This window comes from Trifolium pratense, linkage group LG7, assembly GCF_020283565.1.
Source record: "Trifolium pratense cultivar HEN17-A07 linkage group LG7, ARS_RC_1.1, whole genome shotgun sequence".
Lineage (NCBI taxonomy): Eukaryota > Viridiplantae > Streptophyta > Magnoliopsida > Fabales > Fabaceae > Trifolium > Trifolium pratense.
In genome coordinates this window covers 43526809-43598897 of record NC_060065.1, presented here as the reverse complement: position 1 = coordinate 43598897, position 72089 = coordinate 43526809, and the positions used below count along the sequence as shown (strand labels likewise).

General features: G+C 32.0%; 4 protein-coding genes and 1 non-coding gene across 13 annotated transcripts; 2 read left to right on the top strand and 3 right to left on the bottom strand.

Annotated features, from left to right (window-relative positions):
• Positions 1-7553: 7553 nt before the first annotated feature.
• Positions 7554-19617, top strand: LOC123895136 (serine/threonine-protein kinase 25). Of its 8 annotated transcripts, none has more exons than XM_045945356.1 (22): positions 7554-7826; positions 8364-8492; positions 10247-10303; positions 10933-10960; positions 11055-11177; positions 12592-12703; positions 14283-14320; positions 14414-14467; positions 14724-14792; positions 14921-15037; positions 15374-15442; positions 15865-15944; positions 16197-16328; positions 16416-16650; positions 17051-17149; positions 17401-17487; positions 17571-17741; positions 18110-18240; positions 18326-18458; positions 18758-18882; positions 18968-19141; positions 19289-19617. In XM_045945356.1, the coding sequence occupies exons 2-22, from the start codon at positions 8398-8400 to the stop codon at positions 19326-19328; spliced, it is 2169 nt and encodes a 722-aa protein (XP_045801312.1). In that variant the 5' UTR covers positions 7554-7826; positions 8364-8397; the 3' UTR covers positions 19329-19617. The 8 variants fall into 8 exon arrangements, with proteins under 8 accessions (XP_045801312.1, XP_045801316.1, XP_045801314.1 ...); XM_045945360.1 differs by having other exon boundaries at positions 7608-7826; positions 16419-16650; XM_045945358.1 differs by having other exon boundaries at positions 7673-8001; positions 16419-16650.
• A 2092-nt stretch (positions 19618-21709) lies between these two features.
• LOC123895135 (D-amino-acid transaminase, chloroplastic-like) lies at positions 21710-24844 on the bottom strand. Its single transcript, XM_045945352.1, has 5 exons — positions 24551-24844; positions 24323-24375; positions 23599-23774; positions 22628-23301; positions 21710-22035 (listed from the first exon to the last, which is right to left on the bottom strand). Exons 1-5 carry the CDS (start codon positions 24582-24584, stop codon positions 21938-21940), a joined length of 1035 nt encoding a protein of 344 aa, XP_045801308.1. The 5' UTR covers positions 24585-24844; the 3' UTR covers positions 21710-21937.
• Positions 24845-42344: 17500 nt separating this feature from the next.
• LOC123895134 (protein CUP-SHAPED COTYLEDON 2-like) lies at positions 42345-44833 on the bottom strand. The gene is made up of 3 exons (XM_045945351.1): positions 44602-44833; positions 44241-44524; positions 42345-43247 (listed from the first exon to the last, which is right to left on the bottom strand). Exons 1-3 carry the CDS (start codon positions 44831-44833, stop codon positions 42600-42602), a joined length of 1164 nt encoding a protein of 387 aa, XP_045801307.1. The 3' UTR covers positions 42345-42599.
• A 14201-nt stretch (positions 44834-59034) lies between these two features.
• On the bottom strand, positions 59035-64153 carry LOC123895133 (putative pentatricopeptide repeat-containing protein At3g15200). 2 transcript variants are annotated; one of them, XM_045945350.1, is made up of 2 exons: positions 62221-64153; positions 59035-62126 (listed from the first exon to the last, which is right to left on the bottom strand). In XM_045945350.1, exon 1 carries the CDS (start codon positions 64101-64103, stop codon positions 62532-62534), a length of 1572 nt encoding a protein of 523 aa, XP_045801306.1. In that variant the 5' UTR covers positions 64104-64153; the 3' UTR covers positions 59035-62126; positions 62221-62531. The 2 variants fall into 2 exon arrangements, with proteins under 2 accessions (XP_045801306.1, XP_045801304.1); XM_045945348.1 differs by having other exon boundaries at positions 59035-61729; positions 61933-64124.
• Positions 64154-67350: 3197 nt separating this feature from the next.
• On the top strand, positions 67351-67431 carry TRNAL-AAG. The gene has a single exon. It is a non-coding gene; the product is annotated as a tRNA-Leu (tRNA).
• Positions 67432-72089: the final 4658 nt, after the last annotated feature.

Below are 72089 nucleotides of genomic sequence, written 5' to 3'. Positions count from 1 at the left end.
GAAACTGCTACAGATGAGGATGAAGACTCTGATAGCAGTGATGCTGAATGATTTTGTAATCTGTTTATGTTTTACTGCACTTTGTTATTTGGTTTGTGGGTTTTGTGCCCTGGATTTTAGCACCTTCTGTGTGCATGGTCTGTACTTTGTTTAATTCTGCACTTTGGATCTTTTACTTTCCTATTTTGGCACATTTTGTGGCTAAAAAGGGGGAGTAAGCATTTTGGTTTGTTTGTTTCTGCTACATGTTGTTGTGTCTTTTGTTATGACATGTTTTAAGTAGCAGTAAGCAAGTATTCAGGGGGAGTAAAATTTTTTTACCCTGAGATGATGCACAAGCTGATAAAGTCAGGGGGAGTTTGCTACTGAATGGATACCGCCCTGATTGGACGAACAGGTGCTAGAAGATGTGCTCCCATATGTTACAACAACTTTGATGACATATGATATATGAGTAATCATTTGCTCTGATACCACGTTTTTATTTTTGCTCGAGGCTATTTGATGATATCTCCGCTGCTGCTGCCTCTGATGCATATATTCATCACCTTTGTGAGTGAAATTTTGTTTAAATGATGCTCTAACATTCCTTCTTTTGTGTGACCATGGTGATTTGAAGGATTGCGCTTTTTAATCTCTCAAGGGTAATGGCCTGAAATTGTTTTAGCCAAAAATTGCCAAAGGGGGAGATTGTTGGATATTTGAATTGGCTTAATTTTTGCTAAAACAAATATACTAACAAGATGTTGGAAAACATGTTACAACATCATATTTATTCAAGGAAATCTCGCGCATTTATGAGAGCATCTGCTATTTATGGAAATCCACTTAAAGAGCACGCTCAATGGAGATTTGATCTGATCAGGAGCTTTAAGGATAAGACAAAATTAATGGAATAGCTGGATGACTTATCCTATCATATAAAGTCCTTTAAACACTTTTGGAAAGTCTTGATATATCCTTAATGAAGATTGAAAAAGTATCAGATCATCCTTTATGATTCTCAAGGAGCGTCTGAGCATTTGTGAAGAAAGAGGAGCGTGCCTAATCACTATATATACGAAGACCAAGCTCAAGGCTAAGGATCTCATTGAAAAATATTAGTTCACATATTGAGTCTTTGTTGAGTCTTTTATTATTTGATTGTAATTCTTGCTTGTGGATTCTATAACACGAGCTAAGAAGTAAGTTTATTAGTTTAAGGTTACTCCTAAGCTTTGAAGTACGGAGTTTACCGTGTGTGATTCACTTGAAGCTTTTAAGCAAAAGTGAAGTGTTGTCTTGGCAAGTTGTCGCCACATCTTTCCCAACATTGTATAATCAACACAGGTTGTGTTGTGTGAGTGGAAGTGAGATGGGATCTCATGTCTAGGAGTTCCTAGGCAGAAGTTGCATGAGTAGTGTCGAGGTTATAAGGCGTAAACCAGGGGTTTGCTGGAGGTCTTAGTTTAAAGGCGTAAATCCTAGGGTTTGCTGGAGGTCTTAGTAACTAGAGCTATTAGTGGATTTCCTTCCTGGATTGGTATCCCCCAGAGTAGGCAGTTGGCTGAACTGGGTTAACAATTACTTGTGTCATTTATTTATTTTCTGTCAGTTTTTTATATGTTACATAAGATGTGCCAACAATAGAAACAACGTTAATCACAAAGTAGTTGTTGGGACATCTTAGGCAACATCATTCTAGTGATACCAGAATTTCATGAAGGATCTTGGAAATGCGAAGAGGATACTTGGTATGGATATCTTGAGAGACCGGAGTAAAGGTGAGTTGTTCTTATCTCAGCATGATTATTTGAAGAAAGTGGTGGAGCGGTTTAGAATGACAGATTCTAAGGTAGTGAATACACCACTTGGTCACCATTCAAAGTTGTCGATAAAATAGTGTCCTCAATCCGAGGATGAGAGAAAGAAGATGGAGAGTACTCCCTATGCAAGTGGGGTTGGAAGCATCATGTATGGCATGGTTTGTAGTAGGCCTGATTTATCATATGCAATAAGTGTGGTAAGTCGGTTTATGGCAAATCCGGGCCAAGTTCATTGGCAAGCTTTGAAGTGGGTTCTGAGGTATTTGAATGGTTCTTTGAAGGGTGGTCTAAAGTACACAAGAACTGATCCAGGAAGAGATGCTTTGGAGGGATATGTGGATGCGGACTATGCAGGTAATATAGACACTAGAAAATCCTTATCGGGTTTTGTGTTTACATTGTTCGGTACAGCGGTAACGTGGAAGGCCAATCAACAATCTGTTGTAGCCTTGTCAACAACTCAAGCAGAATACATAGCTCTTGTTGAAGGGGTTAAGGAAGCCATATGGTTGAAGGGTATGATTGGAGAAATGGGGATTAGTCAAGGGTGTGTGAAGATACATTGTGACAGTCAGAGTGCCATTCATTTGGCAAATCACCAGGTGTATCATGAAAGGACAAAGCACATTGACATCCGGTTGCACTTTGTAAGAGACATGATTGAAACAAAAGAGATCATGGTACAGAAAATTGCATCAGAGGAGAATCCAGCTGACATGTTCACCAAATCGTTACCTAGAACTAAGTTCAAGCATTGCTTGGACTTAATTAACTTCGTTGAAGAGTAGACGGAGGTTGGAGAGAGCAGCATGATGGTTGGTGGGAAGTTGGCATCACCATCAATTTAAAGGCAAGGTGGAGAATTGTTGTAATTGCCTTGAAATTATGATCAGAAAAAACAAGTTAAGCTGCTGCCTCCTGCGCGAGGCGCAGCTGTGATATGCAGGTGGAGCTTTAGCCACTGCCTCTTGCGCGAGGCGCAGCCTGCGCGAGCCTATTTATAGGCAATGCGTTTTTTCTGATTTTTAAGTTGTTTTTAGGGTTTCTGAGGCCAACATACATACTAGGGTTATAAGAGAAACATCTTGTAAAGACTCTAGGGTTGGGTAATCATTCTATCACCTTGGAAAACACTTTCATTGAAATCTCTTGGTCACGGGAAGAGATTTGGGAAAAGGGTAGAAATAGGATAACTCTATTTTCTTGTAACTCTTTTGAGAATCTCATTGTAATCAAGGAACAAAGTTTGATAGTGGAACGGAGAGCTGCTCTCTCCCCCAGAGTAGGTCACATTGACTGAACTGGGTAAACAATTTATTGTGTCCTTTTTTTCTTTCTCGCCGTTTATCATTATTTGTGATTATTATTGTCGTTCGCTTATTTGATTGCTTAATCGTATTTGCTCCACACATCAAGATTATTATTGGTGTGATTTAATCGAATTCACAACACCAAGAATAGGAAATTATGAAATCCTAGATCACAATGACATGCTTGTTATTCACCACTTGTTCGAAAGAAAGAAACTAAATCTTCCATTCATTATGGTTCATTTTATGATGAAAGTAGCAAGTTGGACAAATAGGAAATGTCATGTTTCTTATGGTATGACTTTCACCAAAATCTTTAAACATTCTAAATTTCCTCTTGATGGAGAGATAGCTGAATATCAAATTTCAAAGTTTGGTCTCAAAAACATCAAATATTTTAAATCTAAGTCTACCTCTCAAGTTCTTGTGAAAACTTACACTAGAACTAAGAGAAAGAGAAAGGAACACATAGTTCCTAATTGTGTTGTTGATTCTGCACAATTTGTGCAAGCTGAACCTTTGGTTCTACCTACTGCTGAAACTGAAACACCTATTGTTGTGAACCCCACTAATAATGCACAGTCTACTCCACCACCTTTTGTTTTGAACCAAACTGATCTTGAACCTGAAACTGTGTTAAACAAAAATAATGATCATCCAATAAGTATTTTAAATCAACCTGCTTCATTACCAATAGGACCAACTTAACTTGAATATTCCTTCTGCAATCTCTCAAGAATCTTCTCATTCTATGTTTGAACCTATCCTGTATGAATCAACCTTCGCACTATTATTCTCTTCCCCTCCAAATTTCAATCTGTCTCCTTTGTTTTGATGAGAACTTTAACAATAATAACTTCTTCAATCCATCACCACCTCAAAGTCCTTTTTCTCAATCCTTCTTTTCTATGTCCACTCATCAATCTACTTTTGCTGCACCAACTGATATGGTTTTTTGTGTTTTTGTATTGCGGAATTTGGTGAGATATAAATTTAGGAAGAAAACTCTCCTCAAATATAGGGTTATATGAAGAATACTAAAGTTCTTGTTTTATTCATTATGCTTATGGCTCTATATATAGAGCTACATAAAAAACAAATCATATATTTTTAAAACAAAACTAATCCTATAATAAATTCTAAACAAATCTTAAATATTCTAAATAGAAATATAAATCATAAAAACTAATATTATCATATTTTAAATATAAATCTAAATAATATTTAAATCTAAGATCTTCAGAAGATATTTAGGCATATTATTCTCAACACTCCTCCTTGACTGAATATCTTTTGTGCGTATCCAATCTGAGCTTCTTGAAAAATTATTCTTCTTGTTTTGATTCTTCTTCTTATCGCAAGTTTTAGCTTCTTTGTGCCTTGTGGACTTCATGGTAGAAACATTGCATTTGTTATGACTTTTAGGTGATTTTTCACAAGCATATTTATTCTCCTCCTTAACTTGAAATTTCTTCAAAATACCTGAATCTTCGCGATCTTCTTTGAATTTAAGTTCTTTTTTCTCTTCAATAATATGATCATTCTTCATTAAATCTAAAACAAATCTTTTGCCTTTAATCTGAGATGTGATCACTTCCTTATTGTTTTGATCCTTAATCACACAACTTTTATGTTCAAATATCACTTTATAATTTTTCTCCAACAACTGAGCAACACTTAAAAGATTCTGATTAATTTCAGGAACATATAAAACATTGGAAATTTGTTTCATACCTGCATGAGTTTTAATTGAAATTGTTCCAATGCCTTCTACTGCAATTTGTTCTCCATTCCCAATTCTGACTTTGGAAATAGAAGTTTTATTGAGCTCTTTGAAAAGATCTCGATCATAAGTCATATGGTTTGTGCAACCACTGTCAATGAGCCATTCTTTTGACGGTTTGTTGGTTGTAAAACCTGAGATTGCAAGTAGTAGTTCCTGGTCATCTTCATATTGTTCATGAGCAATGTTAACATCTCCTTGTTGTTGTTGTGATGTGCATACCTTCATCATATGACCTAATTTACCACATTTTTCACATTTTGCATCAGGCCTCCACCAACAATTCTTTGGTGAGTGATTATCCTTTTTGCAATGAGGACATGGTTTGTGTTGGTATTTCTTTCCAAAACCTTTTGCTAGACATATATCATCTATAGTTCTTTCTTCCCTCATAAGTCTTCTTTGTTCTTGTGCATGCAATGCATGTAACACTTCTGGCAGAGTGATTTTACTCAAATCTTTTGTGTTCTCCAAGGCGGCTATAGAGGCTTCATATCTTTCAGGTACCGTTACAAGGAGTTTTTCCACAATTCTGGAATCAGAAAATTGAGTGCCTAGTAATCGTACCTTATTAGCAATACCCAATAATTTATCAGCGTATGTCTTGATTGTTTCATCCTCCTTCATTCTTTGCAACTCGAACTCTCTCAATAAATTCATAACTTGCATGCTTCGAATCCTTTCATCTCCTTTATATTCTTCTTTTAGGTAATCCCAAATTTCTTTTGGTGTTTTGAGAGTCATGATTTTAATAAAGACGGTTTGTGAGACACTTGCAAACAAACAAGTCTTTGCCTTTGCCCTCTTGGTTTTTCTTTCTTTATGAGTTTTCATCTGTTCTGCTGTGGGATCTTTTGGTAACGAAGAAACATCGTAATCATCCTCCACAGTTTTCGATAGATCTAGAGCATCTAAGAATGCCTCCATTCTCACCGCCCAAAGATCATAGTCTTCTCCATCAAAGATCGGAGGAGCAACCTTTGAAAAATCCATCTTCACAGGTCCTTATGAACGTTGACTCGGATGCCACTGATATGGTTTTTTGTGTTTTTGTATTGCGGAATTTGGTGAGATATAAATTTAGGGAGAAAACTCTCCTCAAATATAGGGTTATATGAAGAATACTAAAGTTCTTGTTTTATTCATTATGCTTATGGCTCTATATATAGAGCTACATAAAAACAAATCATATATTTTTAAAACAAAACTAATCCTATAATAAATTCTAAACAAATATTAAATATTCCAAATAGAAATATAAATCATAAAACCTAATATTATCATATTTTAAATATAAATCTAAATAATATTTAAATCTAAGATCTTCAGAAGATATTTAGGCATATTATTCTCAACACCAACTGTGTCAAATATGTTTGAGGAGTGCTAGCAATACACTCCAATAACAAACACACTCTAACACACTCTCTTCTATTGGTTAAAATTTATATGGGTCCCATAAAAGTTATATGGGTCCACATTTTTTTATGGGACTCATGTGAATTTCAACCAATAAAAGAGAGTGTGTTAGAGTGTGTTTGTTAAAGAGTGTGTTGCTAGTAGAGGTGGGAATAGGCTAGGCCGAGCTAGGCTTTGCCAAGCCTGAGCCTGGCCTGTCAAAAAATTGAAGGTCTGAGCCTGGCCTGTGGCCTATCATAGGCTTAAATTCTAGGCCTGAGCCTGGCCTTTTGAAAGTCTGATGTGGCCTGTTAGCCTGTTTAAAAGCCTATTTCATATGAACATATTTAAATAAATAATTATATTTATTTTGAAATATACTTATGAACTAATAAAATAATGTTCCATTTGATATTTTAGAGAATTTGACTATATATGTCATCATATTTCAATTCTAGTTTATAATAATACATTTATATATGTTAAAAACTAATGTAGATTAATAAACTTAAATTACTTAAAAAGTTAATAGATTTATAATTTAATCAAAGTATAAATTTTAATATATAAATAATAATCGTAATAAAAATATTATTCATGTTAACTTAAATAGGCCGGCCTAGTAGGCCTCAAAGGCTTTTTTAATGGCCTGCGGCCTGGCCATTTTAGCTAAATAGGCTTATAAAAAAGCATTGGCCTGCTCTATTTAAAGAAATAGGCTGGCCTGACCTGAGCCTATGTAGACTAGGCCTTAAGGCTATGTAGGCCGGCCTGGCCTGTTCCCACCTCTAGTTGCTAGCATTATTCAATATGTTTAATGATGGTCCTTCCAGAACCTCAAGCTCCACCTTCTCTTAATAAATTTATTTTTAATTTTTTTTCAAAAAAAAGTTTATTATTTTTAAAAATCTTAAAACTTATGTTTATTTTTTTTTACGGTAAAAAATTATTAAAAATAATAATAATAAACTTTTAGGATTTTTTTTTGAAAAAAAAAAACTGACGTAGATTTTTTAAAAAATAAATATAAATTAAATGTATTTCCACGTGGGCATGTTACATTATCGAAGATGCACAGTTAGATGCTCAATTGTCTACCTAGGGGCAAAATGAGAGAATCTTCACAGTGCAGGAAGTAAATCAAAAAATTATTCGATAGGAAGTCTGAAGCCAACCCACCAACAAGATGACAAAATTGCGAACTAAAATCCTATCGAAAGTTAGTCTTTACAATTGTACACAGGTGATTTCATTGATTTTTTTTTTTTTTGAAATTTTATAAAATACTCCTATAATGATTTATTATTTTTTGGACAAAAAATAATTTCTTAAATATAAAATGGATCTAATTTCTTAAAATATAAAAGTAATTTTTTATTTTCCAATTTTGCAAGAAATCGAGACACAGTTTGTTCTTGTTCTTCTTCTTCTTCGATCCTTGAAGAAGGAGCCTCCAACTGCACACACTGCTCTCTGAATTTGACCCAACAGATCCATCATCCCTTAAACCACAACCAACCCTAACTATTCGTGAGTTTCAATTTCAATTTCCCAAATCTCATGCTTTAACACATTCAAATGCTACAAAAATTCATGCTTTTATCAAATCTCTCGCACCCCATTTCCTAAAAAAATCGATTTTGTTGTTGCAGTTTCGCTTTCCCTTTCAAAATCTCTCTTTCATCGCTCTGTTTCATTTTGTTGGGTAGTCAATTTTGTTCCCCATTTTTCCACCTAACAATTATCCCTCAACTTCATATATAGCTATTATGCTTTGTTTTGAGTCTAAAGTTTCACTTCATTCTGTATTTTTTTCTAATTTTTTTTGATGGGTTTTGATTAATTTCTGATGAAATTGAGTTGCTTCTGAATTGGGGTTGTGCAATTTGTGTAAAAGTTTGTTTTTTTAATTGATTTTGTTATGTTGCTTACAAGTTCTGTTTTGAAAATTTTATATTTTGAATGCAATTTTTTTTATAATTTGGATGGATTGAATTCGGAGAGTGTTGGTGGAGTTGAAGACGTTTGAATTTGACTTTAAGATTTTTTATTTGTTTGGTGTTTCAGATGTATTTGAGACGTTAACGAGTTGCTGTTAAGAATGGAGGATCTAGCAGGTCTAGTCGAGGCAACAGGATCGAGATTTACTCAGTTGGAGCTTATTGGGCAGGGATCATTTGGCGACGTGTATAAAGCGTAAGTGTTAGTTTTATAATTGGTTTCATGTGTTCTGCAAAATCAAAATGCCTTTTAACGTTGACAATAGATCGAAAGAGTAGTTCTAGGTGCACGTTGCTTATACGATTGGTTAGTTAGTAGTTCTTGATTTAAGACTTTCCGCGCTGTTGATTCTGATGATGGAATATTGAGAATTATTATGGGGACACGATTTTTAGGTTTGTTCTTTCAGATGCTCATTTGATATATCATGTAATAATACATTGTATGAAATCTGAAAATTTGATGCCAGTGTGAATAAAGAACCTTTAGAGGATGCAAACCGTGCATAGAAATCATATGCACAAAGATTGTTACAAATGAATTGTGTCCTAAGATGTTGAAGAGCTTTGTGAGAACATCTTGAAGCTTATCACTAGAGTTGATAAACTCGATTGCACTTTCCTTAGCAAGAAATTTTCCCCCGGATAAAAAGTGACAATCAACTGCTTTATGGTTGGTTCTTTTATGAATGACTAGGTTACAATGTGGACAGTTGCTTGATTATCACAATCCATTTCATTTGATCAATATTGGTAAGCATTGTGATTACTAGATAATGTAATTCTATTACTAATGTAACTCGATTGTGGACAGTTGCTCAACTCCTAATGTAATTCTATTACTAGTGTAAGCTCAGAAGTAACCATTGTGATTACTCGATATTCAGGCTCCACATTAGGTCGAGTGACAACATTTTACTTTTCACCATTCCAGATAATACCGAGACAAAGATACACACAACACCCCCTAAAACACAAAGGCATATTTATATGCAACAACAACATATTGCAGCCTCAGTTAAGATAGTGATTTTTTCTTTAAGCTACTCTATTTTGTGGCGGCGTAGATGTGGATTGATGTATGATGCCATGCCTTTAATGACAAAACTTCATCATGGGAGAAATATTCTTTTGCATTGTTGCTCCTCAAAGTCTTGATTTGAATTTTAGTCTAGAAAGACTTGAATATAGAAAAAAATTCATACTCTTAGCAATTTTCATTAAGATAATCAAATACATTGAGAAAGTCATCAATAAAATGATAAGATACATTAGATTGAATATTAAAAAGGAGACCTTGTTTGACTTTGAACCTGACTAGAAAATGACGTATAAACATGTTTCCCAAGCGCTGGGTGGACGTCATGTTACAGTTTAGAGAGGTCTGTAAGGGTTTCATCACTGTGATGTGCTTGGGCAAATAATGAAATACTTGAGAAATCGCTAAGCACAACCCATTATACTTCAACATTGGAACTACATAAATAAGGAAACTAAGGAAACAAATTATATGAGAACTTATATACAAATAAAACTTAATTATATAGAACTAAATGGATAATGTTCTCCCCAAATAAGAAGTACTCTCCAACACATAGACTTTGCAAATTAAAACCTAATTTGCAGAGTGCAGTTATTCAAGTTGTGATCAGTTTTCGCATATGAGAATAGAATTTTCCTTGCAATGATGGCAGAAACTAATATAAATTAGCAAGTTTGAATATGTTGTTTATGGAACACTTTCAAGAAGAAAATAGTAATAAAAGAATACTTAGAGGAACTTCCAAAAAATTATTTGTTTTTCTTGCCAATTGTCATTGTATGAACAAATACGTAAAATCATCTGATCTAGAGAACTAGTTATTATTTCTCCAAATCTTTGTTTACAGGCCTCAAGTTAGACATGGATAGTGAGTTGTTTGTCACTTTGTCATACTTTCTTATTTTCAGGTTTGACAAGGAGCTCAACAAAGAAGTGGCCATCAAAGTGATTGATTTGGAAGAATCGTAAGTTTCTTGTCCCACTTCTATTATTTTGAAGAACATTCCAATTCAAGCTGTTGGCCACATTAGGGGTGCTGACCAATTTTATAGGAGTATTTGATAAACGGATTTTCTCCTTATATATTCCATTATACATTAGTGTAGTACTGCTAAAAGCTGTAGGATTTCTTATGAATGCGTTCTAGTGATGTGGTAATGGATCATTATTGACAGGATCCATTTTACATATTTACCGAAGGGCTTCCAACACCCCTAAAGTTGAAGAAAAATAAAATAAATATAATTTGGTATCCCTACAATAGGTGCTCTGATGTAGTAACAATTATTTGATCCTTCTGTATCCATTGAATTTATTGTTCTCCATGGAATGCTGAACATTATTATTTATGGAACATTGACGTCTTTTATCTCAGAGTCTACTATGTACATTGCATGTTAGATATGGAATTTTGAACGCATAGCAAAGTATGTGGGCCTCATTTTGTATTGAGTGTAGAAGTTTGAGATTCCATGTGCACATTTTTGTAGTTAATATTAACCTCATAGTTGTGCTGTGTTGCACTCAGAATCCTTGTGCATCTCTTGCTTACTACTACCTAACTTGTTTTTCCTTTCATTTTGTCTCTTTGCAGAGAGGATGATATTGACGATATTCAGAAGGTATAATCATCTTATGGGTTTACTAATTTACTTGTGGTTTCACATTTGCTGTACCCAAATGATTGAAATTTTCCCATCAATTCAATTTTTTCAGGAAATTTCTGTTCTGTCACAATGTCGATGTCCATACATTACCGAGTATTATGGTTCTTTTCTCAATCAGACTAAACTATGGATAATAATGGAATATATGGCCGGCGGCTCTGTTGCTGATCTAGTAGGTTACTTCTATTTATTTCGTCTATTCAGTGCATGAAAATTGAAGTTGATGTTCCTCAGAAATCACCTGTATTTGTGAAATTTCCCCTGCCTGTCCTTAAATTGTGTGTAAATTCATTTTAATTTTGTTTTATGTGTGTTATAAAAGAAAAAAAATATATTTTGACTGAGAAGTTTACCAGGGAGTTAGGGGGTATAAGAAATCCTTGGGAAAAAAAATGCTTTACACCAAAAGAGAACAAATGAACAACCGAGAGAAAATTGTTACATGAATTCTTGGAATACAATTACTGTCAGAACAAAGTGGTTGCAACTTGAAGTGGAGGTATAGATATAGACATTCAGAATATGGCAAAACGTCAATGGTTGAGCACTGAGTACTCCATCTTGGACTCAAGGTTCAGACTCCATTGGGAGTTTTAAGGCAAAGGGATTGACTACCCTATCCCGTATTTTTTGGACTCCAATGGACCAAAGAAATAATATGCATAAAACTGGATTGTAGTGTTGCATATTTCAACTGAAAATGAGATGTTTTAGTTATATTTCGTTACCTATGATAGATACATGTTTTAACTTTTAAGTATAACCTTGTCATTATTGTCAATGGCAATAGAATTTATAGATATGTTGGTTGATTTAGTTTGTATGACTTGTACATTTTTGAATTTTGTCTTTTACCTTCTGTCTCTTTTGTTATGTTTGTTTTGTTGGCTGTATTGGGAAAACCCCAAGTCCCACGCAGGATAAATGAAAGGCCTGAAATGAGTTTATAGAGAGTGGCATCCCTCACCTCACAAGCCAACTTTGTAAGGATGAGTCAAAACCCAATATAAAAAACTTGCACCGAGTTTATAAAGAGTGACATCCCTCACCTCACAAGCCAATTTTGTAAGGATGCGTTAGATCCAATATAAAAACCTAATAGGCTGTATGGGAAGATTTCTTATCCTTCTTATTTGTATTTTCCTTAAAGAAGCCAAAACACTAGGTTTGCAGGTCGTTATAAATGATAAAATATTTCATTCCCCCCCGCCCTTTTCTGTACATATGGCAATGATGATAACTTGTCATTAGTTAGGGTTCATGTTTTTAATGAGTGTGGATCCTTTCCATTTCTCAAAAGAGATGGAGGCTTCCATTACTAAGCTTTTTGGTATATAAAGGCTGGTATTTTTAAAAATGGCGACATATATTGTGTATTATTAGACATTTATACACCCAAAACATTAGTAATGAAGGCCTCCATTTCTTTTGACAAATGGAGAAGTTCCTTACCCGTTTTTAATGTTCATTGTTTTTTTGTGCGTCACTATTTATCTTCTTCTACATATGTTAACGTCAATTTACAGTATGTTTGTATGGTATTTGTTCACTATTCTATGGAGTTAATGCTGGTTTTGCTTCTGTAGCTCCAATCAGGTCCTCCCCTAGATGAAATGTCAATTGCTTATATTCTTCGTGACTTGTTGCATGCTGTCGATTACCTACACAGTGAAGGCAAAATCCATAGAGACATTAAAGGTATCAGCAGCAACCCTTAACATTGCAGTACTTTTAAAGTTTCTTTTCTTTTTTCCATATGCAGTGATAGAATGATAGGGTTTAGGTATAGGATGACAAAAGGAATAGTCTAGAATTATAATAGCATGTTTGGATCTGAGTTTCACAAGGTTTTCTCATGTTCCAAAGTTATATGGACGAGATATTATGGAAGCTATGAACTGTAAATTGAAGTAGATGTGCATTTTCTTTGTGTTTTAATAGTTTTTCACACACACTTAAATCATCTTGATATTTAGGCGAATGATGTGATTCAAAAGACAAAGAACTGAGTTCTATTTGTACTAATAAAAGACTACCAATGATGATTAAATAAGGAAACAAACCACAAAAATATTAAAAGAAATATAGACACTATTCCTTGTAAGTTACTTGTTATTATAAACTATTCAAAGGTACATGTAGTTCTTATAAAGCTTAGGCCGTGCTCACCTTACGAAGTTACGAGTTATTTTTGTGGGGTTGAGTTAGACCTAACACCAAATTTCTATGATGGTATCGGAGCCTATCTAGATCTGTTAGTTGGCTAAGATCTATTTTATTCTACCTGGTCTTGTCCACGCTCCAAATGTCCGTGGCATGAGAGGGTATCGAGATCAAGTTATTCCACCTGTATTAGTCCATGCTTCTGATCATGGTATTTAAAAGGAAAAATCCTATGAGTCTACGATTTCAGGGGTGATCTGCGATTTCGTGTGGACCCAGAATCATGATTGGGTAAGATTGCATGAACTTGCAGCAGAAAAGTGTAAAGTCATTTCACTTAAGAAAAACTCTTTCCTTTGTCTCAACTGAATCTGAGATGCTCTGGTTTTTTTGCTCTTTTATCCTTTGACCCATTGTTCTACTTAAAAAAAAAAAGCCTTATCTCCGCTGTTGTTATCGGTTATTTAGACATTATTTACTCACTTCCTTATAGCTATGACTTTAAGCTTAATTAATTATATTTGAATCTAAAGGTCTACTTTGTCTTACTAATGTAAATTTATGCACGGGTATTAATTTATATGCATATTATGAGTTTTACGAGTTTTGCGGAATCTTACGATTGGTGTTACGATTTTACTACCCCTTTTCGAGTCTGCATGAAATCTCGATTTTGACAACGTTGCTTCTGATGTCTAATCCTAAGCGTGAAGTGGTGTTTTGCGAGTCCCACATTGATTGGAGATATGACCTAAGTAGTGCTTATAAGACTTGAGTAATCCTCACTTTTTCTTTTTCTTTTTTACTAAAGTAATCCTCACTTTAGAAGTTGGCTTTGTGGGGTTAAGAGTTAAGTTTGATTCAAAACCAATTTCTAGCAGTTTAGAGATATGACCTAAGTAGTATATATAATAGATGACTATTATTCCTAATTAAATTAATAAAAAAATCTGAAAAATAAAAGATAACTGAAACTATTTCCAAGAGATGATTTAAGATACTCTAAACTATTTGAAGATATCTTCCGGATATTTAACATGTAGTTCTGTAGTCATGGAAATTTTCTGTTCACATTAACTTTGTAATTGACAGCATTTACATATCTTTTATGCAGCTGCAAACATTTTATTGTCCGAGAATGGTGATGTAAAGGTATGATTTATTCTGAAAGAGCTTATAATTCCTATTTCTGTATTTCATATGACTTAAATGAATATGCATGTAAATTTTGTGTAAATTGTCCAGGTTGCAGATTTTGGTGTTTCTGCACAGTTGACAAGGACTATATCAAGGAGAAAGGTAAATTTATGTCTTTTATTTTATAATATATCATCACTCTCTCAAGAGCACAAAATGGCGCCTTTCAATTGGATAATCAATATCATTGTATAGCATCTAAAATTTCCGTGTCTTGGTGTTTATTAATAGATCTAAGTTTTTCTGTCATTACTTGAATTACTATATCTAATGGTTTCTATAACATAAAAATATGTAGAAATCTAAATCATCAGTTTTCAACTTTGACTGGATATTCTAATATATTTGATAACAACAGACATTTGTAGGCACACCATTCTGGATGGCGCCGGAGGTTATTCAGAACTCAGATGGATATAATGAGAAGGTTGTAATATAGCATTCAACTACTCTTTTGTTATGTCATTCTTTTGTTCTGTGCTTGCATTTTTATTTTCTGTCACGGTTCCCCATTTTTTAACCCTTCGAATAATCTCTGTAATTTTGTTTACGCAGGCAGATATCTGGTCTCTGGGGATCACTGCAATTGAGATGGCAAAGGGGGAGCCTCCACTTGCTGATCTTCATCCCATGAGGGTGCTTTTTATCATACCCCGAGAAAATCCTCCACAGGTTGTGTTCTTCAATATCAGACAAATCAATATTTCTAATTTTGAACTATCTTAAGTCAACAAAGTTTTTGAAGTGGAGATGTTTGGAAATGTTTCTGTTTCTATCTCATGTTTCTACAAATGTCTGATGCTTGGAAATGTTTCGATAGTGCGATTTGTTGTTTTCATCATTTCGTGTATAATATTTGAAAACACTACAAAATATGAAGAAAAAAAAAATGAAATTTTCTAATTATTAATGAAAATAGGAAGTGAAACAATATGTTTTCTCAAACCAAGTAGGTCCTTATTTTTGTGAGTAAAAAATGATTGACATTTTTAATCTCCTTTTCTGCAGCTAGATGAGCATTTTTCTCGACCCATGAAAGAATTTGTTTCATCATGTTTGAAGAAGGTTCCAGCTGAGGCAAGTATCTGTGCTTTCCATACACACACTACTGTTTTCTGTTTCTCTTGAGAATATTTGTAGTTCTCATATATTGTTAATGAAGAGGTTCTGTTTTATGCATTAACTTGAGCAAAATGTTCACTTTTGTCAATTTTGTTTTTATGCATTATCTAGAACATCATTTTATTGGGAGAAACTTCATAGGAAATATAATTAAAATATTCAGCTTTTGATTCTTATAGTTTGCATCCTAAGTTAACAAGAAGAAGGATACTAGAATTATTTATCGTGTTGAAATTTATGACTGTTAACTTGAAGCAATGTATTGTTTAGTTTCCTTAATTAAAGGCTTTTTTAGACTAGGCTTGAATCGTTACTGGTGAAGTTGTTCTCTCTGTCAATCTCTTAATTTTCCTCCCTTGTAATGGCTTCAATTCCAGAGGCCAAGTGCTAAGGAACTTCTCAAAGATCGTTTTATTCGGAATGCTAGGAAGAGTCCAAAGCTTTTGGAAAGATTAAGGTGTGAATTATTGATAAATATCTTGCTATATTTTAGTTACAAAATTCTGCCCATTTTTGCTTTTGGCTACTTTTTCTCTTATAATCCTTTTATTTATTCTGAAATTAGTGTACCTCAGAAAAGTAAATGCCGAGGTCCTAAAGTAACATCTGAAATCCTTTTGTTGTGCATTTTTAGCAATTTTTTCATTTGAAAGTTACACTATTATTCCCTAGCTTGTGGTTGACAAGATCATGCCTTATGGTTTCACAGTAGGGAGCGTCCAAAATATCAAGTTAAGGAAGACCTGGAGACAGCTAGAAATGGCCTAAGAGGGGTTGGTGAGGGATCGGATACTATGAAGGTGGCAAGAGATTCTAAAGTTGACGAAATCAATCGATCCAGGTTGGTTGTGATTATAGGCTACTGGTTTTTTTTTTTTAAAAAATTTATTTTTTATTTTATTTTTTGTTAACAGTTTGTAATTTTCAGCAGTCGTCAGAGTAAGACCTCGAAAAGTTCTGAATGGGACTTTAGCATTGGTGAATCAGAGGGTACTGGAACCTTTCGAAGTGTTTCACGGCCACCTCAAGCTAGAGATAAGAAAACTGAAGGCTCATATAATCAGCTTACCCAAAGAAAAGCTCCAGACGCTGGCTATCAAGGGGGATATGCCAATAGAAGTGCACCTTACCATCACGAGCAGCTGGATAATCAGCTTGAAGATGTAATTGATTCATATTGTGCATATCCGTCTATGTTACCAAAAATTAACTTAATCAATTGAATGATATGTTGAGCAGCTATATCTCCAAGGTGTTTTTGGCCTTTACAAAACATTGGATCTATTATTAATGCTTAATCCTGAATTATTACCTCCTGAGTTTTTTTTTTAATTCAAGCTGAAACTGAAAATTATAATTTTCCACGCTATATTGCTGCCCATTTTATCAGACCTAAACAACGATTACAATGTCTGTGGTGGTATAATCATTAAGGGAATTCACCATGTCAAACCATATGTCAATACATTGTGTCAATCATAAAGTAAAGATGGATTTCCTATGAATTTGATGAGGTTTCATTTTAAACAACCAGTTTGATCTTCTGAAATATTCAATTTGCAGGATGAGTTATCTGGGAATGGATCAGGAACCGTTGTTATACGCTCTCCCAAAGGAATATCAAGGACATCTGCGTTTCGTGAGCATATCTCGCATTCCCAGGTAGTATTCAAGCTGAGTTACTCTGATAAGAAACTGATTATTTGTGCAGTAAATGGGAATTTTAACGCGTTGTTGTCTAGCACCAATCAGTTTCTGTGGTGGTATAATCATATAGAGGGTTCATCTTTTCAAATCTTAAGTAAATGAGTTGTGTCAGTCATAAAGTAAAGATGGATTTCATGCGAACTCGATGGAGTTCCATTTTAAACAACCATGAAATGCTTTGATATTCTGAAATCTTTGATTTGCAGGATGATTTGTCTGAGAATGGGTCAGGAACTGTTGTTATTCGATCTCCGAAAGGATCAAAGCCATCTGTGTTTCGTGAGAGCTCCCAGGTAGCATTCAAGCTGAGTTACTCTGATAAAAAACTGATTATTTATCTGTGCAGTCACTTATTGAGAATTTTAATGCAATGTAGTCCAGCAGCAGCTATGCTTCTTTTGAAGATACTTCCACGAGTGGAACCGTTGTTTTACGTAGTCAACAAGATGATTCTGATTCTCCACGAACTCCGAGGTCCCGATTAGGAGGACTTCATGACAGAAATTCAAATGTTTCACTTGAAGATAGTGCTGCAAACCTAGCTGAGGTTCTATTTTTTTGTAATATATGTCGTGTTTTCATTTGTGAGTTGATCAATGTGCATCGTGCAGCCTGATTAGCCTTTCCCCCTCCCCCATTTCTTGTGTGAGTTTGTTTGCATGATACATTGATTTATTCATAGAACAATTACCATTGCATTTTAGGTTTTCCCATTTTATGTATTTGCCAGGTTAACCACACAAATTGTAGGCTATATTTGCTTTAATCACTTTCAAAGCACTTGTGTTTAAATTTTGTACTTTTTCTCGTGTATCTTTAGTTTTTTTATTATTATTGGAGAGATGTTTGTGATTTATTCTTGGTCAGATCGGTATTGCTTATAAATAGTATGTTCTGACCTCTTTGTCTCTACAGGCAAAGGCTGCTATCCAAGGAGGACAAAGAAAAGTGAATTCTCGGGAAAGACATTCTCGGGGAAAAATCAATAGCGATAATATACAGGAAAGCAAAAGAGACCAAATGACTAGCAGCACTGATTCTTCCAGGTACTTCTATAACAATAATGGTTAAAAAATTGATTTGATGAAATAAAATTTTGATTGTAAATTATTAAGGATTTTTTTTTCCCAGATCATATCGTGAATACATTGATGCACAAAGGGGCATGGCACGATCAAATTATGCCAGTGATGATGAAGAAAGTGCTAGAATAATATCATCGTCGGCGCCATTATCAGTTTTGCTTCTTCCTTCATTAAAAGAGGTGAAACCATACATACATATAGTTAACCCTTACTATTTCCAGCAGTATGTTTGAATAAACATTGTGTTATGTCTTCCTCTTGTTCTAAATTAGCTTGCACTACCAATTAGAGCATATTGCTCTGTGCTTTGACTCCTTTCAGATATAATATGTAGTTTTGTTTGATTCTGAGGTCTTCTAAATTATGGTTACAAACTTGCATCTGTTGTAGAGTATGATGCACGTTAATTAATTTGGTTTTTGTGGCATGTTTGAGTTGATTATTTCGGACATTGCTTATGTTTGTGTTTGCTATAAAGGCCATTGCTGATGATCCAGAAGGGCAAATTGTGCGGGCAGTCATCAATTCTTTAATAAACATGGAGGGCACAAAGCCTAGATCCTCCGATGTTCTTGTCAAAAAATTGCTTCAAAGATTAGCAAGGTTTGCCTTGCTTTCTACTAACCTTCATTACACAAACCAATTTAAAGAAAACACTAGTAACACTCTCATTCCCTTGCGTGTGCAGTTCAAAGGAAGATTCATTGAAGGACCTGCAAGGATTGGCAAGCCAACTATTCAGCAAAGGCAAGTCAACCGAAGAAATTCAAAATGCGGAAGCTGATAACCGAAGGAAACAACATAACAAGGAACCTCATCCAAATAGCAACTTAAGCCCTCTTGCAAGATTTCTTCTATCAAGGTTCTTGAAGTTGCCATTTTTTCTTGAATAATTTTACAATAAATAGTAAATGCTGGCTTGCTAATTAAACAAAGAACACAACTCTCTTTATAAATATATATGACTTGGAAAATGCTTGTAAATAATCTCCGATTCTTTGTTTCGCAGATGGCAAGGCCAAACCTCACGGGATCTAAACCAATCTTGAGCCAAGTTAGAAGTTACTATATTGTCATTTTTGTGTGTTGTTTCTGTTGATGCATTTATTTTGATTAAATGTACATATATATCATTGTAAGAAATTGCTTTTCTATTATCTATTAGTATTGTTATTAATCAATTTTTTTTTATCTCATAGTGATAGTGACAGTAGTGCTGTATAATTAAAGTTTTCTCAGACTTCATTGATTTGTATTCTCCAATAGGATGCATAGCTAAGGCTGCTGTGTGATTTTTGAATGAATAAGTTTACAGTGACTCAAATGTCTCATTGGTTACTTTAGCTCCCTTTTGACTAATATTGAACAAAAAGACGTCTTGTGAAAGTTGTCAATTCTGGTTCTTAGCTATAGGGATCTGGATCCGACTACATGCAGTCACGTGTTTCTGACCGCTTGATCTAGATCAGATAGTATAAAATTTAAAGACTGCATCTTAATTTTTTATAAAATCAAAATATACCTTTATCATGGACCATTTGATTGAAATTAGACGGTCAAAAGCATGTTACTGCACAACTGCACGCAGTCACCGATGCACAAGATCTAGGTCAGATGGTAAGCCATCTTCAACGCCCTAAGTAGATTAATGAAAGGAAGATTACAAAATTTTCTTAACATAAAGGTCCAATTTGTTTTCTAGTTTCTCCTCTTTTTTTTTTTAATTTTTTTTTTTATCATTTTTAACAAAATAAAATATAATTCAGCTTCAAAAAAAGTCAACCTAACTTAATGGCTAGTAAAGTTTTCCATTTGAGAAATAAATTGTGTAAGAATGGTTTTCTTTTCTTTTACTTTTTTTTTACCAAAAGAATGACATGAATTATGAATTCCACAATAAATTATTATTCATCTGTCTAGTAGTCTAAGTGGTTAGACTCACTTTTAAGTGTGGAATTTCGAGTTCGAATTTAGGCCTCTGCATATTAGTTAACGTCCATGCAACTATCAACTGAGTTGGATTTATTGTCATCTTTTCCGATGAAAATAAGGGGTTTTTCTTTGATACTTTAGTTAACTATAAGTAAATCATAATTGTTTAAATTAATTTTAGATCTGCTTAAATTAAACAGTGAAGCATATTATACTGGACGGCACTAATAAATTGTTATTTTTCTCAATAATTGATTCCTTCTGTCGATACTGTTAATGCAACATAGATTAAAAGAAACAAAAGATTCTTATTTGGTGCTTGAAAAAGGTTGGGAAATTTGTCTTGAACATGGCTATAAAACAAATGTAGTATTTGGCCTCGTTCAAAGTGTTCTACAAACAATGATTTAAAATTATTTTAAGCAACAAAGTTCAAGTGGTAAGAGTTTTGGTCCACTTAAACATGTGATCAGGAGTTCGATTCCTGTTTCATGCGTATGTAAAAGATTCAGTTGGGAGAATAATCCACCTTATGTGTTCCACAGTTCCCCTAACAAAAATTAGTCATCATTAACTACGGTGGATGATGAAGAGAAAACCTGCACTAACATCTCTATCATTGCAACTCTAGGTGCATGTTGAAAGCAACTTCAACCAAATTTTTATTAAAAGAACACAGACAGATAAGTCAATCACCAATTAAATCAAGCATTTCATGTTATAGTTATATTTTAATTTGAGTTATTTGTTTTGATAAGGTGCAATTTGTGAGTGGAAATTATTCTAAAGTATTCCAATAGATCACTTTGTAAATGGTTGAGCTATATTAACTCATTTCATTAAATTTATCTTATTCTCTATAAAAACTATTTCCACCATCTATACATTTATTCTTAAACACTCATAGAGATCTGTATAAGTTGCAATGATACTCATGTTGTTTCATTTTATGACTTAGCAGAGATTATATTTGTATTAACAGTTATATGCAATTTATCGCACTTTTTATCGTAACTTTGTATTTGACTCGACTAATCTGAGTTGAAGATAGACCACCATATATGGAACAAAATCTACTTGTGGCTATTTTCTTCATTCACAATACTCAAATTTAAGCTTTTCTTAATTTAAGTCTCAGCATATTCAACCGATGACTAATCACTGTTGTGGCGTGTGGCTGCTGCTGGCTAAGCACTTTTTTTCACGCCACCCCAGGAATCTCAAATTCGATGCTTTACTCGAGGAAAACCCGAACTCTTTGCCACAAAAAAAAGTATATGCTGTAGTTCTTTAGTGGTTTGACTTGTATCTTTTATGAAATTATGTTTCAACAAAAGTTTCTCAAGTATAATTCAAACTTGAGATTCAAGGAATGTTTCCTTTCATACATTTTATGTTTGATTCAAATCTAGAAGGCATCTAATATCATATTAAACAAGTAGTTTTATGATTGGAAACTTGTGCCAACATTGCATGAAATACATACAAGAAAAGAACATGGAAATATGAGTTTGCATTATATAGTGCAAAATCTTGTTTACAAGAACATGAAACAGTTCAAGGACTATTTATTTGCTATATAAATCTTGTGAAGCAAGAAACATCTACTGATTCACTCTTCAGAGACTTGTTCCCACTTGAACTACATGATGCAAATACAAACAGAAGCCACTTTGTAAATCAATACAACAAGGAACATGTATTCCCAAATGACTTTGTAGGTTCACTAAACATAAGGAACAAGTATTCTCTGTGTGTCAGGGCCAGCTACCATATCATCCCATAGCAAATTTGAAAGTAACATTGTTAATTCTCCAACCTTACCTGTAAAAACATAGACAATTGAATAAACAAAAATGATAATGTAGATTCTTGGCCAGACTTTCTAACCTCGTGGCCGAACTCTGGATTACTGGGGCCCCCTTCCCCTGTGAACCAGAGGGCTAATGCTAAAAAAATGACAATGTAGAAAAGAGAGACTCGGTAGAGTTATATACATTGATATAAGAATACTTTGTCGGTTTCACGCAAGTGACATGGTTATCAAATCAAGATTCAAACAGTGAATCAGAAGACCTATTTTCCAAATTGTGAATGTGACATTTTTAAGGAAAAATAATTGAGATGACAAAATTTGAAGTTCATATTTCATCTACTGACCTCATCATAATGAATCGAGATTCAACATAACGAATCAGGATTCAAGATGCGACTCATATTGAAGATAGATGCACATTAGAGATGCATATCGATTGATTTCAGTTTTGTATTGAATCGATATATGACTCGCTTGTATCTTAAGGTATTGATAACCATAGTTCATGCACTTGAATGACGAGAGGATAACATCAAAGGCTAATGCTACATGCCAAACAAGGATAGATAGATAGATAGATAATTTCTGTCATTAACTTACCATCACCAATTGGTTGATCATCCCACGCGATGATAGGCAAGACAGGAAGTGTGCTTCCCACATACATCATTTCAGCAGCACCTTTAGCTTCCTCCACAGTCAGATTTTTAGTTGTTACACTTTTGAGAACACCTTGATCAACCAACTTTGGTGCAAGTTCAAGAAGCCTTTTAGCAGTGCAACCATATAAAATGTTATCAAAAAATGGCATAACAAGTTCCTTTTCTTGAGTTATGAAAGCAACATTCACATTTGGTCCTTCAGCAATATAACCAACCTCATCAATCCATATAGAACCAAATGCACCTTTCTCTTCAGCTTCTAACACTGAAAGTACATTAGGAAGATAGTTCACATTTTTCATTGTAGCAAATAGAGGTGCCTTCATTGGTACATTGGAAGTAATCACTTTGACACCTTCTTTACACTGAGAGAAATCTTGATCAATGACTACTGCATAGAATGCAGGTTTTGGACATCCTGCTGATGACAGCAAGAAATCACCAGGACCTGCACTTAGCCAGTATCTTAGAGTTCCTTTCTTCAATTTTGATACTGCAGTTAGTTGTATTAGAATGCTGCGAAGCGTTGATCGCGGAAAGGGCGAGGATATCTTTGCTTTGGAAGCTGATCTCAAGAAACGATCAAGGTGAACATCTAACTCATAGAGGTGTCTTGAGAAAACAAACAATATAAACATCAAGATCAGAGAAAAATATGAATATTCATTAAAACCGATAATGTTTTTTTTAACCCTTTGGTTCTCAGGGAAAAGGGGCCTAGTAATCAGAACTCAGGAGTTCAGCCGAGAGGTAAGTAACTTCTGGCCAAAGATTGTTCAGCAAGGGATCAAACTCGGGTGCTCCCCAATCGATTCAACCTTAACCGAAGTTCATTAATCACTTGAACAAAATTACAGAACCAATTTTTTCAATAATTCTTTGTTAGAAGGTAAAAGGAATAAGCATTACCCTTCAAAAATAATAGCAGTATCAAACACCCCATGGCCTCTATGTACCATGTGATCATCTATGGGGATTACCATCATTGCTGGATCAAGTATGATACCTCCATATATACTAGAATACATAGCTGGATATGGTTGTTTCTCCACTGAACTCCATGTTTGATGAAGCTTTTCTAGTAACTGAAGAATTCAAAGCCAATGAAAATTGCAAACTTTATTTTATTTTATTTTTTGTTCCTAACAAACTTTATTTTTTTATTGTAGTAATTAATTAAAGAATATGACTACAACAAACAAGTCTTATCCTATGAGCACTAACACCGGATACGAGAATGATACTAACTAACATTGATACTACCATGTAGACACCGGTAACGATTTGAGAAAATGAAAGTGATTGAATGTAGTAACACGCATTCGTGTCGTGTCAGTGTCAAATACCCACATACGAAATATCGGTGCTACATATGTCTTATCTCACTAGGTAAAGTCTTATCCTATGAACCATTGACACAAACACTGGCTGGCACTAACCGGTAATGGTTACAGAAAATGGAAGTTATTGAATGTAACTACATGCTCGGTCAAATACTGGCATATGTCAGACAACAGATGCACTTTCAATATGAAGTGTCGTGCTACATAGTAAAGTAAGTTACATAGCGACGCTATACTATTCTATTAATGAAAAGATGATACAAAAAAAAAATGAGGCTTGAAAATCTTACCTCAGATGATGAAGAGAACACATGAACTTTAAAATCACCATCAACTTCAATTTCTGGTACACCCCAACAAAGAAAACAAATTTAGCAAAAAAAAAAAAAATACAATAAGAACATTATACATTCATAATCATTCAAGTTACAACAAAAAATTGAACTTGTAAAGAAAAACAAATTAAAGTTTCATAATTTGAATAGGATCACAAAAACTAAAAGCAACCCAAAACTTACCAGAGGATACAGTGGTCTGAGTGGGGTTCCCCATGAAGAAACTGAGAGAGTCAAAATAACAAACTTTGTATACTTTGTGTAGAGTTAGAAAGTAAGAGAAGTAAAGGAATGGTGGTGATGAAAGGTGATATAGTAATTAATGGCAGATAGGAACACAAGAACACGACAAGGGGGGCAGTTTACATTATTGTTTGTTTGAGACGGATTGAACTCTTTGTTGTGTCCTTTCTGCTTTCAAATTTTGATGTTGTTTATACAATTGGAAAGCACTATCTCGGGTATTATGATACTGATGGGATAATTGGCCACTAAGACACCACAAGTTTATGTTAAACAGGTAATCCCGTCTTATAAGCTGATTTAGCAGGGTTGAATTGGATCGAACTTCCAATTTTTCTGATGGTATCAAGGAAATAGATGATGAACACTCTATAAGTAAGAGACTCCAATATAATCCCGGAACCTCTTATGACATAACAATGATATAAGAGCCATAACAAGGAATAGTTGAGAAAAATTTGAATTCAATTTAAAATAATTTTCAATCAATTTTTAATTAGAGTTTAATTGTTGTGTACTGTCGGTATAAAATTATTTTACACAAATATTCAATAATATATTGACACATTATTTATATAAATTAAATTATTTTAATTATCTCGGGTCCAAACTCCAAATTTATTAGAGTTTTCCCCCTAAAAATTGATTTTTTTAATTTATTACTTATCAATCCTATGATCAGAAACCCTGAGAGCAGTAATCTGAAACTAATATCGTGTAGATCCATAGATTTTCCATGAATTTTATTATCATTCAACATATAACTAACACAATACATTATTAAACAAAGATTTGTTCATTTTGGAGGATACGTTCCAAAATTCCAGGTAATTTTGTAACAGGAATCTATTTATCCATTACAAATTTTGGAAGATAGGACCCGAAACATGTCAATAAAAGCATTTTTGAAGATAGGTTCCAAACTCGTAGTTAATTTCAAAAGATATCTTCCAAAATCCAAAAAATAAACAAAAAGAATTTCACTTTGAACCATTTTGGATGTTACGATCCTATCAGGTCGGATTTTAGAATGTATCTTCTAAAACGTCCTAAGGATATTTTCATAAGTTTACGAGACCTGAAAGCAATTGAGGAGGCTTAAAGAGCAGCTTTTTAAGACCAGATCAAACTTAACATGACTTCCTCAAACCAAATTCAAGCCCACAAAAATTTATCACAAGGAACTTCGGTTTCTATTATTTTCACCCTACCTTTGGCTACTTTTTTTTTTTTTTTTTTTATATATATAACTTTTTGATACTACTTTGCCACTGCATTTGCTCCCCAATTTTAACATTGTAAGGAAGTGTACTTTGAGGAGAGTTCTAGCTGCGACAATTTGACCCATATCTATCTAATGGATATCTGTTAAAAATATTCACAATAGGTAGAATAAAAATCCGTATTTTGGATATGACCACGAGTATGAATAATTACCCGCAAAAATGAACGAGTATGTGTGTGGGTACGGGTACCTTAGTACCCACCCCGCCCCATACCTATATAATATTTATTTATTTTGTTTATTATGTACTAATATATGTATATCAATTTTAAAAAATACAACACTTAAACTATTACACATTTGTAATAAAAATATTTATTTATAACATAATGCAAATCCAATGTAAATATGTCGACAAATATATGAACTTTAGCATAAGGTTAATAATAATTTTTTATAATTTTCATGACTCAACATTAAAATCTTTGAATTTTTCAAAATTTTATTAAAATGATATGATATTTTATAATTGATCGAGTAATTTTTAGCAAAAATGGGGGTCTTGGGTATGAGTATGAGTACTTAGGTACCCATAGGGTATGAGCCTGGGTACAAAAGTTTGATACCCACGCGAGTATGAGAATGAATACGAGTATTTTTTTCAAACTGCAGATATGAGGATGAGTACTATAGTATCCCACCAAAAAAAAAACCTTACACATTGCCATTCCTAGGTTCTGGTAATGATGAATTCAACTGGTTAGAAAGTAAATAAATTTTGATCAATAATTGTTCCAAACTATTAACCAAAATTTGAAATTGGATTCTCCCAAAACATTTGTCTTTCACTGTAACTTATTAACCAATTGAGTCAAATCAATTGATTCTTGAATTCGAATGTATATATTGTATTAGAATTTGGGAGATATATACTCAACTACAAAAGCTAGCTTGAGAATTGAGGTTTGCACTACCCTTATAAAGGCTATTTTGTCATATCTCTAATCAATGTGAGACTTCTAACACACCCTATCATGTCCAGAACTGAACAAGCTGGATCGTGGAATCAACAACAACGGGTTGCCCAAATATGGGAGGTCTCCACAACAAACAACAAATGAATCTAGGATAGACTATGATACCATATTAGAATTTGGGAGGCTTATATTCAACCACAAAAACTAGCTTGAGAGTAGAGGTTTGTACTATCCTTATAAATGCTATCTATGTCATATCTCTAGCCAATACGAGACTTTTAAAATATTGGATTCAATTACAATCCATGCATTTAGTATCACTTTTTGAATAAAAGACAATATATAAGAAATTTAAATATAGGGAATCTTATTTTGTAACCACTCAATCCTTTTAGATGAAACTGTTGAGGAAGGGAATATGGACTCATATATATATATATATATATATATATATATATATATATATATATATATATATATATTTCTACGTTACTAATTTATGTTATTAGAGGAGAGAAAAGGTTTATTTATTCATTTGGTCCTCTTATTTTCACCTACTCGTGGAATTGGTTCCTCTATTTGAAAATATCTCGGTTATATCTTTTCTCTCAGTTTTTTGTAATTTTATGGGTATTGATCTTTCCACGTCATGAAATTGTATGACACATAATTTAAAATATGTCACATCACGTTTTTAGGTCAAAAAATCTGCGAAAGAGACTAAAACCGAGTGATTTTAAAATCGGATGACCAATTTCACGAATGAGTTAAAATAGAGGAATCAAAATTATAATTAAACACTACCATTGGGAGAGAGTTGAAACCACTTGATGTCAGAACCGATCCCCGAACCAAATTAAACTTTCCAGTGGGCCGGATACTAGTGGTGAAAACAAAAAAATTATAATTAAACCAAAGAAAAACAAGAATATTACATATGATAGTACCTATACCTATAAGTGGTAAAAATTTCATGCATCTAATACGACACACTGTTATTTGATCCATTTGGTTGCTCCATATAATAATAAGATTTTTATGTTTGAAGAAGGTGTTTGAATGTGGTTGGTTTCTTAGATTTGGAAACAAATTCTCTGCTCAATATTTAATTCAGCACATGGATCTGCAAAATTGATGAATGAGGTTTGGCAACATGCTTGTTTTAAATTTAGTAGGTCGTAAACTCTTAAACATAGTACTATATCTTAGTGAAAGAATTTATGTCTTTAATTCATGCAACTATTATGGTTGTTGTGGTACGACGTATATACATTAATCATTCAATGAATCTAAAAATGTGAAGTGTCTCTTATAAAAAAGACTAAAAAGAATATTAATCAGTAACATTATTGATCATTTTTACAATTGTCTCGATAAAATTTGAACTCAGTATCTTATAAAAAAGACTAAAAAGATGAAGTGTTCTTATAAAAATGATCAGATGAAATATTAATCAGTTATACTATTGACTATTTTACAACTGTCCCGATAAAATTTGAACTAAGTACCGTGAATTTACAAGACTTAACTCTTACCATTGAGGTCACTGCCAGCTGAATTCAAGCATATGCAATATGGTCAGTTACTTATTGAGTGTATTTAGTATATATTTTGGTTAGTTATCATAATGAATTTATGTGGCTGGTTGGTGTAGTACTAAGATATGGTTGAGTTTAGTACTAAGATAGTAAGATATAGTAGTGTACATATATAGCACATAATATATATGCAACTGGGTTCATTGGATCTTCTTATTTTAATTAAAAATTAAAAAATGTTTGGTTGCAGAGATGAATTGCGAATTAAAATGTTGCTTGCTAAAATGTTTGCTTGCAAAATCAAGTAACTTTTAAAAACAAGTTGTGATAATTTATAGCATTTTTGTTGTAGCACACCAATTCAGTACCATGTTTTCTTTTATTGGTGAACTGGTTAATGTTTTGTTTGCCCCAAATTACTTCATGTTTTTTACTTTTGTAAAAAGAAAAAAAAAGAAGATCAAATTGACATGAAATGCACCAATGACCCAATGAACCCATAAATTCAATTAATTCAATTCTTTTAATTTTTTGATTTACTCAGGGTATCTCCAATCTAGTGAGTGTATTCTTTGTGCCTCTAGCCATAGAATATTTTTTAAAGTAATCGGTCAATTTAGTCCCTAAACTATCAATTTTTCAACAAATTTAATCCCTAAACTCTTAAAAACAACTAAAATGTCCCTAAACTATATTCACATCCATCAATTTAGTCTTTCGGTTAACTTTTCCATTAAGTAGCCGTTAATAGTCCATAAACTATTAAAATACTTCAATTTAGTCTCTAAACTATCTTGAAAACACGGTGTGGTTGGTGGCGAGCAGATGGTTGGCGGCGAGGATTTGGAAGTTTCTGTCAAAGCACGTGGAAGAAGAAAGTATAATAATACTTTAGGGTTTTATAGAATAGTTAACAAAAAAGAAAAGTTAACTTAGGACTAAATTGATGGATGGATATGGAAAATAATTTATGAATCTTTTAGTTGATTTTAAATAGTTTAGAGACTAAATTGACTGATTACTTTATTGTGCATATTCCATCAAAGTCTCTTTCAGTGTTGGAGTCCTATTCCTATCCGTTTCATGAAAATAATGATTTGACTGTTGATAAGGAACAGACCCATAGTATTGAATTTGATCGTGTCTCCATTCTTGAGCAAAAGTCATTGAAACCACGATCGGTCATGATTTCGACTGTTCGGAGAATATGAAACAGAGATAATTAACAAGAGAACCTACTTTGACTAGCAAAGAGGGGTTAAAATAAAACACAACCTAATTATATTATATACAAAACAAACAAATAAAAGTAAACACAAATCCCCGACAATGCATGGCACCATTTTGATGAGTGCAATTTGCAGTATAAAAAAATAAGTATTTTGAGTATAGTATCCACAAGGACCCAATGTGATATTAAAACCGTTCAACAATTAATATTGTCTTATGTATATAGAAAGAAAGTGTTTATTAACATCCAAACTCACAACAGATGTAATTTTAGGAAGAAATAGCAGAGAGACAAAGCTACTATGATTAGATATCGTTAACTATCCTTCTAATGCAATCTCTCTTAATCGATTATATATTTTTTAAATTTCAATTATATTTTCACATTCGCTCACATACATTTTTGTGTCAAGAGCACGACGACAGTTCCGTTTTTACCTATTAATCGTCGATGTCTCGAGCGACTAATCAATATAACGGCATTACGACCTAATAGTATTGTGACTATGAAATTATCACCATATATGTCTAGCTATTAAGTTCCATAGATGAATTTATTTCAAATCCTTTTAGTAAAAAGGCTCTATGTCTAACACTTTCTAAATCAAAATATCATATTTATGGGTGTTGATCATTCTACATTATGAAATTATATATTTAAAATATGTCACATCACTATTTTTAGGTAAAAAAATCAAAAAGAAACTTAAATTGAGTGATTAATAAGGGGACCAATTTCACAAATGAGTTAAAAATCCAAATTGTAATTATACCAAAAAGAAAAACAAGGTAAACAAATAATAGTAAGTTGAAAAGATCATAATTTTACTCTGTCCTGTCTTAATTGTTCTTTCTCTAGTTCTCTAAATGTTATGACTACCTCATTTTTCTTGTGCATCTTTTGCTGATGTACTTCTCTTAGGAATATTACATAGTATTTTTCTTGTACCTACCTAAGTGGTAAAAATTTCATGCATCTAATAAGCACACAGTTATTTGTTTCAATTAAGATTTTTATCTTTGAAGAAGGTGTTTGAATGTAGTTGGTTTCTTAGATTTGGAAACAAATTCTCTGATTTTCAACACCCAATTCAGCACATGGCTCAGCAAAATTGATGGATGAGGTTTGGCAACATGCTTGTTTTAAATTTAGTAGGTTGTAAATTAATTTCTAAACATAGTACTATATCTTAGTTATCATAATGAATAGTGAGATATGCAACTATTACAGTTGTTGTGGTACGTTATCTGGTCTATATATATTATAGATCAGATAAATTAATTATTCAATGAATTTAAAAAGATGAAGTGTCTTTTATAAAAAAGATTAAAAAAATATTAATCGGTAATATTATTGATCATTTTGCAACTTTTTCGATAAAATTTAAACACAGTACCTTAAATTTACAAGACTAAATTCTTACCATTGACTTTAGCAAAAAAAAAAAATCTTACCATTGAAGTCACTGCCAGTTGAATTCAAGCATATGCAATATGGTCAGATACTTATTGAGTGTATTTAGTTATATATTTCGGTTAGTTATCATAATGAATTTATGTTGCTGGTTGTAGTACTCAGATATGGTTGGGTGTAGTGTGTATAATATAATTTAATGAAAAGTTATAGTGTTGAGGATGTTTGGTTGCAAAGATGAATTGCAAATTAAAATGTTGCTTGCTAAAATGTTTGCTTGCTTGATCAAGTAAATTTTAAAACCTAGTTGTAATAATTTATAGCATTTCTGAGGTAGCACACCAATTCAATAAATTCATTGTTTCTTTTTTTGTTGAACTAGTTAATGTTTTGTTTGCCTAAAATAACTTCATGTTTTTTACTTTTGTAAAAAAAGATCAAATTCACACGAAATGAACCAATGACTTTATGACCCAATGAACCCAAAAATCCATATCCGGATTGCATGCAGGCAAAATTGCATGCAATCATGTAGTAAGGGAAGATCTGACCGTCCAATTAAAATCGAACGATCCAGATATAAAGAAGATATATAATCAAACTGTATGACTTCTTTACAAGTTATAACTTATCTATAATATTTAAAATAGATTATAAGTGACATGCATTTTAGAATTCTAGAGACAATCGGTGAGAGAGAATGAATGAGAGGTGAATTACTACCCTCGTTCCCGTCTAAATTGTCAGGATGTAGGTTATGCAAAACTGATTGATAAGATGATCAAACTGTATGACTACTTTACAAGTTATAACGTATCTATAATAACTAAAATGTTGAACTCTCATTGAACTTAACTGAATGGTCTAACCTATCACGGTCACTTTAGAAACAAGACTCCATCAAATAATTAATCAATAACTAGAACTTAATAAATATAACAATAGAGCATAATTTATATTAATAAAAAATCATCACAAAGGAATTAAATTGTATTTTTTAAAAACACAATTCAACCCACATTCATCAACCTTTTAGGATTCTAAAACTTATATTGTATTTTAGAAACGAAATTCTTAAATATATTTTAACAGTAAAAAGGATTTAAAACACAATTCAACACCACATCTTGTGTTTTTCAACATGTTCATCATGAATGTGTTTGATTTGATAAAAAACAAGAAATTTGATAGAATAATTTCAGTTGTACTGTATTCAATTTTAACGTACGAAGTTATTGGGACTAGACAAGAAGTTTTAACAACAATTTCCTATAGTTTTTGGGGGATTTCATCCTTGAGTTTTTTTTTTTTTTTTGGTATAATTTCATCCTTGAGTTGATTCTATTATTCTATATATACTTGGCCCAAATACCAAATTAAGAGGAAAATAATTGTAAAGGTCCAAATCTGTTGAGCCTTCTATATGATCTCGATTTTCTCCACTTACGATTATTAGAGCATCATGCTATAGGGTGACTTTAGAGTCCTCCTAATTAGGCGACTTCATATAGAGTTACCATTTAGAGGAATAGAGGAGAACTCATCTGTGTGCTCTAATGATTCTCAACGAGATTAGTACTCATAAATTGCTCCAAAGATTCTCCGACGAATATCACTAAAAAATTAATCATCATTAATGACGATGGAAACTTCGTACTAATATATCAAGTAACAAAGAAAAAACATATCAAGTTTGATTACGCTTGTCAAATTTATATTGAATTGATCAATAGACCCACATTTATTTACTTTAATGTTTTTTTTTCAAGTAGAGAATTTTAAGTTCGAACTAAAGCTCTGCATATATCAGCGTATTTGTAATTATCAACTAAATTGTATTTATAGCATCTCCAATAAGGATATCCAAATGAATTTCATAAAATGATGAATTCATTCTTCTTCTTTTTTTCCTCGCCATTTTATAAATTAGATGTGACAAAGTGGATAGCATAAAGATCGTAATAGTACCTTAAATAAGGTACAATATTATCATTATTCATTAATGTTTAATTTGGATAAGACATCCTAACCATTGATAACATAAAGTGCCTTATTTTTTAGGCTTAATTACTTAATTGGTCCCTTAAAGACATTTATGGTTTCAAATTGGTCCCTTAAAGAAAAAAAGGGCCAAATTGGTCCCTTAAAGACCTTGCCGTTAAACATTTTGGTCCTTTCCGTCCAGAAATTGTTAATTTTTACAGGTGGCAAACTGGATGCTTACGTGGCTGCTATGTGGCTGCTATGACTAGGCAAAAAATTGGTGATTGTGTATTTAACATTCCAATCCTCATCTTCATCTTCATCTTCATAAATTAGGGTTCTTCATTCATCTTCATCCATTCTCTTCTTCTTCTTCTACATTCCAATCCTCTTCTTCTCCATCCAATTAAGTAATTAAGCCAATTGGAAAACAACCAAAGTACAGTACACACAACATAAACAAAACATTCCAACTACATCTTCCACTCTTCTTCGTTCAACTCTTGTTCTTGTTTCTCTCATTTCTCATTCTCCAACCAAATCTCTGCGTTTCTCATTTCTTCTTCTTCTTCTTCTACGCCAATGTCTCTCAACACCGAATCTACTCCTCCGCCGCCGGTCATCGGTAAAATTGGACCTTACACTGTTTTCATGACACCGCCTTCAACTCCAAAACCCTCTTCTAACTCAATTCCTCTTCATTCACCAACAACCATCAACAACAACAATGCTAAGATCGCTCCTCCTCCACCTCAGATTCATAACCCTCTTCCCAATTCTTCCAAAAAAACCCTTTCTTCGGATACTTCATTTCTCGGTTTTTTCAAAGAGAATGGATGGAATGTAGAAGAAGAAGAAGAGAATGGATGAAGATGAATGAAGAAGAAGAAGAAGAAGAAGAAGAAGAAGAGGATTGGAATGTAGAAGAAGAAGAAGAGAATGGATGAAGATGAATGAAGAACCCTAATTTATGAAGATGAAGATGAAGATGAGGATTGGAATGTTAAATACACAATCACCAATTTTTTGCCTAGTCATAGCAGCCACATAGCAGCCACGTAAGCATCCAGTTTGCCACCTGTAAAAATTAACAGTTTCTGGACGGAAAGGACCAAAATGTTTAACGGCAAGGTCTTTAAGGGACCAATTTGGCCCTTTTTTTCTTTAAGGGACCAATTTGAAACCATAAATGTCTTTAAGGGACCAATTAAGTAATTAAGCCTATTTTTTACTATTGTAAAAAAAAAAGTGTATGAATTATACGATAATGAATTTTCTCTATTTTATTTTTCTCATGTTCCTCAGTTTTTTCAATCTCTAGCCTTCAAATTCACATTTTTCTTCTATTCCTCTTCTCTCTTCATCTAAATTAATGCTTAAAAAAAATCCTAAATTTAACATGAGAGAATCCTCTCTCGAATTATACAAGTATGACATATAATGTTATAAGAGCCGTTTATTAGTAGGGTATGAAACCCAAAACAAATTCTATAAAAAATTAAACTTTTATAGGATTCTTTCATAACTTTCTATTCGGGTCTTAAGCAAAAAAACTACTTTCTCCGCTCCAAGATTACTTCTCAAGGTCACTCCGTCACGATTTTGTGTGGTGGGAAAACATGTCTCCTTGTATTAGGAATGAGTTTTCACGGGAGAGAATGAGTTTTTATGGATATTACTTTGGTTACTTTTGGAGTAAGGTATAGTCCCCATATATATATATATAGACATGTACACATGAGATATAAGCATAGAATAGAGATCTAGGGGTGCCAACAATTACTTGGGATGTTAAGTTGTTTCTTGATGTCTAGAAACTCTTTAATTCAGTTTTTTTTTTTTTTTTTTTTAAAAAAAAAACAGCTTCTAATAAAATTGATATAATATGAAAAATTTTGATAAGTAATTTTTTTTTGGATGGCTGTGATTGTTTTGGTGTGACTTTACTCTTTGACTTGCAAATTGCAATGAATACGATCTAAACAATTTTATGATCTCTTGTAAACAATTTTTTTGGGCTCAGGCACCTTTTGTATAAAAAAAAATAAAAATTCATGTTTTTGGTCTTCCAAAATAAAATTCAAGATTTTGGAAAAACCAAATCAACAAAAACAATAAAATCGAACAAGTCCCTCCTAATAACTTTCTTGTCCCATTTGAAAAAACTTGTTTAGAGAAAGAAGATCAGAAAGCCATCATAAGGGCAAAAAAGTAGTACTTGGAATCAAGTTCCATAATTCACCAAAGAGGTAAAAAAGAGTTGGATGAGGTGAAGAACTAAAAAAGCTCCTATACATCAATAAAGCAAAAATCTCAAAGAAATAAAGCAAAAATCTCAAAGAAATAAAGTTTGTAGTTCCACAATGAGACCAAAAATTATTATTATTTTTTTATTTTTTTAAAATAAAAAAAAAATCCCAAGTAAAAGTACAAGACAACTTCAATTTTTAAAGCTAATGATTCCATTGTGTTTGTATAAGTTCCAAACTCAAGCTTTTGGCGTTTGGCTTTTAGCACTAACTTATTATTCCTTACCATATTTTTGAAAGCTACCAAAAAATGAACACAAAAACATTATAAAGAGTGTGACAATGAAACCTTAAAATAAATATGAAAAAGTCCAAAGTATTGTCTACATTATATATAGTACTACACCGCGTGCTATAGCTCTTTAATTCTTTGTCCATATACATAACGTTCAATATATAACTCAAACTAAAATTGGTGATATACTCATTGCTTATTCAATCATGCATATATCACATATATCCAATTTCAACCTTCATGTACCTTTAATATAGGACATATATACTGTCCAATTTCATCATTACTATCATTATGATGAATTTTTGCATCCAATCACAAAGTATTTTCCATTGGCTATAACAATAGCACCATATATGATGTTTTTGTTGTTAGTGGCACTGCATTTACAGTCTGGTGAATATTGTTAGAATTAGTAATGATGTTTGTTTCATTGTTGGGAAAGTATGAAGCCATGTCTCTCAATGGGGGTGTAATCATTTGTGTTCTATTTTGAAGTACTAGTATTAGTACTTGGAGTATACTAGTACTATTTGAATCTATGTAATGTAATTAGTAGTACTATGTATCTTAATTCTTTTTCTAATTCTTGTTTTTTTTCATACATAGTATTTACTCCATCTCCTACCCATAAAAAAAAAAAAAAAACTCGAGCAGAACATTGTTGAACTAAAGCAGAACAGAACAGTCTCTCACTAATAAGCAATCTTGTCAAATAAGACTCTTCTGACCTAAAATTAGACGTCTTCAGTCAAAAACACTTCACATAAATCTCAGCAAACTGTTGTTGGGGAGTTCGGGGAAGTTCGGAAGAAACATCTGGGTCAAATGCTCCAGACCACAGGAAAGGGAGACACCACATATCCACCAGATTCTCACATCCTATAGTTAATATAATATCATGATCCACTCTCGTTCTCCCAGTTAGCCGAACCACGATTCTGCTACCAACTTGTTGGGGAGTCCGGGAGAGCTCGGGAGAAACATCAAGGTCAAATGTTTTAGGGCCACAAGAGAGGGAGACACATCTCCGCCGAAAACCTTAAGACATTAGGTTAATAGACTACCTCTCTTATAAATACAACAGTCTTCCTATTCATAGTTGATGTGGGACTACCACTCACACTTTGAAACCCAACAACTGCAACCCACCAAAGTAACTGGCTCGATGGAAACCCTCAAAAACCTCTGGTCTAAGCAAAAAGTCTACATTTATGATATGATTGCGTGACTGTTAGACAAAAATCTGAAAGAAAATATCGACACGGAAAACAATTTCAACATAGAGAAGCCATATTTGACTAAAAGAAATTTGTTTTGATGGATGTTTACTAAAAAACTAAAAATGACTACAAATATAATAAAATTAAATTGACCAAAATATTGATGTCTCCGGATATATAATGTTTACTCTCAAATCACTTATTGTATTTGTAATATTACTTTACCACAATCATGAATTGGCTGACCCTTTGGAGCTTTGGGAGCTCATTTGGAACACATAGGGATGTCAATTTATATATGTTAATGGAGTTTTTCGTGGAGATTATCTATTTGGAGCTTTGAATTCGGGGAATTTTTTCTCGGAAGGACGAGGATGGAGGAAAAAGTTCCCTTGAAAATATTTCGAGGAGGGGATTGGGTAATTATATTGCAAAGACAATTATTTACCATTTTTCCATCAATGAATATCTAATTATCAAAGCCAATGCCAAACACAAATTTTTTTCAGTGTCTTTTAATCCAACTTTCCATTTTCATGCTGTTGATTGTCATCATCTGCATCACTACACTTACAATAATTTAACTGTTGCAATCTTTACACAATAAAAGGAAACAATATATAGATAGGGGGTCCATAGCCAAAGGTAAGGGTTTGAATGGATTGATGAATAGTTTGAAAAAGGTTACTTACTTGTATTATTGGCTTTTTTAGGGGTCCTCTGAACTACTACCTGCTCTAAAGTTCAAACTAGCCTAAGTAAAAAAAAAAAAGGTTCAATGTTAATAGGAAGTGCATTAAATTTGTCCCTTCCTCAAGTAGATAGGTAGCTATAGCTCTATAGTACTCATTTATCAAGTAGTCCCAAACTAGGTCACAGAAACTCCCACGTGAAAATCATCCTAGGCCATTCCCTTGCTAACTCACCTTCTTCAACTACTCATTAAATGTAACAAAATTATGTATCATAATTTGATGGAGCAAAAATATTTGATATTCTTATAGTACATACAAGTGTCAATGTAGGAGTATGTAGTATGTTTTGAATATACTATTAAACAAAATACTCCTTCCGTACCACAATATATGTTGTTTTGGTATTTTTACACATATTAAGAAAGGTAATTAATATTGTATGGAAAAGAGAGATTATGAGTTGATTTACAAAATTGTCCTTCATTTATTGTGTGGAAAAAATAAATTGAAGAATTGAAAGAAGAGATGATAATAAATAGTTAAGGGTATAATAGAAAAAATAGCATTAAATGTTTTATTGGTAATATAAAGCGACATATATTGTAGTACAAATTTTTTCCCCAAAGTGACATACATTGTGGTACGGTGGGAGTAATAAATAATAGTATTGTTTGGTATGGTAATTTTGTTCAAGAAAAAAAAAATTGGATCTCTTGTAGTATATCTACTTTTGAAGGTGAAATTAGAGATAGGATTTCACGTTGTTACATCGTCCTACTATAATTGATATATGAATTGTTCGATCTCAAATTGACAGTTCAGATTGTTTTAATGAGTAAAACTGTGTATAAAATCAGTATCGTCCGATCATAAATAAACGATTCAGTTTTATTACTATGAAAAATTGTGTTAAACTTTGATTGCAGGGAATTCGAATTCGTGAAATTATGAGTCTTTTGAAAGTTTGGGGGAATTGGACCTAAAAATGTCTTTTTGAATTAGATAATGAGACGATTTTAATGCGAACTTCTTAATTCTTTTACAAACTATGAAATATTTTGATCATTTCTCTAAATTGATACTCCCTCCGGTCCTTTTTATAAGGAACACTTAGGGCAAAAAATTTGGTCCTTTTTATAAGAAACTTTGACCAATTTTCAAATGTTTTAAATGTTCAATTTCACTTATGCCCTTATTTATTATGAGAGAGAATTTAAAAATAAGTAAGTTAGTTGAATAAAGAGTAATTAAATAAGGGTTTTACATGGAATAAATTAAAATTTATAAGAGTATTAAATGAAAATAACTATGTTAAATGTGCTTCATTGGTCTGTGTGATTTTTTTAAAGTGTTCCTTATAATAAGGACTGGAGGGAGTATCTTGAATTATTGCGAGCTTCTTCTTAGTTCTTTTACAAACTATGAAGTAAAGTTTTTTAAATGTTTGTAAATGGTATAGCTCACTCTTTAGGAACAACATTTACATCTAATCTCTATGATTTTTACAATCCATTGCTTTGCATTCTCCATTTGATTTTGATTCAAAACCTATATTTTGGACTCTATACTAGATAAAAAATAATTGTGTAAATTCTAATGACTTCAATATGTATTAACTTCGAAAAATGGTTGTATATTAACCTATAATTAGAAAGAAGAAAAAAAACCCTTTAAGACTATATAAGATCCTTCTAATAATTTATGGGTGTTTCTACACCTCGTTTAGTTTCTATTGTAATTTCTTTTTTTTTTTAACTTCGACCTTGTTGTTTATTATGTTCATTCATACAACGAATAGATGATAGATAAAGTTTAAAAATTATGAGTGCAACTTGGAAAGCTAGAACTCTGCTAACATGTTATTTTAATAATCACTTTGACCTAATTTTAAGTATAACTAATTAATAAGTATAGGTTATGTTAATCAGAATTCTTGGATCACTAAAGTAAAGTTTTATGATGATAAAATAATACCCTACAATGAAATATTCAACTTTATGTAACTTTTTGAATAAATAACTTATGGCAAATGCTAAATAGTGCCCCCGGGCACTCTTTAAGCCCTTAAATAGTAAGCTTTTTATAGAATTTTTATCGAAATGCGTAAAGTCAATGCATTGGAAATTGTGATGTTTAACTTTTTAAATAAAAAGTTTCTTTAAATGGAATACTTAGAGAGTGCCCCGGAGCACTCGTTAGCAAGACCCATAACTTATTTATTTAAAATTCTTCAAGAGCACTCACAACAAGACTCTATTTAAATGGTAATGTGATTAGACATGTGTTTTTAGCCTTCATACAAATTAAGCTCTTTCCTAAATTTGATTGAGTGTACTCTCTTTTTATAATACAAATTGGCTAGTGACTTTGGAAGTAATATTTAAATAGATTTCTGACTTTATAAATATTAATTTTAAAAAGATTTTTAACTCTATTAAACTGTCAAATTGATTTCTTCTATATTCAATCACTTAATATCATTATCAATTGCATAAAAAAAATCACTTGATATCAATTGTGTCCCTATGTCAGATCCAAAACCTCCACTTCAAGTCCAATATTTTAACACTTGCTCACACTCTTTAAATTTTCGTGTATATTTTTATTTTGTTGTTCCTAGTACAATTATATTTTGGAATACTTTCATTTGAGGTTAGCTAGAGAAAGAGTGCCCTAATAACTAAACAGCTTATTGTATTTATGGTGTTATTATTATATTAAATCAGTTGAGTGTACTCATATCATCATCTAAAATCCCACACCATAAAGTATGTCTTTATGAAATGGTTTGTTTGACTACTCAAATTTTACATGACCCACAATAATAATTTTGGCTTAAATTGAAATGAAATGATTCATTAGGGCATGAAAATTCAATTTCAAAAAGTATAATCCTTCTAATTAAACTTTTTTTTTTTGAAAAAGTAAGTGTAATTTGTCAATTCTTTCATCAACAAGCAGAGATGTTTGCAGTTCGGTTTAAATAAATTATTTTCGAAAGTAATAATAAATCTTAGGTAACAACTTAACATATTCTTTTTGTTTCTAATTATTATTATAATAAAAAACGAATATATTGTTCGAATTTGGGCAAAATATGAATTGTCTTAATTTTCTTTGACCTACTTTTTTTTTATAATTAAAACAAAGGAAGTAGTTTTTTCAACCAATACAAGTTCAAGATCATTTTGCACCTATAACACTTTTCATTCCATATGTTTCCTCTTTCATGCAAGATATTAAAAAAACCACCTGATGGAGCAGTAATTAATCAAATTCACCCAGACCCATAAAAGGTAATTTTATTTTTTTATTTTTTTGGAAATGCCATGACATGATAAGAAAAAATGAGATGAGAGAGATAGTTCAATATCGTTCTTCTTTTGTTGATGATAAAATTTAATATCGTTTTAAATTGATAGTACTTGGATGCTTCAAATTTATTGATGTGTTTCCAATACCTCTGCAGCCTCCACAAACCGTTAGCTAAATTTATACGGTACAATTAATAGTCTAGTAGCATTCAAACAAAAAAAAAAAATTAATAGTAGTAATCCTATACAAACTTATTTCTCTTTTTTCTTTTTTCATCAATCGTGATTAATTAGATCTAATTTATATTATATCATAAGTAGGCATTTCAAAGTATTTTTATGTTTTGGTCACTTGAATTCGTTATAGGACTAATTCTTAAGTTGGCAACATCAACATGAAACGCAAAATGTCAATGATATGATAACAATAGTAAAACAAGTTTATTTCAGAAAGTCGTGTCAATAATTTTTAACCAAAATGTCAATGAGGAAATAACAAATATCAAAAGGGGTAAACTTAATGAGTTAAAATTGAGAAGTTCAAATTTATGGGTTAAAATTGAACAATAGTAACACATAAGGGTTAAAATCACTCAATTAAAACTTGTTTCTATAGTTTAATACTATCCTATGAAAATAAATCAAATAATTACAACAATTATTCACTCTATTGATTTTTGTGATATAATGCATTGTATTGAACACATTTTACTTAATAAAATATTATAAGTCTTTCTTCGTCCAAAAAAAAAACAACTCAATTTTAACAATTAAATTTTATTAAAAATCACATTTATCAAATGATACCCAAATACTGAGTACAATTTTTTTTTCTAATAATTTATATATACCGATTAAATATCCTTAGTTACTTTATCCCATAACTGTAATTCAGTAGTATATATACCAGAGATGTTATTTACATGAGATTAAGTTTGACTTCAAAAGTTCTCATTTTTCCAAAGTTAATAACTTGACGATAAAAAATACTCTTATTCCGGCAACAGTTATTTACAACTCAAAATTTTTCATTTTTCTACGATTAAAAGTGTGCGATACTACTTGACAAAAAAATGCTCTTCTTCCACTAAAAAAATTACTCTTAATAACTTTTCTTTGGGACAAATGTACTCTTAATTACCTAAGATATTAGTCACCTATGAAACTATTTTTTCAAATCCAAAGCATCAAATTTACCTTGCCCATTCAACAACATTTTACAGGTAAAGTTGGTTTAATTGAAATTGAATCTTAAACTATGTAGTAGTACCCTTAAAAAAAAAAATCTAATAATATGCTTATTTATAAGAGCTAGTCTTATATGGTCATAAACTAAATGTATAGTACTTGGAGGCACATATAATTTTTAAGCCACTTATGCATAAATAGAAAATCGATTATTTGTCTCATCAAAGCAAATCATTGATGAAAGAAACTTCTTGACCCCGGTCACCTTCCCACCCAACATACACATATAATTTAATCAATTTAAAAATACAAAATTCAAACAACAAATAAACATACTATATTTATATCCAACATACTTGTACTTTAATCAGATCAGATTAAAATACAAATTCAAACACTTCCAAACACATATTGTAATCATAAATAATTATAAATATCCACCAAAGGTATACCCCATATGGCTCCCTAACACATTAACAAAACACACAATTCCAAAACTACCCTTACAACATAGGTAGCTAGCTAGTAAGTAGTAACAATAATCTAGTACAATCCAACATAGTCAATCTTAGAAAACTTAAATCCTAATTATGAAAACAAATAGTAGTACCACACAATTAAGTCTTATAATAATCCTTAATTAATCCATAATCCATAATTAGTAATTCCACATGCAATCAAGCTCAGATGAACCCAATACTCCCATTGTGTGACCACCACCATCAACCACCACCCTTTGATCCTCGGCCGGCGGCATTCCCCAACCACCAAGAAAATCACCGCCACCACCATGAAAAGGCTGCGCCGCCGCCGGGGAGAAAAAGAAAGGAAGTTGAAGATTATCTTGTAATGATCTCAAGCTAGGAAAAGCAGAAACACCAACATTCCTTTGGAACCTTGCAAAAGGATCCATGTTTGCATTCATATGAGAAACAAGATCAAAACTTCCATTGTTGTTGTTGAAGTTGTTTTGAACAGAGACAACATTTGATGTTGTAGATGTTGTGGAGAAACAGGACACGTGCTCCTTTTGTTCAGTGTTGTTATTGGAGCTATTGTAGTTACACATTTGACCACCGTTGAATGCGGCGGTGCTAGCCGCGGCATAAGGAGATGAATCAAGAAGAGGTGGAAGATACACCGAAGAAGGTGAACTTGGTTCAGGACAAAGACTCATGCTATTGTTGCTTGCAGAGTTTGTTGAGGCTATTTTGGTCTTTTTTGAACCACTTGTGGTGGCCGACACGGTTGTGCCACCGTTTCCAGTGTTGCTCTTTTGAAACACACGTGAAATGACCCATTCATCCTTCATTAATAAATAAAAAAAAAGGATGAATTAGTTAGTCAGAACAAAAATAAATTGTTATGTAACTGTTTATAAAGTGAGATTTTGGTATAAGAAAAAAGCTGAACATGGAAAAGTGATTATTGTTGGTAGTTAATGATAATGATGATAGGATAAACTAAGATAAGAAATATGGCAGTGATAAAGGTACACTAGTTTTAACTTTTGATATTAATCAATTTGGTTAAAATTGATATTCCTTATTATAAAAAAATATATTATTTTTTAGATTAATGAAATGTTTGATGTATTTGATCCATCATACTATGAACTAAATATATCAAATATTTTATAAATCTAAAAAAAAAAAAAAATTCTTATAAAAATGACGAAGAGAGTACTATATAATACTACTATGGATTATAGTTGAATTAATGTGATTGGTTATGGTTCCCATACAAACTCATGTACTCACAAAAGTATGATAAGAAAGTATGACATGCACCATAGGGTAATAACCATTAACATTTACAATTGATTAATTCTCTGGCATAATCATTCATATTCATATCCACCAAAAGTACAAAATCCTAATCGAGAAAAATCATCAACATTGATGAATGAAACCATTGCATTTAGAAAGCCTAATAACAAAAGATTCCACCTATCTCTCTAGTACTCTCTTACTCTCTTGAAAGTATCAAAATGCGGCTCAAAATCACACTTAGAACAAAGTAGTAGTAGTAGTAGTAGTACACTACAATACTCTTCAAACTAAGATCCTAACAAATTAATCAACGACCGTCTTATTTGAACTTCAAAATACGAATATAGACATAGACACCATGATTCTTCAAAATAAAGACACAGACACTAGACACCGCCACCATGATTCTTCAAAATAAAAACATAGACACAGACACCAGACACCGACAAAACAAATTTGATTTCAAAAAACATATTTCTTCAAATGAAATAAGCTATTGTAAGAAAATGAAAAGGTGATTTATTTACCTTGGAGTTTCTTGAGAGAAAATGGTAAGCAAATTTGCCTTCAAGGCGATATTCATGCATAACCCAGTTACTTTTTTCACCTTTAGGAGCTCTACCTCTGTAGAAAACAAGGGTTTTCTTCATACCAACAAGAGAGTAAGTTTTTGAGCTATAAATCTCTCTGTCTTTTCCTGTTGCTTTCCAGTAACCAGCTTCAGTAGCTCTATTTGTACGCAACCCAGTTGGATATTTTCTGTCACGTAAACTGAAGAAGTACCATTCTTTCTCACCCATCTTAGCTTTTTCTGTTAAAAACCAAAAAAAATGAATCTTTTTATGGATTCATGAAGATAAACAAAAAAGGGTTGTTTAGTAATTTTACCTGGTAGTTCCCATGGTTCACACTTGTTGAGATCAACTTCAGCTATGGCTCTTGCAGTGAAAGTGTTGTCAAGTACTTTTTTGAGAAGGTAGAATGTTATGAGTTCTTCATCTGTTGGGTGGAAACGAAAACCAGGTGGTAAATGTGCATCATTGTTGTTGTTGTTGGTGGTGGTGGTGGTGGTGGAGTTGTTCATGTGGTGGTGGTGGTGGTGGTGGAAGAAACTTTCCATTTGAGAAAATGAAAAGAGAGAAGTGAAAAGTGGTTTGAAGAAGAATGAGATGAGAGAATGTGAATTTAAGAAGAGAAGAAAATAGAATCTTGAAGAGTAAAATGGTCTTAATGGCTTTTCATTATATAGGGAAAGAGTGAAGTAAAATAGTGAAAGGAGATTATGGAAAAAGGTTGCACTTTTTCTTCTTTTGTTGGAATAGAGTTTACTTATTTATAATAATAAAGGGTTTTTGAAATGATTTTCATTTTCATAGGGATTTGATGAATCGACTGCCAGAGAGAAAAAGGTAAAACGAATAATAAATGTAATAGAGTTGTACTCAATTTTTAAGGGTAAATCAGTATTTTTTTTTTCTTTTAGCATATCTTTAATTTTGTTCGGGGTCAGTTTTAACTTTCTTTTAATCGCAATTGTTGAAAATCGAACTGTGGTTCTTCTTACTAAGTTTAGCGTCTATCAACATTGAATAAACTAACGATTGGTTAAATTAGTTTTTTTTTTTTTGTGTGTAATTGTAAAGATTAATTGTGTAATATAAGTAGGAGTAGATGATACTTCTAACGGTTAGTATAATATTGGCGGAAGCTCAAGTCACAAATCCAACATGAAATCTTAGTTAAGTTATAAAAGATATATTTCATCTAAACAGTCTCGAGCAAAATAATAACCAATTTTATCCTCATCTTCTGGCATCTGTTCCACCCTCATCTCATTTGTTGGATTTATGTTCGATTTCTTTATCTTCCTATTATTATTTTTTTATGGAATTTCAACCATTAGATTTGACGCAAAACAAAAGGCAGGATGCTTGGGCCGACGATGATCCTGGACTCAATTTTTTCTCTAGTCCTAATTCAATAGTGCCAAATATAAAAGTCAAGTTAATTTCTAATGTTGTAGGTCGAACTCTATATTATCAGAACTTATTTTTCAGAGAATTAAAGAATTAAAACAAAATAAATAAATAATTCTGTAATATGATGTTGATATTATGGCTGTAAAATGTGTGTTACTCTGCAGTGTCCTGTTCTGTTCCGTTTCTGATAATATCTCTCTCTACTCTCTGATCTGACAAGAAGAGCTTATCATACATATAATCCACGTAGATGAAGAAATATAGAGAGAGAGAAAGTGATGTACTAGAAAGAGAGAGAAAGTGGGGTAGCTAGGTTTGGAGTATGCGTGCGTGCGTGAAGAAATATTGTGCAGGTATTCCTCTGTCAGTAAAGAAATTGGAACAGAGTGGGAACAGAAAGTGAGTAACTAGTTTTTTAAACAATACAGATCAATCAAAAACCTTTTTCTTTCTTAAACACAAAAAATTATTAAAAGGGAGATTTTTTTTCACCATGTATGTGTATAAATAAGTTGATAAAGCTGTAACATATCTTATGTGTCAGCTACCACAGTAGTGGTACAAATTATAAATGGAGTATTTTACCAAAAAAATTATTAAAAATTGAGTAATATTTAATATTAATACTATTTAAATTACCAACCATGTTTATTACACGCCTGCTTCCTTCATTTTTATTTATGTGAAAAATCTTTTGCTTTTCTTCTTTTCTTATTCTATTGACTCTAATTTAACTACTCTTTAAAATGTTGCTATTCTGTCATTCTATACACATGTGTATTAATTATTAATTATATTAAGAAAATATTTTTTGGTCTATTAATTAATGAACTAAATATGATAAATAAAATTTGAAGTTTTGTGTATTTTATTTTATTTTCTTAACTAATGATTCGAGGCACTGGTTAGCATAGTCTTTATATACTTCCTTGATAACATACTGGTAACTTCTTTTTTTTTTAAGATTTCGGTCATTTGTCAATAAAGTTGTGAACTTATTAATCCATTGTTTAGATAGTTAGTATTTTCTAAGCTCAACTCTCAATAAAGACATCAATTATTAAGACTAGTAAAAAATGGGTAAACTGCACTTTGACCATCTGACCAAGTTAACGCATATGTGGCAATTGACTCAATGCCACGTCACAATGTCTTTCCATGTGGACATTGAAGCACATGTCATGTCAACATATGTGGCAAGTCATGCTGACGTGACATACGAGTCATTGTTCATGTGGCAAGACACGCTGACTTGTCATGTGAGTCAATTGCCACTTGTGCGCTGACTTAGTCAAAATTGATAACGAGCCATCCTTTTGCAAAAAGGGCTAAAATTTGAGGGTTAAAATTGCAAGTTTGTTGAAAGTTAAGAGAAAAAAATGCTATTTTAAAAATTAAAGGACCAAAATTGTAAATTTGTGAAAATTGGAAGGCCAAAAATATTAACCTAATTGATTATTTTTTTTGTTGGCATATCAAAATAATAATAAAAAATTATAAAGTGTCGATTGACACTTTATAAAGTTTTCATCCTTGCTCTCTCCAATAACAAATATTGTTAATCATGAATTTAACTCTCAAATATTTTCACTACACTATAGTATTATTATATTATTTTTTTACTAGTACACTATTACATTATCTACTGCTTTTCTTAGGAGTATTATCAACTTTTTAATAGCATTATTATAATTAATATGCTAAATTAATTAAGAGAGACAAATCAAACAGTTTATATGAAGAGTTGCAGCCCCCTTTGTGGATGATGCAGTAGTACTACCATAGTTGGTGACTACATATATAAGACAAATAAACGTCTTTGAAAGCTAGGTAAAAAAAAAAAGGAAAATGTTAAACAGTGCTCCCGGGGCACTAGTTAAGGATGCAAAAATAGTAATTTGGCATTGGAGTTTGTACAGTCAACTTCTCGAAAAGTTAAAAAGTATTATTTACTTTTCAAAACTTTCTAATTTTGGTTTCCTTAACCAGTGCCCCGGGGGCACCGGTTAGCATGACCCAAAAAAAAAAAAGGACTTTTGCAAGAGTGTCATTGATTATTTTTTTTCCACTTCCTTTTTTCCCATCAAATTATGGGCATGTCCATATGCTTTTATTCATATCCGTTGTAACCATTTTAGGTATTATGAAAAATTGTTTTCCCCTTCACTTTTTCTTATCATAACTTATTTTCCATGAAGAGAAAAAAAAATAATTAATTCCTCCACTGTAAAATCTACTAGAATCATGTGGGTTTGAAGATTCACATTCCAAAAGAAAAAACAATGAGTAGTAACTCTGAATTACCATGATAGTTAGTAGGATTTACATGACATGTCAATATGCTTGATTGATACATTTAACTGTTCTATCATAATCATAACTGGTGGAAAATTTAATATGTTGTATTAAAGCATATAAAAATATATATTTAACAACCATATTTTTTTTAAGTTACGATGATTTTGGAACGAAATTTTCATCGCTGTTAATGATGACTAATCTTTGTTGAAAAACGTGTGGAGTACGCAATGTGGGTTCTTCTATTCCAGTCGAATTTTCTCTATATGTATGAGTCATAAATCAAACTTCTGACCACATATTTAAGAGGACGAAAATCCTTAACACTTGGATCAATTTATTAACGTTGGTTAACCATCATTTTTATATCACATATCAAAAATAGTAAATAAGAAATGATAGTGAAAATTTGATGAGAGAACATATATATAAATGTACAAAATGTAAATACAAACAAAACTAGAGAATTATTACTGTGGTATCATGACTTGTCCCAAGCTAGCACCTTTTTTTTAGTACCAAAACAAATTGATGACTTATAAGACCATTCACATAACAAAACAAATGTTACTGAAAGTGGGTATTTTGCATCTGGGAGTAAAAAAGTGAAACAGAAAAATAACATATATAGTTGAGAGATTTTTTGATTCATTGATTTTACACCAACAACATGTATACTAGGGCCAAATCACCAAACATATTGGATATAATGTCTCCCTTTTTGAGACGCCCATTTTCCTACTTTAACTAATGTTAGCCATGGAAACAAATGATGGAACAAACATGTTTACAGTATCATTTAGTGTGGGTTTGGTTGGGTTTGGATCATCTTTGATTCATCTCAGCCTTTAATTTTCATTAAATGTGAATATTCAACGGTATAATTGATGGGTGGTTCAGATCTGCGCAGGACATCAATGTGTTTGTATGTGCATAAGAGGAAAAGAAATTCACCAAAAACTACAACAAAACTATCCTGAAAAGACATCAACGAGACATACAACCTAAACACACCATAGGACCAAACTACCACGACCGACGAATCAAAACAAAAATCTAGCTTCTTGGCTTCAAGCCACCACGACACAATGATAAATTTGTTGTTTTTTTATAAATTGTTAAAGGGAAGCGGGAATTTTTGCAGTTGTGATCGGATCCTACAAATCATTGATCATAAACTCTTTCAACGTCACAATTGATTTACCGTTGAATTACACCTTTAAAAACATTTCATGTTTTTACCAAATCAATTCATTTAAAATTAATTGTTCTCATCGTAGAATCAAACATACTTTTAATTTCTTCAATTTATAAATTGGTACTTAATCCATCTAATATTTATGATAGTGGAGTAAGTGCTATGAACTCTAGTTTTGACGGTGTTTTGAATGGTCTTCGTGAAACGATTTCTTGTTTTGACTTAAGCAATTTTACTAGGAAGGACAACGTCCCCCTTAAAGCCTAACATGTTTTGGCATGTTAAGTTTGACATGAACACATGATATAAAGCAAGTTTTAGGTGTTTGCAAGCAGCATATGCTCGAAATTTTCTTCTTGCTATTTCTATTGATAGATTAGGCCAGCATATGTTACCAGTGGAGTATCGCGCAATCCTTATATATCGCCTCATGATTCCTTTATTTCTCGTTGATGAGGTTTGTCATGTTTATCGTATGGATAACTTTGGGAGCACGTAGTACATTGTAAGAGATTTTAGGCTTCAAATACATGCACAACTTTATTCATATGTCATTTTTTGATATTTTGAGGCTAGTGGAAATTAAATATCAGTGAAAAAAGAGACGTCTGTGAACTTTTTCACCAATCCACGTGACGTTAGATCGACTCTCAGACCGATAGATATTATGGTGGATAGAAAAAATGCATGTGTGGACTGGACTAAGGTTACATCACTTGTAAGATTGATGACCGAGGCTTTTTACTGTGTTACAAACAACCCTTAAAGCCGCTTCATATAGAGTTGTCAAACATGAGAAAAACATATTCCAACAAACAACATATTTTATATCATTTGTGTTTGACACTTTTGACTTTCTAGTACATGACTCGTGAGTCTTCTCCAAAGAGTTCAAAAAATTATACATATGTTTGTCCATAAATACCAGTATTCTTTTACGAGAATTAGTTATGTTATTCAAAAAGGGTTCACGACACAACTTATCGGTCGTTTTTCTTTCATTTACGTGTAATGAATATAATATAATTATTTATTTGTTTTTATAATGAATACAATATTATTATTAGTATTGATGGAATAATTAAATTTGAAATACTACTAGTAGTAATTAATTTAAATTAAGAAAACAAGTAGTACTACTAGTAGATTAATTAATTAAACATATGAATGGTTAAACTCATTCAGCCATCCCATCCATCCATCTAATCTATGTACTAACATCACTATCAAGCAAAGCACCAAGGAAGTAGTAAAAGGAAGAAGGTGATGCTATTACAGATTGATGACATGAGAATTTGACACATCATGCTCGGATTTTGAGAGAACACATTAAACACTTCTCTCTCTCTCTATCTATGAAGCAAAGCAGGCTTTACATCAAATCAAATCATCTCTTCAATCTGCATGCTGAGGTCTTCTCCTCCATCCCATCTCTCTCTCATTCCCACCATTGGGCCATTCCTGTATTGCCCAATTCCCCAAAGCCATACTTTTTTTCATTTTGTCAATTACAAATATGTAAATAAATTAGTTTTATTTAATTTAATCTTCATGTTTTTCAAGGCACTTTCTGACCATATAGTTCCCAAAAAAAGCAAAAAATTCCCCCCACGATTTACTCACCTCATCAGTATCACCTAAACAATCTCACGTTTCAGCTAGCTTCTAACTATTTTGGCTTGTAACTCACGGTTTCTTCATGTTAAGTCCCTCTCCTGCCACACTTACCCATATCACCAGGAATTTTTTTTTTTTTTATTTATATATTTCAATTTTCAAACTTTCTTTTTTCTTTTTTCTTTTTTAAACAAAAGGGTACTCCTATTTCAATTTTAAATCATATATTTTTTTATAAAAAAATGAGATTGAAAAGGTCAAAGGTAGCAAGACAAACACAAAATACTGTAATTTAAAGAGCTTGAAACTTTCTTTTGGCCCTGTATTCTTTTGCCCTAGGAGAATCCCACAGTCACACGTAGTAATTCATATCAGCCGTTGATTTGAGATCGGACGCATAAATCAAAATTTTAAACATTAATTTTGACTGTTAATTATGATCGAACAAACGAAAACAGTGACGCAACTACCGCACCATATCTATTTCCTTTTGTTTTTAGGAGAATGTTAACATGTGCATATATGGCACATGTTAAGGTAGTAAAAATAGAAATTATGTTTTAGAATTTGTGCATTTTAACTTTTTAAACATTAAATGTCTTGTATCATTAAATGTTAAATTTCTATATTAAGATACCTTATCATGTGCTTTATATGCACATGTTAACAAGACCCTTGTTTTTATTGTCTAAAAATTACTTAAATTTCAAATAATAAATAAAAATATCTATTTTTATTCATTCTCTTGCTAATTAATTTGTTCAGTTTTAAGAATAATTTTTAAATTAAATAAAGAACAATCGAAATTCTTCTAACTAATTAATTTGTCCTAATGAACTTAGCTCAATTGGCAGGGACATGCACTATATGTGCAGGAGCCGAAATCCAAACTCTAAACACTGTATTTATTCATCTTTAAGATGTATTTTCTAGCCACTAAACTATTTAAAAAAGAAAAATTGAAATTATTGTAACCAATTTTTTTATAAGATACTAAAATTTGCCTTTAAAATTATTCTTTTTATGCTTAAAAAAGTTGGAAAGTTGAAACCTTCTTTATTTTTTAAGGAGAATGAGTAGTAGTACTACTACTTAAATACTATATCAAATCATGAATTAAAAATTGGAAAAGGTATTTAATAAAAATGAGATTGAAAGATGGTAAGACAACACAGAAACTCATTGCAGATAGATAGTGACACACTCATTGTTTTACTTGATTGATTTTGAAAATTGATGGACAAGGCTGAACCGACCGGTTCAACGCTATGAACCGGTGTTTTCTTACAGATATTGACAAAACGCTACCGGTTGACTTTTTAGAGTAAAAATTAAAAGGTGCGGTTAAAAAGAGAGTCTAATTATTTCTCTCAAAAGTAAAAAAAAAATTAAAAAATGAAAAAGATAAAGACGAGAAAGCGCGTGGATCGAGAGATTTCAGATCGCGCGTGACGACAAGCTTAGGTCATTCCCGCCGCCCTCTGGCTACGGCGCATAGGACTTCGAGCTCAGTCGAGAAAAAGATAAGTGGGGGTAAAAATTTAATTATAATAATTTATGGCCTGAAGTTCATAAATTATTCATCAAATTAAATAAGGGAGATGTTAAAACTACTACTGGCTTCACCATTTTCTTTATCAAAAAATAATATTTCACTGATTAATTATCAAGATTTTGATTTTTTTAAAAAATTTTGTCAAATAGTTTAGTGGTTTAGAAATTTCATTTTAAAAGTGAATAAATGTAATGTTCGAGGTTCGAACCTCGACTCCTACTATCTGAACTAAACTCACATGATATTTTGATTTATTTTTATTTGATTATTTTGAGTATTTTGAAAACTAAAAAAAATAATACAATTAAAATTTTGAATAACATTCTAAAATAAAAGACAATTTAATCAAAAGAATAAGTAAAAAAGACAATTTTAAAAACATAACGTTGCTTATTTAGAGCAATAATATTAGTTCATATTTTCACCTCATAAAAAATGGTATGTATATGTGACTACGTTTAGTTAGTAGGAACATTACATGTAATACGTAGGATTGAAGTTCGAATTTTGGTATTTCCATTTATTTATTTTGTAATAGGAGAATGTTAACATGTGCATATATGGCACATGTTAAGGTAGTAAAAATAGAAATTATGCCTTAAAATTTGTGCATTTTTAACTTTTCAAGCATTAAATGTCTTATATCATTAAATGTTAAATTTCTATATTAAGATACTTTATCATGTGCCCTATATGCACATGTTAACAAGACTCTTTGTAATATTCTAACCACTATAAACTACTTGACAAAAAATAAAATAAAATGTGTCATACAAAATTTTAAATAAATATCTAGTTTATTAATTTTACTTATATAATAGTATTAGCGATAGAAATTACATTATGTAACTATAACTGAGTTAGTATAGTTATAGAAATGTTGTTATATAGAGATTGAAGTTTGAACATGGATTTCAAATTTCTCTATATTTAAAATGTATGTGTTCCTTCAACATCAATTCATTGACAAACATGTACGTTACTCACACCTTAGTTTTGAGGAGAATGAACTCAATGACCATGAGTTCCTTGCGGTCATAGATAGGGATGTGCATGGTTTGAAAACCACACCACACCACATCTAATTGATGGTTTTGGTTCTAAACCAAAACCATTTCAATAACAAACCGGTTATTTTTTAAAACTAATTTGAATTTGGTTATTAACCGAATTGAACCAATTTATAACCGGTTTGTAATAAAATTTAAGTTATTCACATGATCCAATTTTAAATAGGTTTTTTACTTAAACTAATTTTTTTTATTAGTTGATTAAAAAAAATAAATTTATTAATTATTTTAAAAACATAATTTTTCATTAATTTTATGATTGAATTGGTTTATAATCAACCCACAAAATATTTTTTTTAAACCCAAATTATTTTTTACTTAGCCGAAAACTTATTTTTTATATTGTTTTAAAAATATTTTTTATTATTTAAAAAAAGAGTAATTTTTAAAATTAAAAAATCTGATTTTTAAATACAAAAAAAAAACTAATAAATAGGAAAAAAATTAAAATACTAAATTTTTGAAAAACTAAAAACATTAAAAACTGATTTTTTAATTATTTTAAAAAAAAAACTGAATTTTTTAATTATTTTTAAAAATTAAAAACATTAAAAACTGATTTTTTTTAAAATAATTATTAAAAATCTGATTTTTAAATTAAAATAATATTAAAATAGTATGGGTGGTTGGTGGTGGCCGGCCGCCGGAGTACCACCACCGGCCACCAGAGCACCACCATCGGCCACCGTGAAAGCCGCCGGAAGTCCACCGGAAACCGCCAGTGGCCTGGCGTTGACCACCGGTTGACCACCGGTCCTCCACCCCTCTTTTAATTAATTATTTTATTATATAATAAAGAATTTTAAAAAATCGAAGATTGGGCCTGAATTAGCTATTGGGCCTAAATTTTCAAACCAATTCCAAACCAAATTACAAAATGTGGTTATGGTTTATAATTGGTGTTTTTTTATTGGAGTGGTGTGATTTTTTTTTTAAATGGATTTTGCAAACTAAAATTGGATATGGATTGGTTAGTAATTTGGTTAAGGATAACCAAATTTTTTGCACACCCCTAGTCATAGATCCTCCATAATTCTCACTTACCCACCTCCAGACCTATAACCATGTAAAATAACTCGTCAATCATTACATATGTACATAAGAGTTATAAGAATGACTTGGTAGCTGAGGTAAATGAGATAATAAGTGGAGTGATAAGGAAGTCAAAAGTTCGATTCTTATTCACAGCAAAAAAAACTAATAATTTTTTTGACTAAAAAAAAAAACAAATAATCATGGAAGCCAAGTTTTGCATGATATGCTCCAACCTCGTTTTTCACTATAGCCAAATTCAAGGCTTCAAAATTATCGAAACTCATTCCACCCTTCAATTTGGGACATATCGATCTATCCCGAGACATCCATCGAATCTCCCTATTATTAGTCCCTCCACTTCTCCAATAAAAAGTATTACTCTCTCATCGCAAAATAATTATCACATTTTAGCACTGCATATTTGCCGAAACACAATTTTATCATGAATATTTTTAGTTGTGTATTAATAAAAATTATGAAAAATTGATATTTTGATAGTATTTATCAAGACAAATCTAACAAGATCTCATATGTTAATATTTATTTTTATATATTAGTAAAAAATTATAATCAAAGTAACTTATATGAATAGTACACATGGTCAAATTGTGACAATTATTTGGGGACGGATGAAGTAATTATTTTCCCGGTATCATTTATAATAGAAGTTGAGATAACATAGATACTCATAATATACAATAGAATTGCTTGAAGAACCAATTTGATCATCACATATTTTCCTGCTTTCGACAAAGTTCTATCTCTCTTAATTAGAGTTCATCTTCTTCCTAAACCATTAATGTTAGTCCGAGATAAATATTCGTACCTAACACATGCCGGACAGCTAATTTGAGAAATCCTCCTAAGCAACATGACTCGTGTTACAACTAATGAATACGTGTGTGTTTGGTTTGGCGGTAACTATAATTGAGTTTGGAAGAATTGAGTCTGACAGAATTGATTTTGGTTAAAAGTGAGTTTAATTAACGTGATTTATGTTTGGATACGTTTATGGCAAAAGCAATTTACAACAAAAATGTTGTTTGGATAATTTAAACCAAAATTGATTTTAAAGGGTAAATTACCAAAAGGGTCTTATAGTTATGGAGTTGTCAAACTCAATAGTTTTGTTTTTCTTATTTGGCATAAAAAAAACACCCAACCCAATAGTAAAAAAAAAATCAATCCAAAAGTTGAAAATTCAATCGTTCACGTGTCCCCCTCTCTAAATGACACTCACACCACCACCACCAGCAGCTCTTCATTTCTCTAAAAAATCCCATAAGCATCTCTGATTCTACCATTTTTCTTGACCATCTTTAATGTTCTTCTCAATTTTTCATAAGCATTTTCTATCAATATCTCATCTCCCTTTTCTCTCGGATCATCATCGACGTTTCTACGTACAGATCTGTGTGGCTGTGAATTGATCAATGAGTCTAAAGATTAGGTTACTGTAATTGTATTGCAGGGAAAAAACACAGGAGAAATAAATGAAAAAAGAGAGAAAAAAAATTGCTACAAGAAGAAGAGTACTGAAGCAGGAAGAAAAGTGGTAAATATAGAGTTTATTGAAGGACAATAAAGGAATATTATATCTGTCATCAAATATTAAATGAGTCACCAACAAGAATCAATTTTCCATCAACGCAGAAGCTAGGAAAACCAGCTTCACTTTGAATTGCGTCTGAGTCCTTGGAATTGATTTTACATCAACCACCCAAACACCATTCTAAAAGAAAAAACTCACGTTTTGTCTTTGAAACGCAGGTTTACTGGTTTCCAACGCATAACCAAACATATACTACACCATCTGTTCCTTTTTAAGTATGATAGTTTGATCATGTGCACTATTAATCTCATTTTCAATGGATATTTGAGATTTCAATGACCTTCTCTCAAAAAAATTTCTTCATATTTTATAATCTCTACCAAATCTCAGAGGCCGCCGACCCTGAGTAACAATGTAAAAAATCTTATAAAATAAACATCAAGTGAGTAGTACTAGTTATTTGGTCCATAATATTGATTCATACATCTACTATTATTTTTATTTGGCGTGGCAGTACTAATATTTTAGAGGAATTGGATAAGTTAATTGCAATGCAGTAGTACTAGTACTAATGTTACGAGTCCCAATAATAAATTGTTACTTAGATTTGATAGCAACAGGGTAGGTCCAATTTGCGCCGTTTGATACATTGATTGTGTAGCTGCTACTACTTTGCTACCGTGTGTCGGTCGACTAGAGTACTCTGTTTGGTTTGTACGAATTCTGCACTATTCCAAACTCCATTAGGTGTGCAAATCCATTTTATACTTTCAAAATTAATTATGAAATAATCCATTTTTGAGTAAAATATATTTCTTACGTTCTAAAATATAAGAGCTAGTTTGACTAATGCACGTATGTCAACGTACAATTTTGATAGCTAATATATTTAATTTCGTATTAGTAAAAATTATAAAAACTTGATATTTTGAAAATACTCATCAAAATGTATCAAACAAGATCTTATATGTTAATATTTATATCTATATATTATTAAAAAAATATGATCAAAGTAAGATAAATGAATACTGTTATTTTGTCAAATTACCTCTTATAAAATGGGACGGAGGGAGTGCTCCTTATGTTGTAAAGATTACTCATATGGTAAAAGAATACAGTGATAAATAAATTATCAGAGCATGAATTTGTACCTACAAATATGAACATTGATTTTATAAAGTGAAAAATCACCGAGTGCATCTAGTCAGTAACTTTTTTTTTTACGGATCTAGTCGGTAACTTTGTAACCATTATCATGAAAATTTAATATTAAACAAAAATTAAAAATTGTTTTCAAATATGAACCGTCTGATCTAAATCGGATGCTCTGGTGACCGACTACGGTTGATTGCAACAAAGCAATGAATTATGAATACATTTAATCCAAATCACATTTTCACTTCTCACCACATGATTATGTGAAATTTTGCCGCTAACAAGTATGAAAGAAAAAAAATCGATTCAATGATATGATGATGAATGTGAATATTTGTTAGAGTTCCTTCTCGAGTAATATTAAAGTGCTTAATGTGATATTTAAGCCATGAGATTCTCTCATATATTTGACTAGTATTTTGAGTTGGCCTTTTTTCATTGTTTAAGTCCTAACAATTGATATTTTCTGTTAGTTTAGAGTCCATTAGATTTTATATATATTTTCTAGTAATCTTTTGTAATGTTAAGCTAATGCATGTCGTCTTTCTCTTTTCTTATTTGTGTATCTCTGATTCTAACACTTTCATTGAGAGTTTGACCACGAAAGAGGGCCATCTATAGGCTGGATTAAGCCACCGTGGATGTCGGCTCTTAAAGGGCGTGACAATATTAGGAGTTTTACATCGAGTATATCAAAGTGCTCAATATAGTTCTTAAATCATGAGGTTCTCAAACATACCTATTAAACTAGTCTTTTGAGTTGAATTCTCTTAAATCCTAACTATATTAATTCTAAATCAATAATATGTATGTTTGATTAATAGTGCTTTTTTTATTGGATTGGTCCATGCATGAGTTCCACTATAATGGTAGGTTGGTCAAAGATTTTCAATGTACATTTATCAAATTGATTAAGAAAAATCTCCTAAATAAATGTCAGGTTTTTGACCAATTTCACTAGTTGAATTTATGTACTCTATAAAGTATTGCCTAAGGTTCTTGAGAATAGATTGAGGCCGGTCATGGTTAGCAAATTGCAAAACCACAACCTGTTTTTTTTTTTTTTAAAGGTCAGCATATTCCGGAAACTATTTCAATTATTTATGAAGTGGTGGATAAAACAAAGACAATGAAGAAGTAACTTGTTTTATTTAAGGTAGATTTTTAAAAAGTTTACAACCCATTTAACTAGGGATATTTAGATATGGTGATGATTAAAAAAAAATTAAAGCAAAATGGAGGGATTGGGTGACAAACTATATTAGTATGACTACTATTTTTGTATTTGTGAATGAGAGTCCTATTGATGAATTTCATATAGTTTGTGGCCTTTTAAATACATTGGTCTTATAATTGGTGGTAGCCTGCCTGAGAAGGTTATTGTTTTAGAATTTGATGATTAAGAGAATTTGACTTTGAGGATGATTATTTGGTGAAAATCATCACAATTTATATGTAGGAAGGTAGAATTTTTCTCCTTAAAGTTGTCTTGTTTGCAACTTTGCATTGTAAATGTCACATCTAGTAAAAAAAAAAAGCTCCATGAATTTTCAGCAATATTATTTTTTTATATGAATTTTCAGCGATATTTAAACTGGTACGATATTGATTACTATAATTTTGCTATTCAATGGAGTCCCATAAGTGTACTTCAGTTGATAGCTACCAATGACATTATTGCATGAGATGAAGTTCGATCCCAAATTTCTCATTTCTCATATTTAAAGTGTGTGAGTCTAGCCACTATACTTGGAGTCCAGATCAGCTTCATTAACTTATGCTCCATTTTGCTCCATTACCTTCATAGATGTTTGCCATGTGGCAATGAATGTTTTTAATGGCCCGGATTTAATCTTAAACAATCAACAACTACAACAACACTCTTTCCTTCTTCTCCATCGATAACGTTTCTCTCTTCTCCGTCAAAGCTTCAACAAACACAACAACAACACCGTTGTGGCTGTCTCTCTTAATCACCGTCCATTTTTTGATTTCCTGCTTCCTCGCCGTTCATTGTCGCGGTGTCGCCGCTATTTTTCCCCTTTTCAGTTATACGATTAAATGAAATCAAAGAAGGTCTGGTTAAACTATTGAGGGAGACGAACAAAATTTGAGATTGTCATTGAAATTGAATATTTTTTTATTAAAAACCGAAGAGTGTGTTGGTGGTATTGTAATTGATTTTTAATATACTGGATTGCAACTTAAAAGGGATTGTTGCTGGGAATTAGAAGAAAGAAGCACCAATCAGAATATTCTGTTGTTGGGTTGTAGAATCAAGAGTAAAGAATGAGATTTATTTTTTTTTGCAGAAACAACAACTTTAAAGAGGACAAAGATTGGAGTTTTTTTGCATGAATTAGCGTATCAGTATTTCGGTTAGAGAAGAGAGTGTTTGAAACTTGTTTCTCTCCCTTTTTTATTATTCAACGACGAAATTCGTAGCAGCGAGATTTCAATTTCATGGCAAAAAGATGGCAGATTAGAGAGAGACACACAAGAAGAAGAAGAAGAAGAAGAAGAAGAATGAGGGTTATACTATGTTTTGTATTTTCTAAATAAAAAAAACATAGAGTAAATCCGGGCCATTAAAAACATTCATTGCCACATGGCAAACATCTATGAAGGTAATGGAGCAAAATGGAGCATAAGGTAATGGAGCTGAAAAACAATGTTATTCAATGGGCTATTACATTATGAATCATCATGTGGTTGCAGGCTAGCCCAAACTCCTTTGGGCCTAAAGTGGGTTTGGTTGCTCAAGTCTGTACAAGAAATGCACCAACACTATTAAGCATGAAAAAAATACAAAATCAATACAACTCCAAATACCAATTCTCTAGGGCTATGTTTGGAAGTCTTTTTTGATAGAAACAAATTTACTGCGTTTCATTCAAAATAATGTTCGCAATACAAGATGGACAATAATAAAAACTTTGAGACTAACACGAGCTACCTGAACTAACTCATCTCATGGACTACTCGATTAGCTTGTCTCTACAGTTTTGACTCGAATTTAATGGACTCTTACATTGCTCAAAATAAAATCAAATTCAATATCATTTCATTTCTATCCTTCCTATCTATGCTCTGAATGACTTGAAGACGGTCCATCTCTGTGTGGATACGGTTTGCAGCGAATTGTTGTAGCGAACTCAAAAGTTTCCAGTCCTCTTGCTTCGGCGTCCCTCACTTCTGGTTGTCCTACGAGCCATTGAACAAAAGCCTGCATAAATCTGCAATCTTCATCTTGAACGCATGCCCCAATGCAGTACCGGTTTTCATCCACAAAGCACGCGGCAGCTTCGCCTAATACGCATATCGACGAGTATCAACCTCCAGCTTTAAAGAATAAAAACATGGATTACCATGAGCTGCCTTACTTTGACATCCACTGATTCAGCCTACATCCTTTGCCTTGGAAAGACTTAAGATACGAATTAGAATAAGCAGTACTTTCTATCCTTCGGACCCTTGCTTTGGGGGATATCACTGACACTGCCCGAGAAAATAATCAGGTTCCATTCAACTCACAGAAAGAAGAAAGAGCCTCGACAAGAGGCAAAGCCAAAGAAAAGAGGTTCTTTTTTCTTAACAGGCCAATAGCACAGGCGCCGTCAGTCAGCTACTGGAGTTGAAAGAAGGGGCAATAGCCTTGATTATCTATTCTATCCCGCACCTTACTGAAATCATTCTATTGAAGTGTAACGTAAAACTTATCATGTTGCATCTCTTTGGTTTGAAAGTTCCAGAATGCTGCCATCCACTGCCTTACTCCACTCTTCATTACATGCACCTGTGATGAGTGCAAACACTAAAGCCACGTCACCCTTTTCCATAATTGCAAAACCACAAATGAGACAAGCACTGAAAACACTAAGCCGACAAGGTCCACCATCACAGGGTCTCGCTCTATGTCACTCTCGAGCGATGGAAAAGTGGATAGAATGAGAAACATGACACTCTTCTAGCCGACGCCATTAGGACATAGATTTTGAGATCGACCGTGACAGTGAGACCACAAGAAACGCTCCCCGTATGCACAGAACAGTCACACGCCAGAACAGCAGTCCAATTGATTGCCAAACATAAAACCACATCGGCCAGAAACAGAAAAGAAAAACAATGATGAGGTGAACACCAGTAGCGGCCAATGCATCACTGCTGAAATGCCAAAATGAACCCTTGAAACAGAAAAGCATAAGATTCTACTGAACAGAATGCAGACTCCAGTTCCTGCATATCTTCAAAACCTGTTACAGAAATTCATCCACAGCAAACATAAAAAATAGTACAGACCCTATAAGCACCTCCTCTCACTCCCATACACTCCAGTAGATTTAATAACCAATCACAGAGAGCAATCTAAATCCCAACCATGTTAACAGGTTACTTTTCTACTGTGTAACCAGGTGATTTTGATCAAAACCAACTCCACGACAATAGTTTTATCCGCTCTAACATTGATGACATCAAAATGTTCATATCCTGAAAAACTCCTGCATTTCTACTTTTTTTAAATTGACTGCACAGTTTCTCCTCTGGAACCCTCACACCCTGCATCAAACCCATTAGTAAGTGTGATTTCTCATCAAAACCGTCTTCACCCCTAACCAATTTTTTTAGAATATTGGATATTTAAAAAATAGGTGATTTGTTGTTTCTTCCATTCTACACCCTCTAATGCAGATTTTGGCTTCAATGTCTACAATTCCACAAATGCAAAAATTGACTTTTGAAGGAATGCGATTTTGTCTTACTTGCCGGACAAGAAGCACAACCTTCAAAGGAATACATTTATGCCATAATATTTTGTTTTGACTTCATCCACATCTTCCAATTCCACCCGAAATTGGATTACTAAATCTTGCTCCCATAGGAACAACTATCTTCTCCACCTCAACCTCCACTCCCACATTCCGTCTACCCATTGCCTCGCATTTACCACCATAACCTGTTGATCCAATGATAAAGAATACAGCCTATTATATCTCCATTGAACACAATAGTCTAACCAAATCAATAAAGAAAGAAAAACTAATACTTACTGTCATCTTTTAATATAAGTTTTATAATCCAGGACTCTCTTTCTGAGTTTATCCTCACATTGCTTCTTTTTTTTTTATTTCATCTCTCATTCACAAAGAAGATAAAAACATTAAGAACAAAATTGTGTTTATATATATTGGAAGCTACAATTCTTTCCTATTCTGATGCTTTACCCATGTTTCAAGTCCCGGCGAATTGTAAATCGTCTACATGTAGTTCAATTAAACAAAACTCTAGCTACCAATCTGAACTACAGATACATGCATTAAATTTTGTCCAATTCTTTCAATTGGACACACATTCCAATATATTAAACATTAGACGTCTCTACTTCAATTCCTTCTTGTTTTACTGTTCTCTCCTTCAACTGATCGTTCATCGAAATCACTAGTTTCTCTGTTCTCGGTTCTGGCACCATCCCCTTCGATGTCATTTCCCTAAAATAATGCATAGCATCCTTTGTCCTCCCATTTTCATAGTGTCCATGGATCATGACAGTATACGATCGTCGGTCTGGTCCCAATCCATTCCTCTCCATTCCATCCCATGTTTTTCTCAATCCATCAAGATCATCCCATTTCATATACAATCTCAAGACCAAATTGTAGACATCATCACTCATTGTACATCCAGTTTGCTCCATCCTCTCCAAAACTCCAGGAACTTCCTCCGGTGCCTTCAATGAATTTAGCAAGTAACTATAGGTAACATCATTAGGCAAACAATCTCCACCCCTCCTCTCCATATCATCTACCAATTCATAAACCTTATCCATTCGCCTTATCTTACAAAGATGCTTAATAAGAGAATTATAAGTAGCTACATTCGGTAAACAACCTCGTTCCTTCATGTCATGAAAAACCTGCAACGCCTCAGGAATTCTCTTCTTGAAACAAAGAGCATCAATTACACAATTACATATCACAACATCAGGTTTACAACTCTCATCTTTCCACATTCCATTGAACAACTTCAAAGAAGTTCCCAATTTCCCTTTCTTTGTCATTGCCTTGATGAAAGTTGCGTAAGTGAAAATATCAGGCTTACATTTATATGCTATGATGTCTTTCCACAACCTCTTTGCTTCATGCGTATTCCCTAAAACACACCAACCATTGAGAATCACGTTCCAAGTCTTTATATCATGACAAAACTGAAACTTATTCAAATTCCTATGAAACAAAGTTTCAGCTTCTTCAACATGCTTGTACCGGCACATCCACATCAAAAGCGTACGAAAAGCTTCCGAATCAAGCTCGTTCTTCAATCCAAACTCTTCCCTTCTATGAAACATGTTAATTGCTTCCTCCACTTTATGTGCAGCAACAAACCTACGAATTAAAATGGAAAAAGTTTCTTCATTGATGAATTCTTTTCTTTGTGACATTTCGTCGAGCACTTGGTGTAACTCTTCGAAACACTGCATTTTGCCAAGGATGTTGATAATCTCATTGTACACATCGCAACTGGGTGTATATCTGTTTGATTTGGTGACCCAATTGAAGAATATGAACGCTGGTTTCCAATTGGAACGGTGTCGTTGCAAGACTTGAAGGACAAGGTTGTCATTGGGGTGAATTCCGGTGAGATTAAGAGCACGTTCGATTTGTTCAGTGGGTTTGTCTCTGCGGAATTTGAGAAGGTTTTGGATGAATGTAGCTGGTGGTGATGACTCGGGTTGTGAGTGAAGGAATCGATTATGAGTTTCGAGGATTTTGAGGAAACGAAGAGGGGAATGCTGTGATGAGTTTAAGGTTTTTGGATTTGGGTTCCAAGGTTTTTGGAGATTGTTGAATAATGTTAAGAGAATTCGTTTGTTGTTTTCGCATGAAAGTGTTCTTGTTGCACTCATGGGATGCAAGGATGGAGTCATTTGTCGCATGGAAGTGTTCTTGTTACAGAGTTTGTTTTAGTTTTAACGCTTAAATATGCGAAAAGAAAATCCCAGCGCTTATTATTGTTATTTGAGTTTTAGTCCTGCATTTTAAAAATATTTCATTTTTTCATTGTATTTTTATTTTACTTTAAAAATTGTTTTTGGATTCATTTTTTTTTGCTGAAATGACATATTTTTGCTGATGTGTCATTGTTGATTAGACTTTAGAGTTGATGACTCATTTATTTTTGAATTTTAGGGAAAATGGACCAAAATACCCTTAAATAAATAATTTTTTAAAAGTAAAGTTGAAATTCTAACATGCAGTAGACAAATGTTCAGACATATGCAATTATTTATCAATATACATGCTTAAATGCTTTTGTAGGATATTATATTTTAAATTGTTCATTAAACTTAATGGCTTAATTAGTATTTTGGTCCCTTAAAGATATTTTAGATTTCATAATTGTCCCTTAAAGAAAAAAAGGACCGGATTGGTCCCTTAAAGATATCTCTGTTTGTCACATTGGTCCTTTCCGTTAATTTATCAACCACAAATGTATTAGGTGGATCAACATTGAAGGTGGTCCACCATATACTACAATATATTTTTTAATTTTAACCATTGGATCTTTCGAAAGAGAAACAACCATTAGATTTTGCATGTCCACAGAATCTAACAGTGCACCATCACCAACTAAGTTTTGTTTCTATTTCTTCATCTTCTTCGCTCAACTCCTTCATCTTCATCATCTTCTTCATGATATTCATAAAAAAGCCAAAAAAAATTCTTCAAAATCCAGAATTTCATTATTGAATTACAAAAGGTTGGATTTTTGTTCATCTTAATTATTCTTCATCTTCATCTCTCTCTTTCTCTAGTACAACAATTAAAAAGGGGCAAAATAACCATAGTTCATTCAAAAGCAATATCATGGAAAAAATTAAACATCAAGAACACCACCACCACCATGCTAAGGCTTTGTTTGGTAACACAAATAAGCTAGCTTATAGCTTATTATATGAGCTTATAAGCTTGTTTCAAAAAATTAGAGGTGTTTGGTAACAAGCTTTTTGTACTAGCTTATAGCTTTTTTTCAGATGCTATTTCAAGTAGCATTTGAGCTTATAGCTTATAGCTTTTTACACTTTATTCCATTTTTACCCTTTAATTTAATAACTACCCACTCTAAAAAATAAACTACCCACTATCAATTATGTAATTTTATATTTAATAACCACTTTAAAAGCTAATTTTACCAAACACTTTGATTTTAATAAGCTAGCTTTTCAGCTATCAGCTATAAGCTAGTTTTTCAGCTATCAACTAGCTTATCAGCTATCAGCTAGCTTATAGCTTATTTTCACCAAATAGACCCTAATTCAAACAAAAACAACACTAAGAAAGTAGCTTAATTTTCACAACAACAACACTGTGAATAATTCTTTAACCCATAAATTAAAATCAATAACCCAAAAATTCACAAACCCATAAATCATTCTTTAACCCATAAATTGTTGTAGAGAGAATTGTTGTTGAAAATTGTTATGGTGATGATGGTGTGGATGGTGGTAGTGGTGAAATTGATATGTTAACATTTTCTGGCCATTCTCAAAGTGGGAAAAGGAGTGAAATTGATATGTTAACATTTTCTGGCCATTCTCTTTTATTGTATTTTATCAGATCTGATTTCTTTAAGTGTTTTATTTTCGGATTTTCGGACTGAAATTTCTGAGTTTTTGTTTCAATTTAAAAAATTGTTGTTGAAGATGAAGAACAATGAAAGAAAGAAGATGATGAAAAGCAAAAACAAGATTAAGTGTTGGTGGTACACCATTAGATACAATATACCTACAAAATCTAATGGTTGTCTTTTTAACAAAAATATCAAATGGTTAAAATTTAAAAAATTAAGGAGGTCTTTGGTGAACCACTTATATTGTACGACATATTTGTTGAAACTAACGGTTTTTGAAAAAAATTGACGGAAAGGACCAATGTGATAAACGGAAATGTCTTTAAGGGACTAATCCGAACCTTTTTTTCTTTAAGGGACCATTGTGAAACCTCAAATATCTTTAAGGGACCAAATAACTAATTAAGCCAAACTTAATTTTATACAATTATTTATCATGTGTTATACTTTCGCCACCTCAATGATTTTTTCTGGTTCCATCCCTGGGGGTAAAATGCAAAAAATTATAAAATTGGAGGGTTAAAATTTCGAATTTTAAAATAGGGGATAAAATTCCGATTAAGTCAAAATAGGGGGCAAAACTACATTTAAGCCAATAAAATTAGTATGCTATAGGAAAATAATAAGGCGTTTTTGAACAAGAGGAAAATAATAAGGTTAAATGGACTCTATTATTTATTTGAATTTAATTTGTATATACCAATGGTAAGCTTTCTTTACACATTTGTTGAGATGTTTTAAGAAAATACCTACTACTATAAAAGTGGTACGATGATGAGATTATCTGATTGATTTGATGTATGTGTAAAAATATTTTACATTGTCGGTGTATATCAATTAATTTTTATTTATTTATATATTTCAAGATTCAAAAATGTAGTTGTGATTTCTTAAATGGATGTATTATTTGATTATCAAAACATTGTCTCGTGACACTATCTCTCATCTCTTTTTATCTTCTACACTTTACATATTTTATAAAAATACACACAAAATTTATTTAAAAAAATAAGCAATGCTAGTTATTACGACATATGTGGCATACGAAATATGAGAATGCTTATGTGTGACTATTTAACAGGTTGAAACCACTACAATTCTGCACTAGCGGAAATCATATAGGTAATGGTTTTGAAAATTTACGACTGAGATTAATTCATGCGTTTCTTTAACAGTTACTCCCTTCGTCGTCCCTTAATATAAGCCCATTTAAAAAAATTCACGCATATTAAGAAAAGTTTGTAGTGTAATAAATGTGTATTTTTTAAGTATTATAATTACTATATTATCATTTGTAAAAAGATGTATTTATAGTTGACTTTACATGTTTCAATGCAAAATAGAGTTATCTTTAGAAAAGTAATAATAAATGTATCTTGGGAATTGAAAATTGGCTTATATTTACGGACAAATTTTAATGCTTGAAACAGTACTTATATTTAGAGACGGAGGGAGTATATTCGTAAACATCATCATTTTTCTTATACACAAAATATTGATAATAATTTTTTATGCTTAAATATAATGTCTTTTAAAAAACTTTGAGATATGAAGTTGAGATGGCCGAGTTGGTCTAAGGCGCCAGATTAAGGTTCTGGTCCGAAAGGGCGTGGGTTCAAATCCCACTCTCAACAAAATCATTTTTCATTTTTGTTATTACATGATTTTATTTTTTAAAGCATAGTTACAAGACATTTGAGACTTTTTCTTCTTATGAAAACTTGGTATTTAGTCCAAATATCGACTAATATGATGGGTCTAATCTCATCGTCCACTTGTGAAGGTCCTAGAGCAAAACTCTATATAGACCATGTCCACATTTAGTAGATCAAAATGTTCAAACTTCGAATTTTACATATTATGTAGTAAACAACTCTAATGGAAATACAAACAGTCAAACTACTACGACAAAAGCGGTTGTAAGATCCAACACACAAATAAACACGCGCCATAAGCACAATTCATCGAACCCGACAAAACCAAATGCAAAAAAAGTGTGGAGTGGGAATGATCACGAGTATTCGTAACAGAGACGAGTCCAAAGAATTCGAACTCTTGGAAACTGGCGCTGAGGTTTGGATGAGGGGGATGGTGCTTGTTTAGAGAGAAGGTAGAGTATCAAGTGATCAATAGTAAGGGATCAGATAGAATTGTCACAAGTTTATCTAAATGCACTTTTTTAAAGAAGTTGCAAGTTTTATTTTGTGTTGAATTCAATCATTAGAAAAGAGTATAAATTTTGAAGAATAAAATGTTTTAGGCTTTTATATTTAGGGTCAATTCGGTAAAAATAAGCTATAAGTTAGGTGATAGCTGATAAGCTGGTTAATAGCTGAAAAACAAGCTTATAGTTGATAGCTAAAAAGTTAGCTAATTGAAATTAAGTGTTTGGTAAAATTAGTTTTTAAAGTGGTTAATAAATATAAAATGACATAATTGATAGTGAGTAGTTTTTTTTTTTAGAGTATGTAGTTATTAAATTAAAGGGTAAAAATGGAATAAAGTGTTATCAAACACCTCTAATTTTTTGAAACAAGCATATAAGCTCATATAATAAATTATAAGCTAGCTTATTTGTGTTACCAAACACACCATTTTTATTTTCGGTTTAATTATTTTATAAATTAAAAGTTTATGTGAGTTGGATTCAGGAATTCATCAAAATCAAGGTAGTTGGGTTTAATTTTTTTAAACAACAAAATCTTGATATTATTCTCATTTAAATTATAAATAACATTAATAATATAATGCTTAAAAAAAAAAACATTAATAATATAAAAAATAGTCATGATTGTAACTAATATAAAAAATTCATATTTTATCTTTTTTTTTTGTTTTTGTCCTGATAACTGTTCATATGTAGTTATGTACAAAAATTACATGATTTTATTTTTTAAAGCATAGTTACAAGACATTTGAGACTTTTTCTTGTTATGAAAACTTGGTATTTAGTCCAAATATCGACTAATATGATGGGTCTAATCTCATCGTCCACTTGTGAAGGTCCTAGAGCAAAACTCTATATAGACCATGTCCACATTTAGTAGATCAAAATGTTCAAACTTCAAATTTTACGTATTATGTAGTAAACAACTCTAATGGAAATACAAACAGTCAAACTACTACGACAAAAGCGGTTGTAAGATCCAACACACAAATAAACACGCGCCATAAGCACAATTCATCGAACCCGACAAAACCAAATGCAAAAAAAGTGTGGAGTGGGAATGATCACGAGTATTCGTAACAGAGACGAGTCCAAAGAATTCGAACTCTTGGAAACTGGCGCTGAGGTTTGGATGAGGGGGATGGTGCTTGTTTAGAGAGAAGGTAGAGTATCAAGTGATCAATAGTAAGGGATCAGATAGAATTGTCACAAGTTTATCTAAATGCACTTTTTTAAAGAAGTTGCAAGTTTTATTTTGTGTTGAATTCAATCATTAGAAAAGAGTATAAATTTTGAGGAATAAAATGTTTTAGGCTTTTATATTTAGGGTCAATTCGGTAAAAATAAGCTATAAGTTAGGTGATAGCTGATAAGCTGGTTAATAGCTGAAAAACAAGCTTATAGCTGATAGCTAAAAAGTTAGCTAATTGAAATTAAGTGTTTGGTAAAATTAATTTTTAAAGTGGTTAATAAATATAAAATGACATAATTGATAGTGGGTAGTTTTTTTTTTAGAGTATGTAGTTATTAAATTAAAGGGTAAAAATGGAATAAAGTGTTATCAAACACCTCTAATTTTTTGAAACAAGCATATAAGCTCATATAATAAATTATAAGCTAGCTTATTTGTGTTACCAAACACACCATTTTTATTTTCGGTTTAATTATTTTATAAATTAAAAGTTTATGTGAGTTGGATTCAGGAATTCATCAATATCAAGGTAGTTGGGTTTAATTTTTTTAAACAACAAAATCTTGATATACATAAAATTGTAAAGAATAATTCTCATTTAAATTATAAAAAACATTAATAATATAATGCTTAAAAAAAAAACATTAATAATATAAAAAATAGTCATGATTGTAACTAATATAAAAAATTCATATTTTATCTTTTTTTTTGTTTTTGTCCTGATAACTGTTCATATGTAGTTATGTACAAAAATTTCTCATCCCACTACCCACTTTCTCACCCACCCCCTGAAAATTTCATTTTTGCCCTTGGTCAAAAAATTCAGAACGTGTTTTCCGAATTTTTTTAGTTCAAATTTGGAAAAAATTCGGAAAACACATTCCGAAGTTGTTTTTGAAGTCAAAAAAAATTCGGAAAACGCGTTCCGAATTTTTTAACCAAGGGCAAAAATGGAATTTTCCAAGGGGTGGGTGAGAAAGTGGGTATGTGGAATGAGAATTTTTCGTTATGTACTATTCGTGTGGAAACTTTCATATTGTTTTTAGCTATTTTGTGCGTGTTACTTCTTTGTTGGGCCTTTTTGATATTTTCCTTGAATAGACAATAACTTATTTGGGCCTATTTGTGTTTTTGAAGTTTTTTTTTAACAAAAATGAAGTAATAGTGAATTGGGTCTAATGTATTATGAGATTTACTTTTGTCATCCTACGCATTTTATCGTGTGCCCTACGAAATTACTAAAATATCCTCGTTCGCTACTTAAGTAGCAGAAGGATAAAAAGGGAAAGACGTATGGCGGGCGAGTAACCAGTAGGGTGGCAAAAGCAGATCTCATGTAGTATGATAAAAAAAAATTAGGACCCTCCAAATTGGAGGCCCAGCTTTGCAGAACTATCTGCGCTGGGCCTGAGCCGACCTTGATAATCGGTTTAAGAGTCGACCTCCACCATACTCTTAATGATTATTTTATGGGAGTATTAGAGTGGAATATGAAAGTGTGGCAAGTCGACTTCTCTTTGTTACATTACAAAGGTTTTCCACCATACAAACATTAACAATTACTCCCTATGTTTCAAATTACTTGACTTTTTAGAAAATTTTATTTTTTTTTAAATTGCTTGTATTTTAGATAATTTATGTTATATTTTGTCTATTACACCCTCCTTATTTTAAATCTTTTTATTGTATCTTTTTTTTTACTAAACTTCTTTGTATAATTTGTTTTTTTTTTTAAATTGATACATAACATATTAAATTTATTGGAAAGAGAAAGTGTGTGAAAAAAAAAATACAATATTGGTGAATTAAAATAAGAGTATAATAGAAAAATAAGGTGCAAAAACACACTTTCTTAATTTCTTATTTTTTTCTAAAAAATCAAGTAATTTGAAACGGAGGGAGTAATTAATAATTTTGACGGTTTAGAAAAATTGAGTTGAGAGCAACCACATAAGTGGCGATCAAACTCTCTTATATATTGCTCCGCGCCACTCTCTTATATATTGCTCCGTATTAAGGCCAACTGGACTCTAATACCATAGTTGGGTCTTGAATCTTGAGGAAAGTCTCGTGGTATTAAATTAGTAGATTCTGCGAAGAAAAAAAAAACAACTAAACAAATGAGTTTGAGTTTTTGACGGCACATTTTCACTCAAAATTTTAATATATTAAGTTTATAAATCCTCCCAACTTATATACCTCTCAGTTATACCTTGTTGAACTTAAATTTTTCTATCTTCACAAGTGATGTATATGAACACAATACACATTTGACTTAATTGTGATTTATGAGATATATACATTGCACAAAAATGTAACAGATGATTAATTATATTTTAATTTTATTACAAGTAATCAATAAAAGGTAAAATCGTGCGATCGTATGTTAACGCATGATATACACAATTTATGACAAAGTGATTTCACATATTGAAAATGACTGCGATCTTGAAGACAAATTACAATAAATCCATGACAATAATCTATGTCCTAATAGTTTCAAAAAATAGAATTTATATCATAGCCATCCCTCCACGATCATTCATTTGATTCTCTATCAATTATGATATGAAAAACGTTTTAATTCATTTGGTTCTTTGTCACATCCACCGTTGAAATTGAATTTGAAAACAAACCGACATAATTATATGAATTTTTCTATGACGCATATTTCCATTAATAATATTTCTTTTATTATGATGATTCACTTGCTTCTAAATTTGGAAAAAATATTGGTTACAAAATTTCACAGCAGGTTGATGTAGTATTTGCATAGTTTGCGACTTTGTATCAACTTCTTAAAGTAATATATAGCCAAGTTATAATCAAAACTAGACCAAAAATACGAATAAGACCAAATCTATAAAATGTGTGTGACGGATCAATTTGGTTAGCTAGGCAATCAAATTTTTGTTTCTACATATGGAATTGAT

What these genes read in the sequence shown, in the direction of transcription:
- LOC123895136 (XM_045945356.1), top strand. Translation starts at nt 8,398, where the DNA reads ATGGAGGATCTAGCAGGTCTAGTCGAGGCAACAGGATCGAGATTTACT. An exon ending in GTGATTGATTTGGAAGAATC is followed by an intron (nt 10,304 to 10,932) that starts GTAAGTTTCTTG and finishes GTCTCTTTGCAG; the next exon opens with AGAGGATGATATTGACGATA. An exon ending in ATATTGACGATATTCAGAAG is followed by an intron (nt 10,961 to 11,054) that starts GTATAATCATCT and finishes CAATTTTTTCAG; the next exon opens with GAAATTTCTGTTCTGTCACA.
- LOC123895135 (XM_045945352.1), bottom strand. Translation starts at nt 24,584, where the DNA reads ATGGGGAACCCCACTCAGACCACTGTATCCTCTG. An exon ending in TCAGACCACTGTATCCTCTG is followed by an intron (nt 24,376 to 24,550) that starts GTAAGTTTTGGG and finishes GGGGTGTACCAG; the next exon opens with AAATTGAAGTTGATGGTGAT. An exon ending in TGTTCTCTTCATCATCTGAG is followed by an intron (nt 23,775 to 24,322) that starts GTAAGATTTTCA and finishes TGAATTCTTCAG; the next exon opens with TTACTAGAAAAGCTTCATCA.
- LOC123895134 (XM_045945351.1), bottom strand. Translation starts at nt 44,833, where the DNA reads ATGGAAAGTTTCTTCCACCACCACCACCACCACCACATGAACAACTCC. An exon ending in TGAACCATGGGAACTACCAG is followed by an intron (nt 44,525 to 44,601) that starts GTAAAATTACTA and finishes GGTTTTTAACAG; the next exon opens with AAAAAGCTAAGATGGGTGAG. An exon ending in TTCTCTCAAGAAACTCCAAG is followed by an intron (nt 43,248 to 44,240) that starts GTAAATAAATCA and finishes TTATTAATGAAG; the next exon opens with GATGAATGGGTCATTTCACG.
- LOC123895133 (XM_045945350.1), bottom strand. Translation starts at nt 64,103, where the DNA reads ATGCGACAAATGACTCCATCCTTGCATCCCATGAGTGCAACAAGAACA.